The following is a 71,639-nucleotide window of genomic DNA, read 5'->3' as shown; positions in this document are numbered from 1 at the left end:
GCACTCTGTTGGATTCTTTTGCTTTAAAATGATAGAAAACCTTGCTGAGCTCCCTGAACCCTCATTTAAACTATCAGGGGAAAGGAGAAGTATTGCTTTTTTCGATATTTTAGCTGAAGGTGGGTTCTGTGGGGAAGTAATGCGTACATTTGTATGCTTTCTTTACTACTGACCATTAGTATGCGGAGCGCATGGTGCAGTAGATGATATTCTCTGCCCTGTCGCCTTTGGGAAGGACTCAGGCTGTCACCGCCTGGCAGCCAAACACAGCTTGTTGGAGCAGCAGTTTTACAGCATGACGTAATGCACTTGTGAACCATTTCTGGGCTGGGACGAAGGAAAGCCAGAGCGTTCCTTTGGGAGACGGGGATTTGCTTGTCTGTCAGGCTGTCAAGGGACTCTGGGGCCTACACACATTGCATAGGTGGGGCCTCACTTTTCGTTTTCCATTTAGTACAAATATATGAACACACAGATTGAGAGGATTCCCCTTGCTATTCGAGGTGCACTTCAATGCTAACTCCAGGACAGGCCCTTTCACTCTTGACTGTGAATGCTTTTAACTTTGTTTATAAGTTCAGCCTTGTGAGTAATTAGAATGTAGGAGAGTAACCAAGAACCTGTGCTAGAGAGAATTTAACTCTTTGGTGCATAACACAGCTCTCTCTTAATGTCTGTAAATAGATTCCCTGTGACTTTAAAAATGTAAGAGCTACAGAAACCTGTGAGAAAAGCCAGGGAAGTGCTTTGCATTTTGGTGCTTCTTCTGCAGAACAGCTTTATACTTTCTTGCTAAGTTTTGATTGCACGTTTTAACCCTTTGCTTGATAACTAAGCACAAAACTTCCTGCTTGCTAGCTCCAGTCTCCTTTTCTTTTCTCAAAGAGGAGGATCAGTTCTTGACCCTTGCAGCGGTGATAGCTACCTGCTTACTGAGGTGCATCAGCCAGACAAAAGCCAGCGAGGGAAATAATTGATTCCTTCCATATGATGCTTGTAAGGCCCGAGTACTTTGTCCAGCTTTGGAGCCTGCAAGTACAGGAAAGATGTTGGCTAACTGCACAGAGTCCAACTGCGGGTCACCAAGTTGGTAAGGGGACTTGGGATGCACATTTGTGCCTTGGAGCTCTTCCCATCCAGGCACAGTCCTCTGCAGTGCTGACATTTTGGTGTCTTTCACTGTGCTGGCCAAGCTGTAGGAAATGTGACAAGACTTGTCAGGAAGTATAATATATTTTCATTAGATCAGCTGCAGAGCTGAGGAACAGACTCAGCTCTGAGAGCGTGTGTACCTTCTGTAAGTGAACCAAGTAATCTGATGAGATAGTATCTCTCCTCATGGGCTTTGCTTCTCTCATGTCCTTAGACTGTCACAGCTGAACAGCATTGCTGCTATAATATAAACAGGGCTGATTGTTGTGTGTTAATGGGAAAAGCTCTGAAAAAACTGATGCCTTCTGCATTACTTTTCTTTGATTCCAAATTCAGCAGCTGGGACTCTGTCTTGGTTTCGTGTTTCTCCCTCATGTTCTTCCAACAATTAATCAAATATGATCATATTTCATTCTGGCCTATCTATGTATCTATGTAATACCAGTTTGGTATTACAATTTTCCTGGAACTCCATAAGAAACTGAGTAGTTTCAAAACAAAACAAGTTAGAAGATTTAGATGCTTCCTCATATGAATGTAGAATAATGTCGAAATCTCTCAGAATGCTTTGAACATCTCAACTGCATTTATATAACAATTATATAGCAGTTAAATATAGCTGAAGATTTAAAATAATGTCCAGTGGCCTTGAGTCAGTCAAAAGCATTGGAATCAACAGACTTCATCTGGAGAAGATCCCTGAAAATTCTGTTGTGAGACGCGTGTATGAGGGCAGTGATGTTCTACATACTCAAGATGCTCCGCAGGCACGCAGGCCAGCATCCCAGCTCTGCAAATGCTCATGATTCACTACAAGATAAAACTGGATCTGAATAAATGATTCGAGTGGCAGTCGAGCTGGCTATAGTTCTTGTTTTGGCAGGCCAATAAATGTGCCTGTTAAATGAAAAATATGGATACATATTCCTGATAAATGTTGGCACGTTCCACCTTAGCCACATCTGGTACGTGTGCTCGCAGAGCTAGGTGGTATCTAAGGTAATAAGGCATATGTCTTCTTTTTTGTTCTCCTGAAATCAATCTTTACAGTAAAGAAGCTGCCAGTAAAACTTTGTCTCCTTCTGTGAATAAAACTGAGACTCCCAAATTGTTTTGCTCTGCTATCGTATCATCTCTGGGAGTGTGTAAAAACAGTGCTAAAAGGAGTAGTTGTTGGACTTAGTTTGCTTAGTGAGCTATGACTATTACTGTAACCTTTCACTGCGTTTTGGTTGGTGTGTTGTCCATTCTGATGCAGCATGTGGACAGATCACAGGCACTGCTCCTCACCCTGGCCTACCCTCACTACCACAGGCTTTCTGTATTGAGCCAACTTGGAGTCCTTTGTCTAGTGAGCAATTGGAGTTGGTTGTCCTTGAGCTGCGAAAACTGCTTTTACTGTTATCGCTCCTTTTTGAGTGACCTCCTCTGTCAGACTGGTCATAGATCTGAGACTTTCAAGAACGATACTCCACTGTCATGTGTCTGTGAGGTTTCGAGCTGCGCTGAAATTCCTGGTCACTATCTTCCCTTCCTGGTAGAGCTTGGTATTTTTCTTTTCTATTATGCTCTTTGGATTGGTATTTGCCTTAACAGATCATATAAAGAGTTTGACATACTTGTCATCATGACTGATAAGTACAGTTTTTGACAGTCATGTATAAATGAAGGGAGGATTTTAAGACTGCTTTCATAGCATATCATCTTGAGTCTGCTTTGTCTGTGAGTATGCTGTGGGGGTTATAGGCTGTTTACAGATGGATGGAGCCACCTTCCCATGTTTTCTGGATAGCTTTGAGCTAGAATAGGGCAGCTAGCTCTCTTCGTTGGCCTGTGAGCAATGTGATGGTTGTCACTGTGGAAACTTCTTTGAGAGTCCTGTGCAGAGGCGGAAGACAGCGGTCTCTTACAGAGGTGAGTTGCTAAAAGTCAGAGGAATAGGCCTGGTTCTCCTGCCAGTTAAGTGAAAAGTTAGCACATGTTTACAGTTGGAACTGCTGTGGCTCTATAAAGAATACTGTGTTAGTGACAGGTACTGCTCAGGATGCTGGAAAAAGATCTGGTTTAAGTGGTCTTGGGGCTCCTAGAAGATAAATGCTTCCAAACGGACTAATGTTCTTGATGTTAAAGTGATCAGAAATAGATACTAGTTTCTCCCTGTCTGATACACTGGGCATTTCCCAAGGCATAATTTCTCACTGTTGCTATTTTTCACTGTCAATCAACTTACAATCAATCTCACAGGGAAAGCAGCATCGATTTTCTGAAGGCAGATAGCACCGCATTACGAAACAGTGTTTTCAATAGTGGAGCTCTTGGCCATTCTATGTCCTCCTAAGAGGGAGGTGCCAATGTCCACAGCATCTTCCATTCTCATTTCAGACTGTGGTAACTGGTGTTGTGTGAACTTGCTGTGCTGATTTCAATTTCAGTTTCCCTGAAAGATTCACCTCAAAGCATCAGGGTTGTTTAGTACCTTGTTATATTCACAGCCCATCCAGAGGAGGGAGTGAGAGATGGTAAAGGAGGCTGACCAGTTCTGGCAAGAATAAAATTCAGTAGTAGTTGAGATGAGAGTAAGAATATGGCTGTACACACCAGGTAGGCTCTTGCCATGTCTAAGTGCTGTAAGTGCTGTGCTTTGTTGCCGTCAGAGGTTGTTTATGCATTTAAAAGAGAAATAAATTTGTCACATGAGACATGCAGGGGATTTATGCCAGTAGAACAGGGAACTGCTTGAGATTTCCAATCTGCCCTTTTCCCTAGGATCGCTGGACGTACTCCTGGCCAGCATGGTAATTATGTGTAGAGAAATGCTGTGCTGAGAATCTGCACTGTGCTGGGAATCTGCACTGTGCTGAGAATCTGCACCACCTGCGCCTTGCTGATAATGTACTGGGGAGTGTTAGTGAGTTGTCCTTGGCCGGCTGGGAATGGGGAGCTATGTGGGAAAGAGTAGTTAGCCGTTTTGGGTAAACAACTTTGCAGAGCTGGGAAAGAGCCTATGCGGCCGGGACATAGCAACCTCCCTAGCAACCAATCGTAGCTAACCTGGATATCCCTCAGATGCTTGTAGGTATAAATATATGTGCACTTCCGCTAATAAACGGAGCAAGATCTAAACTCATATTGGGATCGTGTCTTGTAATCCGGCTCGGCTCCCGTAAAGGCCTGTGCAGTTGTCCTGCGCCTGGTTCCAACAATTATGTACATGTCACTGCTCTCTTTTGAACTAAGGATTCACTATAACTGAAATTTGGCCTCCATCTTCCTTTATGCATTTTCATTATTTGATAAAGTAACAGTTGTAACTGTAACTTTATGAATGCACTTGAGAGTGGCTAAGCCCCGTAGCGGGTTATTCTGCAAACCTACTTGACTGAGCCAAGCCATGAGCAACCTGATCTAACACTAAGCTTGGGCTTGCTTTTGGCATGAGAGTTAAGTGAGATGACCTCAAGAGGTCCCTTTCAGCCTAATTTATTTTATGACTGATATGAACACACCCTTTCTCAGGGGAAGTTTAATTTGTATTATTGGGAACAATAACTTTGGCAGGCTTCTCAATTGACCTTTGCCAACATTGCTGTTTAAAGATGCAAAGAATTAAAATGAGTGAGCTTGTATTGCAAAGTGAGGCATTGGTGAAATTGAATTCCTTTTACCACTGCTCGGAAGTTTTTTATTCACTGATGCAAAATGTTCATTAGTATGTAAGAGAACAAAGGACCAGACTGATTTTTACACCTTTTTCATGTTACTATCTAATTAGCTTAAGTATCAGAAGTGGAGTATTGGCATTTTATATTTTTAAGTATTCCATTTATCACTCCTATACCAGTTGAGTTTTCTGTTTTAAAACTCCATTTGATCTTGCACAAGATTTCAGTGTCCTATTTTAGAATTTTTTACCAAGTGAAATTAAAAATGCTAATGGCAGCTATAGTAGATAGTAGATTTTCTTTTAAAAATTATCCTTATTGATGTATTCCTGTGTATGTCTTTATTATATCCTTGCTGCTTAATCAGGTTTTCATTTGTGCTTCTATGATTAGGGAATGGAAGAATGGCAGTACAAAACTGGAAAGATGGAAAATGCAATAATTCAGAGTTCCCTTTAAGCAGCAGGCTTTCTTCAAAGTTCACAAAATGTCACTGTACTATAGGATCAGAACTACCTCATCTAAATCTGCAATTTTTTCCATAACTTTAGGCCATTTTGTAGTAGGTCTTGAACAGTGATCATTTTTACTTTGCAATAGTTAATGGGACAGCCAGAGAAGGATAGATCTGGAAATGAACTTCTCCTTTCTCCAAAAGACCAAAAGCTTTTGAGGATCTCACTCATAGTGGCTTAATGAGGAAGAGCAAGTCACACATTGTCACCTTCCCCGTATAGCAGGAACTGCTTTCAAGGTCTCGTCTGCTCTGGCTCCTCTCCATGGCTGCAGCACCCAGACTCCAAACAGCCAATCTGAACGGAGCTTTGAGTTTGAGCCAACTCAGTGTGTGGAAATGGTTAATCAGTCATGTGCCCTGTGCACAGGGAATGAAAATACTGTTAACTTAGACACAGCAAGACAGGGATCTCTGTGGATAATCCCTTGGAAATTGCGAGACAGAGCATCTGAGAGAGGGAAGAAGTAGTGATTATGCTCTAAAGATTTGGGTAGATTTCTAAAGTAGCTTCATCGTTCATATGGCTGCCACTAAAGCTGAACATGCGACTTCCTACCACTCGACTAATTGAGTTACTGCCTAAGCAGTTCAGTGGCAATGAGCATGGCTCCATGAATCACTTTAACTGGAGGAGTAGAATTTTGAGCAATGGAAACATGCCTCTTTCACCCAAACCTTTAGGACAGCTACACGTCAGCTCTTTATGGTTATACCTGTCCTAGAAATCAGCCTACTTACAGGAACATAGCCTTCTTACAGCACAGTTTCATTCTGTTATGGTTCTTGGAATGACAAAACTTCTCTTTATCCAGGATAGATGCACACCATTGGTTGTATCATGTAAATCTTCTGGTTTAGACCAATGTAATTACAGTGTATATGCTTGTTGCTAAGAGAAACACAATCAACCGATGGAAAAAGGTCACTAAAGGCAAAGTGTTTCCATGTTAATTATTTCTCAAATAGCGTAGTTTAACCTTTAGACCTTTTTCCACCTTCTTTTTTATTTCTTTATTTACTTTATCATCTGTCCTTGGAAGAGGTTCTTTGCTAGACTTTGCTGAGTGAAGATTTTTAATTTCTTATGTAGGCTTTTTTTGCCTCAGGAATGAATTGGCATGGACACAATAAATAGATGCCCCCATTTGTCTTTCTGGTCACTGTAAATAATTGAAGGTCCATATAAGAATCTGCATTTTTGTGGTGTCAAGGAAAGCATAATGTATTTTTTTTTCCAGAGTTAATGTAATGCGTGTGTGTGGACAGCTAAGGAAATCAAAGGGATACAATTGTTAATCTTATATTGATCACACTTACTTCTTTCCTAGGGCAGCATGCATGGACTGTTTCTTCAGAAGACGACAATATGACCCATCAAGAACCTTCCAGTCAGGACATATAGTCTCTATTTCCAGTTCAGTTTTATGACAGTTAAACATACTTGGTTGTAACAAGCAGCAACCATAGCCTGCACAGCACTTTCTGTGGCAACACTGGGCTTTCAATAGTTCGTGGCTGTATAAAATCACACAGACTGAAATCTTATATGACATACATATTAGTTGCAGATACAAATCCTGCTCTAGGCAGAGTTCTGCAAAAGAGTTTGTGTGTTCCTAGAATTAAAGGAGAGATGTGACTTGACTATTCATTTTATAGTTCTTTTCCTTTGGAAAATTTTATTTGTCAATGCTTTCCTGTTCACGGAAATGAGAGAGAAGGGTATTTTCTTGACACTAGAGTAGTATATTTTGTTGATGCTAGAGGACTTTTCCCGATTGAAAACACATCTACACGCTTGGAAGACTTACTAAAGCTTCAATCTGAAGATTAAAAGGTGTTGCCAGACTATAGAGACCTCTCTCTGATCACCTGGAATCCTGCTGTGTCATGAGTAGACTTGATCTTATATTTTAAATTCTCTCTCCCCTCTTCTTGTTGGCACACTGGTGGTATGAGACAGAGATATTCAAGTCTTGTGACTTGAATAAAAGATGAAACTGGTAGAAAGACAATGAAACCTGGAAAAACTGAGGCTGAGGCACAGTGCAAATTCTGCAGGTAGGCTGCAGTTCTGAAGTGTGATGGGTTACATGCGTATGGAACTGTCTCCATGTGCCTGGCTCCATATGCCTCCATTCAGGAGTCAGAATCCAATTCCCTTTAGCATGAAGGACCAGGGTAGTAGGACAGTGTAGAGTAGTAAGCTGCTGCTGTAGAGTTCCCAGATTTTTGATGAGGTTATGTAATGACTTAGGAGAGCTCATGAGGGAAAGAGAAAAGAATTTTGCAAGGAAGAAAGTGTTCTCACTGACAGATAAGTTCTAAAACAAGCCCCTGGAAACTCTTCGCACTTTTTTTTTTTTTTTTTGAGGGAAATATTAGCCAAAGCTGTTTGGCTCTAGAGCCGTCCTATGTCATGGATACAAACAAATAAACAATGACTTGATTTGTTCTCTGTGTACAAGCTGGCAGAGAGCACTTATTCTGCAGTTTGAATCCTTATCCGCTGGAGAAGGTAGTACCTAGTACAACAGAATAGGGGAGGGAATGGGGTTAAGCAGTGCTGCTCATAGCAGGCAGACTTCCTTTGCTGTGAACACTAGACCATAGGTGTTAGATTTTGCATGTTGTAGTAAGGTGTCAAGGAAGTGTAGGATGGTGCTGTGTTTTGGTGTCCACAAGAGCAGGTCTGTGGGTAAAGAGAAGGCAGATCTCTACCAGTGTTCTCTTTAAGCTGCTTTCTTTAATTCATTTTGTTGAAGTATTAAGTAGAACTACCCTTGGTGGCCTTGCAGAAAGAAGTGAAGGGAAAACAGCAGAGAGATGTATTAGATGTGCATATGCTCACCTGTTTACTCGCAACAAAATCCTGTATAGACTTCTTATAAATGTGCTCAGTTGTGCAGCCAGGACACTAACATGATGTAGGGAGCACAGGACCAGGGTGGCACATGGATTCCGGGCTCCTGCTCTTGGAGGCAGTGCGTCTCACAACCCCTGTGACAAACTGACATTTTAAAATTAGCTTTCAGTTATTGGAGCACAGTTTCTCTGAGCTACAGATTAAATGTGCTGTAAATACAGATATTCCCACGCTGTGTGACCCAGACTTGGCTGTGCTTCTGCTTGGGTCTGTAATAAAGACAGACGCCTTCACAAACTAAACCTTGTCAGATGTATGTAGAATCTGGGAAGGGGAAGCCCTCTGCTTCTCCACAAGGTATTCCTGTGGTCGGGGTGCTGGGTGCAGCACAGTGCAAAGACACCATGCAGGCTGCTCTCAGTCAGCTCTGCACCATCCAGCTGCTGATGCTCTGCTCTATGCAACCTCTGGCTCGATCCGCAGCCCGGCTGGGACTGCCTTTCCAGAGAAGTGCTGAGACATCTGCACGCTGCCACCCCAGCACGTTGCAGCGTAGCAACAAGTACACGACCTTTTCCTAACATCTGCCTCAATTTTTTTTCATGATCAATTTGTGCCTGGTCTTGTGCCAGTGCGTGACACTAAAGAGCTCTTCTCTACCTCAAATGCATTCCTCTGTGTTTGTGGAGGGGAAATATATTTTGTACTGTCCATACCCTGTTACCATAGTTCTCAGTCATCTGGTTTTATTGTTTTATATCTTCCTTCTCTAAACTGATGGTGTCTCCCAGCTTTGTGTTGCCATGCGAACACTCCCACTTTTTAGGCCTCAGTTACTAAGTATGGTAACCCGAAAACTCAGCTTACAGGAACACCCTCTGTAAGGGTCTAAATAATGAGAAGAGCAGGAAATAAAATGTTGTTGTTGTCATGTGATCTTGAAGAAACCTTTTTTTTGAAAACTTGAAGTTTTTTGTTGTTGTTTCTTCTCTTTACTATCTATCCTTAAAAATAGATCCACCTTCCTCCTTAATGTACTTTGGGAACTTTTTGAAATAAATAAATAAGTAAAGCTACAGGGGTATGGAGAAGTTCGGGCATGGCAGTGTGGCAGCTAACATGGACACTCAGATACTTGTCACTGAAACAACATGGATGTGACTTGGTTGCACAATGCTGCCTTCATGTACAGCAGAGTTAGATGCTTTCCTTAACCCACGCCAGGATAGGACATAGGCATCTAGCTGAGGATATTTGCCACTCTTTGTTACAGACTGTTGCGTCTCCACTAGCAAAGTTCAGTGCATGGCCAATTGGTGTTGCAACTAATACAAGAAAGCTCTATGAAAGAGCATTTAGGAAGGGGGAGTGATCCTTATTTTAAAACTCATTTCACTCATGCTCAGTCCCGTATATGTAACTCATTCTTTCATACCCCTTTTTCATATTTACATACTCAGAAGCACTCTCATGCTTTCATTCATGTTTAATTCATACCAGCCTTGATGTTTCTATTACAAATCCCTGTATAATCCTGTGTTCAGGTGCTGCTCCAGGGAAGACGTCATGAAATTCTCTCTCTTTCACACATTGCTTTTATACACATCAAGTCAGAAAAAAAAAAAGATAGGCAGTAATAAGGGTTTATCCTCTGAAAGGACTTATTTAAAATATGTAATTCTGAAGATGGAGCTCTGTCTGTTTAGTTAAAATATCACTAAAACCCAAAATACAGAGCTGCACCAGTCAGTGCATCACATCTTCCATTCTTGCCATCAGAAGTAGTACAAGACTGGATTTTCAGGCCGGTGGCCCTGAAACATAATGCTCTCTGATTTATTACTGTAAAAGACTGTATTAGACATGGGTAATTGGCAAAAGTGGTCTGAGGCAGTCTTTATGTAATCTTATTTTTTGAGATGCTTTTGAGTTTAGTGCACTGTATGAAGAATGCCTGTGCAAAATAGTGTGGCTTGAATCGCTCATATTGACTTTATTTTTTAAAAAAACAAAGTGGTCTGTGTTGCACATTATAACCTTTGCCAAATACTTTTCACAGTTAATCTCTTCACAATGCATGATGCTCTTTTATAACCCTTATATTTCATTTGTTTTTTTTTGTTTAACATTTCTGCTTTATTCAGCTGGTGGATCAAGTAGTGCTCTTTTTTAGTGTTCTCCACTTGTACTTATTAAACCAAAGTAATATTGTATCAAGCCAATTATTTATGAATCACGGTCATAGAGGACAGCGTAACAATCCACAGTGCCAGAGTTTTTTTAACTGCACAAGATAGCTTTGTGCTTGGGAAGACAACTGTATTAACTCACAGTTCGGAGTGCCTTGCATTCATCTCGCCCTAAGGACTGGGATGTCCTTGGAAACCTGAAGAAGTTGCTCTGACATTTCCAGTTATTCTCACACCTTCCTGCTTCATGAGACTAATCCCTTTTTCTGGCTCCCATGAGAAGTTTGGCTGCTGTAAAAAAGGATCCCTCGTGTGATTGTGGGTGGTTATCACACGATTTCCAGTGTTCAGACTTCTTTTGTTTCATAATTTAGTACTGCATTTTTTGGCAACACATCAAGTAATAAATCCAATAATTCCTAAATACAGTATTTATCCTTATAATGCTTAAATCCAGTTTAACCATTATCATTTAAATGTGATCTGAAACTATTTTAGGAAAAACCTGATCCCATGCTGAAGACAGCTAATGAAATCGGTCTAGCTTTATTCACTGTTTGTGAGACAGGGCTTGCCCAGCTGATCCAAGCACACATAAAAACACCAAAAAAAGAAAAAAGTAGGGACACAGAAGACACATAGATTTGAGGCATTTGAGGCACCCGCAACTTTCTACACCCTGTGGCAAGCCACAGTGCACGTTTCTGTGCCTCAGGTGTGAAATAGCCTGGCCTAAATGCACCTGCCTTCAGTAGCACTTTGATGTATGTTTCTCCATTTCCAAATTGTTCTTCTGAAATTTTGCTTGCTCTGACTCTAGCTGACTGTTTGCATTGTATTTTGTAGTTGCTTGGCTTTTGTGTGTGGTCTATGAAGGACCAGATAAAGAGGGGGCCTCAGCTAGTCAAATTTGTCTGTAGAATTAGCATGTGTCATTGACACATGTGAAATGTGTCATTAGAACTAGAATATTTAGCAACACTTGATTGCAAAAGGCTCTTTGCTTCTTGTTATGTGGAACCACATGGTCCCTACTGGCATAGCATAGATGAGGGGTGGGAGGTGTCAGGTTGGTTTTGTGCTCGGTTTGATTTGGTTGTAGCCAGCTTTTTTTCTAGCTTTTCTTGGTAACAGTACATGGAGAAGTAGAAGGAAGGGTGGCTATTGCAGATGAAGTGCTAACTCCTTTCATTCTAATAGTAAGATTCTTAATTTCAGTGGAGCTAGACCATTACATGTCGATTCTAGGTTGAATGACAGCAGGCCCACACTCACCCCAACATATTTTCATGCTGATGAGGTGAGTCCTAACAAAGTTTGGCTTGTCTCAACACACTGGAAAGAGAAAGCATCACAACTAGTGCTGCTGACGAGGCTCACCTTTTTATCTCTAGTTAAGAAAAACAGATGACATGAGGAAGCTGTTAGGATGACAGTTAGTTTTAACACAAATCTATATCCCTATCACTTCATTTCCTAATCAATGAACACTTGGTAGCAGTAGTGTGCTATTGAATATAGCAATAAAAGAATTCTTACTTTTGCACAAAAATGATAGCTGTGGAATTTAGTGGCAAGGGCAGCCAGCAAGATTTGAGAGGAGCAAGCTGCTGAGCTTAAGAAACACTTCTAATGTTCTCATAGCTGATGAAACAAATAATTTAGGTTTAACTGAACAAACAGGCACCAACTTCCCAGATGTGAGCAGCTAATTGCTGCAGAGGACCTGAAGGGCTTCTTCTGTTTGGCGGGGACTCTTGGTAAGATTTTGACTTCCCCACCTCTCCCTGAAGCATTGGAGAATGCAGATCACCAGTGCTGAAAAAAATCCCCCACTAAGAAAATAGGTTGGTGTGTCCATTTCCTTATGAATAGTTGCATTTTCTTTTTTTTCTTTTTCTTAACTGCAAACCACTGAAATCTGTGGGTTTGGGCTTCACCAATGCTTACCCTCACTGCAGTTTTCGTGTTTGCTTCTTGGCCACTTCCCCTTCCAGCAGCAGAAAGGACGGCTGATGTACGGCAGTCTCCTCTTGAGGGCATTTCAGGCTTTGAAAGTCATAGCTCTTGAGCTAACAAGGATAAAATGAAGCTGGGAGTACACGTGTCAAACGGAATAGAGTTAACTAGCACAAAGCTGCAACAAAATAATTTTCAGTTGTTAACCGAAAAAAAAGATCATAACATTGATAATGTTGCAGCAACTTTAGTCTTTTTGATGCAGACTCTCAGTATTTAGAGTTGTGGGCTTTCAAACTTGAATGTGCAGTCTTTAAGCCACAGGCTGTTTATTTCATATCAACTAAGATCTGGCACTAATTTTACTTCTCTAATGAAGCTTTTTTTTTCCATTTAAGTAAGAGTTTTATGCTGTAATCTTTGTGTGCCTCACAGATATCTTTACTGCAAAATGGCTTACCTCTAATTTATACCTGCAAAACAGAAGCAGAGGGAGATTCAAGGTTTCGCTCATTGCTGTACCAAATAAACAGCTGGAATCTAGACTTCTTAAACCCCGATCAGATCTATTACTTGCAGAAGCCTGTCCTTTCTATGTCTGTTTTACATTGCCCTATTTCACTCCTTTTCATTCTTTCTTGGGGCAAAGGATAGATACAATGTGAATTAGAAAGACATCCCATATAAAAGGAGGAGCATGTAATAAGGTCCTTCCCAAAAGACTCCCTGTGTAACAGAGCAGAGTCAGTAACACAGGCTAGATTTAACTTGGTGGGATCTGTCGCCATGAGGGCTTTGATTTGGGGCTTTGTGAGCCCCAAATGGTGATTAATACTGTTGTGTCGTGCGAGCTTTGCCAAATAATTCAGGAACTCCCTCACGGCTGGCCAGGTGCGGGATTGTGCCCTGCTTTGTTAGCACTGCCGAGTTACTCCATTAATACACGCACACATCTTCTGCGCTCTGGCTCCTACGTCTGCATCAGCTTGTTTGTGTTCAGTTAGACTTGTATTTCAGTAAAGCTGACACGTTTATGGCACTGGTGCCATAAACACCATTGTGTTCGCTGCTCTACACCCTGCAAAAAGCAGAACACGCTGTGCCCAACCTCTCGTGGAAAAGCAGCCTTTTAAGCCTGGCTTGCCTGCCCATTTGAAGTGCTGCTTTTTTTTTTTTTTTTTTTTTTTAATATTTATATATATGCAGCTAAATATTCCTCGCAGTTTTATCTATGAAAACATGTTTGTATTGCTAGTGGAGTTCTGTCAGGTTCAAGTCATTTCTGCCCTCTTGTGAATGACTGTGACAGTATATGTAGCTGTATGTATGTTGGCTATGTGTAACCTATTAACAATATTCATACCATGTATACATATAAAATTACAATAAATATACACATATACACATATATATGACTCTTTATGGAGCTTGGAAAATTCTTTTTGATTCTCACCCAGTAAAACAATGCTGGGACAGACTCTTGACAAAATTCTAGTTTCTGCAATGATTCCAAGAAGTGGTTAAAAAAACAACAGCCGGTTTTCTTAATGGAGTACCTTGGTGGAATGGGGCATTTGAAATGATTTTGTTATTTTCATGGAAGATTCAACGAAAATAATACTCGCTTTCATAAAAATATTCTAACTAAAATTTGTTTCATGTTTGAAAATTGTAGGTAGAAAGTGGCCTTTCATAATAATAGTGCAGTCTCTATGATACCTCTTACTACTGAGGTAAAAACCTTGCAAAAGCTTTTTATTCACTCTTCCTCAATTCTGTTTCAAGTTATGATGTTGCTGTCTCTCTGCCCACTTGGTGTCTATAGCATGTGCCATGTTTGTCCGGGCTCCCTCAATCCTGGGTCTGATGTTGGCCATCAAGATCTCCTACTCTGGTGACACCAGCTTTGCACACTAGCAAAGGAGCTGCCCAAGTAGGAAAGACAGCCCACTTCTTACAGAGACTAGAGAAGAAAGGAGGAAAAGCCCAAAAGACACTGAAAGGAACAAAACCTTTGAAAAGCATTCACATGGGGATGAGCACTACAGGAGAACAGTGACAGGCGAGGAGCAAAACAAATTGCTTCCTGCTGACGAAAGGGGAAGATAAAAGGAAGTAAAGGAGTTGTTCATATAATATCATGTGATAGTAATATAATATCATCTAATGCCATATAAATGGAACTGCTCATAATATTTCATACTGGAAAGTATGACCAAAGATGACTCTGTGGCTTTGAAGAGAAGCTGTGCTGAGCGCTGGAAGCAGGTCTGCAGCACGCTCAGAAGGCTTTATCTTCAGCTACGTTAGCTGGAGGGGGAGTGATGCCGGGAAATGTCTTTCCAGTTAATTTTGAATAGATGGGTGCAATAAATAACATTCTGGAAGTCAGCATGAAATCTGGCTGTGCTTTCCTTACTCTGGAAATTCACAGAGGGAAACTGCAGGCCCAGTCTCCCAGCATCCGTAGCCATCAGCCTAGGGGCCACACAGACCATCCTTAAACCCAAGCCTGGAGGCAGGAGCGTTGGAAGGAAAGGCTGCGTTCAGAGAGCCCCAGAAGAGCTGGGATATGGCTGGTGCCTGCCCTCTGCTCAACTCCTAAAGGAACGAGCTCCCACCGCAAGAGCTTGGGAATGCACAGCCAGCGCTTGCGAGAGGGAAGGACATTGCATCACTCGTATTTGCATATGTTTATTTAGAAGAGGAAAAGAAGATTTAAAATGTTAGGTTGTACCAGCGAATGATCAGGTCAGGTCACAGCTGAACTTACACAGGGGCCTGTGCTTAGGGAAAAAAAAGAAAGTTTAACCCAACGGCAGCCTACTACAGCTGTGCTAATGCTCTGAGGAAATGCAGCTAATCTTAGGACAAAGTGGTGAGATCTGAAGGACGTGTTTTCTGGTTGAGGGTTTTTCTATTTTTATTTTTACTGAATGGGCTTCCAGAAGAGATGAGACTAATCAAGGTTTGGACTCTTTTCAGGGTTTGCTGTGAGGTCCTTTTCTGTGACAGAGCATTCTGCTATTAACAGAAGACTTCTGGGAGCTCTAGGAATTCCCTATATTGATTTTTTTTTTTTACATGTAATGTAAGTGCACTGAGCACTGCAGATATCCACAAAATAGATGGCAACATTATGTTAGTTTGCTGGAGATATGTCCAAGGCATACACAGCATTTGGTGATAGCATGAACTACAGATGAAACTAAATGCAAATGTCTGCTCTCCTGCTTTCAAGTATGGGAGTGATTAATCTGCAGACAGGATTAAAATTAGCACAAATTACATTTTTGTGGTAGTATGATAACCCTAAAAAATGGATTTTTCTGATTTTTATGCTAAACTTCTCTAAAAATACTTTGAGAGCTGCAAATGACAAGGGTCATGAGTAACAAACTTCAGGCAAAGAAATATTTTTTTTTCCCCTATAGATTCCCTTGTGCCACCCCACCCTCATCCCTGGAGGGTGAGCTACCTGGCTGCAAACTGAAAAGCAGAAGAGAGGCCAGCAAGGATTAGGCTGGCAGAACACGCTTGCCCTGAGGTATCCTTGACTTAACTTTTCAAGGGCTTTTGTCTTTACCCAAACTAGATGATGGCACATTTTCTTCACATGTGACAATTTAGTCCTAGGAACTACATCATAGAATCATAGAATCATGATGGCTGGAAAAGACCTTCAAGATTATTGAGTCCAACCATAAACCCACCCCCACCCTGCCTGCTAAGCCATGTCCCTAAGTGCCTCATCCACATGTTTCTTGAGCACTGCCAGGAGGATGACTCCATCACTTCCCTGGGCAGCCTGTTCCAAAGCTTCACCACTCTTTCCATGCAGAAATTTTTCCTGATGTCTAACCTGAACCTACCCTAGTGCAACCTGAGGCCATTTCCTCTTTTCCTATTGGTAGTTATTTTGGAGATCAACCCCCACCTCACTACATCCCTAAGCTCCCTCTTGGAGATAGGTTGTCCCTGCTCCAGCACCTCCCAAGGTGGGGGGCATCACAGCGGTGGTGTGTGAAAGCCACCGGGTGAGTCAGGGGTACAGGCGTCTGGGGCACCTTCCGGGCTGGGGTGCCACTGCCTCGCGGTCTGGGACACGCTCGGGGGTGCAGGGGAAGAGCATTGGGACTGCGCGAGGGTTGTGATGGAGTGCGTAGGGGAGGCATCGACATGGGGAGGAGCAGGCATGGGAAAGCAGAGGAATAAGGGGATAAAAGGGGACTGGAGAGATGTGAACCACTGCCTGGGGAGCGTACATGTCTGGCCATGCCCTGTGCCTCACCAGGGCAGCGCTGGCTTTCTTCCATCTCTAGCATAGCTCTACTCAGCTATAGCCAGCTTTACCTCACCTGCATCCCAGCTCTACCTCCCCTGTACCCCAGGTATTCCTCAGCCCTAGCCCCGCGCGGCAGCTCCCCCGCGCCCCGCTGCCGCAGGGACGCTTTGTCCCGCGGCCTCAGCGCTGGGGGCCGTTGGGCGCTGCGCCCCGCTGCGCGCTACCTGCGCCCCGCTGCGCGCTACCTGCGCGCGGCCGCGGCGGCGCGGCCAGCCAGCCATGTAAGGCAGCAACGGCCGCACGGGCGGCGCCGCGGGGGGCGGGCGCGGCGGCGGCCGGACGGCGCGGGCGGCCAATGGCGGCGGGGGGTGGGCGGGCAGCGACCAATGGCGGCGCAGGGGGCGGGGCCTCCGCGCCGCTCCGCGCCGCGCCGCGCTGACAGCGCTGCCAGTCGCGCCGGGAGTCCGGACGAGGCGGTGCTCGGGCCGCAGGAGCCGCTGCCGCCCGCGCAGAGCCGCGGGTAAGTGCGTGCCGCTGCCCGCGCGCGGAGCCCCTCTCTGCCGCCCGTGCTTTTGAATTTTGTCAATCATTATCATATTTTTTTTTGGGGGGGGGGGGGGAGGAAAGCATCCCTTCCTCTCCACCCCCCCGCACTGTTTTTGCGGGGCGCGTGATTAGCGCCCCGCGGATAATGGCGGGGGGAGCTGAGGGGCGCTGCGGGCACCTGCGCCCCGCCCGTTACATAACGCTCCGGCCGCCGTGCGCGGCCTCGACGCCCCCCCGTGCGGCCGCCGCCCCAGCCGCGTTCCCCCGCGCGCAGGCGGTGCCCCTGCTTTAGGGGAGCCCCTGAGCGCTGTTCCGAGGGGCCGCGGGAGGCGGCGGGGGCCGCAGCGCAGGTGCAGCCTGCGCGGAGTGAAGGGGGGCGGGGGGAGGGATGCTGCGCATTAGCTTGACAGCATCCCAAAAATCCACACCCCTTCCCCCCCATCCCAAAAAAACAGCAGCCACTGGGTTTTTTCTGCCCCGGGCGAGCCGGGATGCACAGCAGGACATGGGTGCTGGAGCGCGCACGGCTTGGGATGCCGCAGTGGACAGCGGGTCCTCGACGCCGTCCTCCTGCCGCTGCTTCCGCAGGGCCTGCGCGGCTGGATTATGGGGAGCGCGGGATTGACAGCCCCGCGCGCAGCTCGGCGTGCGCCGCGCGGGGGCTGCGCTCCTCAGGGATGCTTCCCGCAGATGCTCGCCCGCAGGAGCAGCAGCGGGGCCGAGCGCCGCGGTGCCCCTGCGTGGCGGCCCTGCCGCGGAGCGCCGGGCGCCATGGAGGCATCTCCCCTGCGAGGGCTGCGCTTGACCCCGTCGGTGTGCGCGAAAAGGCCCCTGCGATGGAAATACCCGTCTCGCGTTTAGCTGTTTCCTCAGCTGATTTAAGCTGTGGGTTGACCGTGCTGAAAAATGTTTTTTTGTTTGTTTTTCGTGTTAAATTAATGTAGTCATGTATATCCAGCTGTATGATAGAAATTGTTTTACTCGAAGCTCAAGCTTAATTAGAAAAGAAGGCTCTTTTAAGAAGGCAGCTGGGCAGATTTGTTTATTTATGCTAATATTCTGGGTGCATGCAGAGACAGCCAGTGGCGCTTCAAGTCTAGCTGTGCGTTGGAGAATGAACCACTCAACGTTTTGACCTGCTCACTTGCTCTTAGACAATAAGCCAAGATTTAAGTTAAAATATTCCCTCAAATATTTTTGTTTCATGGCATACTGGGATTATGTAAGTCTCTAGCGTGAGGACGTGACTGTATCTGGCAGCCTGTTACACTGCACTGAAGAAATAGCAAGAACACTCTCTCCTGTGGGGTAGCTGCTTGCTAGTGTGCTGTCCTTTTTATTCGTGCAGAGCTGCTGCTGGCTGCCCTTACGTAAGTGAAGGGGACTCTCGGGTTTTCAGCAAGCAAGCAGTTACAGGGAGATTGTTTTGCTCTTCAAAACCATTTCTTTGTAGTGCCCAACTGAATTCAAATGCAGGTTTGTAACTCTCATCCCTGTTATACTGGAATGACTTTTCCCTTTTAGAGACTTAAAGAACTAACTAAGATCCATTGTGCTTGCTGTGATTTGCCAGTTCTCAGCTACTTACATTTAACATTTGTTTTAGTAGAACTATAGCACTATTGAACTGTAGCTGTGGTTAAGTGCTAGTGCTGTTATATTCTTGTATTCCCATTCTTCTCACCAGTGGAAGTTCTCCTTGAACTCTCCCCTTGCTCTCCTCTCAGTTCAGTCTTACGGTATGTGCTGTGCCCGGGCATAAATGCTTTTAGGTGCCTCTGCCAGCTGGTCAAAAGGAGACATTTTGCTCCTCATTTGTATAGAATTCATGCCTAGTCAGCTGTGAGTGTTAAGTGTCAGGGTGCTTTCAGTCCCTGTGAGTATTCAGCTCAATTTTCCTGTAATCAAATTTTCTCTCTATCAGTGGCATTAGCCTGGTTCTCTTAAAATGTTTGGAGGTGGTGATGCAAAGGCTCCCTGTCTTTGTGGCGTTTGAGGAGATCTCTGTACTGAGCACCTGATTGACCAGCCTTTTCTCGACAGGCCATGAAAAATACATCTTATCCAAGCAGTTGAGGCTTCTCTTCTGTTGTGCTTTAGCCAGTATAAATTTCTTCTTCTTCCTTTACAAAAGGGCCAATATTCACTTTCCTCTTTGAGGACCATTCCGGGTGCTTGCTTTTATCCTTGCAACTGTGTGGAACAGCAGAACCTTTGGGACCTGCTTATTTCTTTGCCTGACAAACATGATCGTCCAGCAGAGCAGAACAGAGCTGGGAATCAACACCTAATGAGTGAGATACTCAAATGGTATGAGGCTACATCATGGGAAGGGCAAGGGGAAAAACAGGATAGAGTTCACCAGCATGTAAGCCCAGATGGATGAGTGTGCTGATGCTGCTGTCATAGTTGAAGCCTTATGTAAGGGATGTGGTGGCATTACAGCATATTGTAGAGGTGGTTAAAAGATACTTGGGTGTAGAAAGATTTTTATTTCCACCCCCAAATCCGAAGTGTTGGTAGCTGAAAGTATGTTTTAAGTACGTTTTTAGAAATATATTCTAATGGAACAGTTGCATTTTGATTACGTATATATAAAGAGGAGATTTATATGTAGCAGTTTTGGAGACAAGGGCTGTAATTTACTAAGGAATGAACTTATTTTTTGTATGTCAGTGGTCTTGTAGCATTAACTATATAGGTGGATAGCAATAGTTATTTTAATAGAAGGATTTTCTTGTCCATAGTCAAAATAATCTGTACTTGATAATGTCTTTTTCAAGGTTATTCCTATAATGGTGTATATAACTTCACCAGAGTCTGAACTACTGTTTTGCTGAAGAAAAACATTGGGTAACTTGAGTAACGGGCCGTACTGAACGGCGTGTGGGTCCAGGTGAGAGGGTTAGTGCAGCTCTATAGCTCCATACAGCCTTGCCCTGTCCATAGTGCTAGATACAGCGTACTGTTACGAGAGCTTGAAAGGCTCGAGCCGTGCAGTTCCTCCAAAGGCCTCTGAGAGGATTTGAGTCGGTATAACTGAATATAAATAGGTAGATTTGGATAGAATTGCGGCAGTTCTGCTTGCTCTGCAGGCTCCACAGCTCTTTTTCCTTTTGTGCTGGGGGCCTGGTGTTAGGTGTGAGTAGTTCTCATCACTTGGACACCACGTGCAGAGAAACGTGCTCAGAGCAGAACTGGGGAGCGCTGTGACTCCAGTTCCTGCTGATGGCTGTGCAGGAGCTCTAGGGGAAACTTTATGAGCGTTGTTGAATGTGTTACATCTTATTAGGAGGAAGTTGCCTTTCTTCAGGTTTGGTTCCATTCCTCGGCGTGAACGTTTATGCAAAAAAAAAAAAAAAAAAAGGGAAAAAGATTCCATCTGCTGTGCTTTGTCTCTTTTGTTGTTTTTTGGCATAAAAATTACATACAGAAAATAAATGAGAATTCCCCTTAACTCTAATTCATTTTCATTTTAAATTTGGTCTAAAATTGGTGCGCTTGCTAAAATATAGTGCCTTTTGCTATGTCGTAATGTTAATGAATCCGGTTTGCTTATACACAAATAGTACCTCTCCAGCTCTTTGAAAATTTGCTGCCTTGGTTTCTGCTGGGATTGGATGGAAGGTCTTAAGATGTACTGGATGGTACCTGTTTATGGCGCATTGAAAATAGTTTCATCAAGAATGCAGAAACAGAATCTGATTAAAAAGTGAACCTTACAAATGCATCCTTGCCAACACTTGGTAGGAGGGAAGATTTGAAGGAGAATAGAAGGTAAAAACAGGAAATGGTTAACATAAAACCGCTAGGCTGTGTGCCTCGGGGCAGAAAAATAGGTGATTTACCTGTTTTTAAACATAAAGGACCTTTTGGAGTTAAGACCATCTAGGAAATAGGAATGCTTGCAGCTGGTTTAGGCTCAGGAGGTGAGATTGAACGTGTGGAGAGGTAGAGACGGACATGTATGACAGGGGAATCAAGCAGAAATAGCAATCTTACTATGAGGTTAAAATTTAAGTAGAATTATTAATGTTAGCAAGCAACAGTACTCTGAATTTTTATGGCAATTACAGATTTATTTCACCCTTCTGTCACTCTTAATGGCATTGCCAGACATCAAGGTGTTTCACTCCTTCCTCCCTACAGTATTTTCTGATTCTTGACAAAATCAGCAGATTTTTGGTAATGATTTCTTGAACATTCACTCAACGTCATACTCATGTTACAAACAACCACTTGACTGAATGGAGAATGTTATTTTTCTTGGCTAAATAAATTAATGTACAGGTGCTTTTGCAAGTCTGTGTCAGCCTTTTATTTTCCTCCCTTTGGAGGAAGGAAGATGAGGATACAAGGAGGATCAGCCAGATGAAACTTCTCCATGAACTAGGAACTATTTTGGCGCTGAATGTCTGTTACAGAGTCTGAAGAGCCTCGTAGTGGTTCTTGGCTCCAGGGCAGTGGTCCAAAGCCTTGCTGGAGTCAAGGCAGGACACATCTCTCCTCTCCCCTCATCTTCCCAGCAGTCATTCCAGCAGAGCAGGCTCTCAGCTGGGCTAAGCATCACTTCTCCTTGGTGAATCTGTGCTGACTACTGCCGATCACTTTCTTACCCTTCATGTGCTTGGAAATGATGTCCAGGATGAGCTGCTTGAGTTCCAATGGACCTGGGTGTTGCAGGTGAGACATGAGGCTGGCATATGCAAAAGCCAGCATTATAGGAAGGGGTAGATGTCAGTAATATCACTACTGCATTGAAACTTTTTCTTAATTTTATCATTCTTGGCAGTTGCCTAAATAGAGCCTGCTGGATTCTTTTACTGTTTTCTGTGTGTTTTTAAGACATTTTTCTCTTTTTTAAAGAGAGAGAGAACTGTGAATTTTGCTTAGTTCACAGGACTTTTGACATCGTCTTAGTAAACTAATTATGTCTGTAAATTCTAAATAATTTATTCTGTATTCTAAAGAACATCTGTTTTTTAAAAATTCCTACCTTTTCTATTAATTGAATTATGTCTGAGTCTTTAATACATTCTGTTTTAGTGCTAGCAGAGTAGATTGGTTTATTCTAGCCCTTTGTGCTTAGAGGAATACACTATTACTTGTTTCTGGGGCTATTAATAATGCAACAGGGCTTCCATTGAAAACTGGTTTTGTAACACATGCTGCAAATGAAAGCAATTCAGCGTACGCTTAGCTAGGCAAAGGAGATGAGAAAATACATGGTGCACGCCAGAAACCTAGGCCTCCTGGCTGTAGAGAGAGTTCCTTCTTTTTTAGAAAAGTGTGTTTGGCCTGTAGGTCGTAAGCTGGGCTAGTTAATACCTTGCCAATTAATGAGCCTATTTATTTTGCATCAGAGTTAATGAACTTGTACCGTAAGCATTGGTTGCCACCAGAAGAAGATGCGGATAACGTGAAGGAATGTGAATGGCTGTAAATTCTCTCATAGAACTGAGGGCTGGTCAGTATTGAGGCTCTGGCCTGTTTCTGTGCCTTGTATTGATGCAGCTTTTGATAACTGCCATACTGGAATTCACAGAAGCAATAGCCTCCAGGCCTCTCTTTTTTTTTTTTCTTTTTTTTCTTTTTTTTTTTTTTTGAAAAGCTCTGGATTAGTGCATAGCTTAATCCAGGGGACTTTTCTGCCCAGCTGTCATCGTGCTGCAGATGTGTAAGTAATGCAGCCTCTGGCTGAAGGGAAGTTCACTGGCACGAAGGAGCTCTTTTAGTAGCATGGAGGTTCCCCGGAGAGGAGAGGTATGCGTTCTCAGTGTAGTTTTAACATGAATTACTCATGACTTCCATCGGGTCGATCCCTGGCTTTATCTCTCCCTCTCCATACCTCTTCCTAGAGTTACTGAATGTGCGAGGGTGAAAGGGATCTCCACAGATCAACTAGTACATCCTGTTACCTGGGTCTATACCATCTGAGCTTCTCACAACATGCTTATGTGAAGCTGTTTTTTGATGGCCGAGAGAACTAATTCTAGATGGGAACTCTCTTTCTCAAGGCCAAATATGTTCCTTTAAGCATTTTTTTCCTATACTGAGTTGAAAAGCTTTTAATTTTCTTAATTATTTTGTCTATGATGTGCTAGCAAATTTGAGAACACTTTTAATAGTTGCAGAAGTTGTTTGGTATGTGAAATTTTGGGGCTGGGCTCAGCAGGGATTTAGAGAGTTGTATGAGCTTTATGTCTTATGTGTACTTAATGTTACCGGGAAATTCATGTTACCTGCTTAGACATCTAGTTTAAGGGGTAGGTATCCTGAAGTGTGGGAAGTGGACAAGGGAAAAGGCAGCAACTGAAAGCCAGTAAAAAAGCTGTTAAATAGATCTCTCATCCTGCAGATAGTGTAAGATTGTCCTATAGGCTGAGAGAATGTACCCGACTCGAATTCCACTTGGTTCAGAAAATGAGAACCCTTTCAAGTGTTCCATCTGATTATTTTAAATTACCAGATGCTTTTGCAAAAATATTTCAGATGTTTGTAGTGGCATGTAAGTTTTCTTGCTGGGGTTTGTAAACTGTGCAACTGCCTTCCCTTTGAAGTACATTTGCGCTGAGCTTCTAGGTTGCATTACTGACAGCAAGAAGAGACTTCCCCTGAAAATCTCTTGGCAGGTTGGTTTGTTGCACAATAAAAATGCTCAATGATATGACTACTTACTATAGCAGTGGGCATACTCTTGTCCTGTTTTTTGCTTATGGAGTTAACTTTGGCTTTTAACATCCTACACAGGTATTAAAATACAGACGTTTTGCAGATGCTGTTCTCTTCCTCTGCCTAGGCAGTTAGGTTAGCATGGAGACTTCTTGCTTTTAATTTCCAGCTCCTGTGGATTTGAAGGGATGTACACTCAGAAGAGACTTCTGCTGTTGGAAGAAGCTTTCCACAGGACAGAGGTAGATTGTAGCTCTTATGATTTGATTTTTAATGTAATTTCCACAGCTTGTCAGCAGTGTTTTGCTTTTTTTGTACCTTATCTCGTGACCTGTTCTAGTAGCAAAAGAATGTGCATAGCCATTTGAATTGGAAAGTTTAGACTATTCTAGATAGGTTTTTTTTTTTTTTTTTTAAGTATACACCTATATGTGATATAATACTCACCAACTTATATTTTATGCCAGAAGTGCTTATTATTTTAGAATTTTAGTGCTGGGAGACCTTCAGTAAAAAAGAATATTATGGTTGTTCTGAGTGCTGACAGGGTGCAACGGTAATGGAAATGAGAATTGGTTATGTTTTTAGCTTTTTAATGAATTTTAAATATTCAAGTTCATTCTCTGCTTTTCATATTATTTTATAGGTGCATGTATAACTCTTAGGTTACAGTTAACAAATTCCTGTCCCTTTAATTTTTAATTTAGCATTTCAGGTTGTTAGCTAGGGCTTGTGCTGAACATATAAACAAGACAGAAGAATCCCCAGGCTTAATAGGTTACTAGCTTTTTAAGCATTTACTTAAATGTTTTCAAAATACACAGTACTGCTCTGACTGTGCTGTGTTTGCTCAAGTGTAAAGGACAAAGATCCTTTACTGAAGTAATTTTTATTAAAAGGTGTTGCTAATTGTAGGTTGTAAATCTCGTTTCAGGAAACTCAACATGCTTATCGGAGTGCTGTCACTGCTGTTTTCACCAGAGATTCTCCTTTCAATACAAGTTGATTATAGTACTTTGAGTATGAGTTTATGTTTGTTGTTAAAGATGCCAAGATAATAGACGAGCTCCTAGGAATTTATATGGTCCAGTGCCAGTGTTTTATTTTAAGTACATGTTCTTAAAAAGTAGAATATTCCACTGTCAAATTGAAGATGACATAGCGATTGTTGGCTGGGGCTTGAATTAAGACAAACTGTTCCAAAAAGACATGATTTCAATGTTGTCCTCTGGGGAAAAACAGCATTAAGTTTAAAGGAAGGGGGCGGAGTTACTGTTCCCAAACGGAGCTCTGTTTTCATTTGCTCAGGATGGAAGGCTCCAGCTAGCAGCGTGATGCTTTGGTGTGGATCGCGTGTTCTTGTGTGGTCCGACCTTTTCACATCACAGTCTAAGATCATACAGGAGGGATCTCTCTATGTTCAAGGCTTCAAGCTTAGCAAGTGTTGCACAGCGAGAAGCCATTCATGGATGTGGATTTGCTGGCTCCCTTGCAGCCTGCAGGACCGACTAGAAGAGAGAGGAGTGTGACTTGGCTGTTTGGGGAACGGAGGTGAAGCGAAGTCAGAGTTAAGAATTGCTTCCATAACTGTGAAACTTCTTTTGAGGCACAAACCAAAAGTTTCCCATTTGAGGCAGAAATAAAACTTTAACTAGAAGTGCATGACAATCTTTGTATACATTAACCCGAGATTGTGTGCTAAGCATTCGTTTGTAATTTCAGAAGGGGCAACAGGGTACTGTGATGGGCTTCCCGGTCTTTATGTCGATGTTTGCCAAGCTTGTGATACCTGGAGCACTTCTTTATATATTAAAATTGGTAACAATTACACAGATGTGTGAGCAGCAACTTGTGTCTAGTGGCGGGGGCAGGCTCACTTTGTGCCTGATCTCTAGGCCTTCCAGGGCCTCTTACATCTGCCGAGCTAAGTGTAACTTACTCATCAGTGACCTGGGTGAAGAGACAGAGGGAACCTCTGCAAGTTTGCTGGTGATACAAGCCTGGCAGCAGGGGCTAGTAGGCAGGGCTGCCCTGGTGTTCAGAGGGACCTGAACAAATTGGAGAGCTGGCACAGATGAACCTGTGAAGAGTGAACACATGAAGAGTGTTCCATAAAGGGAAATGCAGAGTCCTACAGCTGGGAAGAAATAACCCCAGGTACCAGTTTAGGCTGAGAGATGACCTGAGCCTTGTAGGGAAGGACCTGGGGGTGCTGGTGTTCAGCAGGCTTACCATGAGTCAGCAGTGTGCCCTCATGGTCAAGAAGGCCAATGGGATTCTGACCCGCATCAGGAGGAGCGTTGCCAGCAGGTTGAGGGAGAGGATCCTGCCCCTCTACTCAGCTCTGGTGAGGCCGTCCCTGGAGTACTGGGTGCAGTTCTGGGCTCCCCAGGACAAGAGGGATGTGGAGCTTCTTGAGAGGGTCCAGTGTAGAGCCATGAAGATGATTAAAGGACTGGAGCATGAGAAAAGACTGAGAGGTGGATCGCTCTGGAGCAGAGAAGGCAGAGAGAAAATCTTATCAATGTATATAACTATTAGAAGGGAGGGTGTAGAGAGGATGGGGCCACACTCTTTTCAGTGATAGCCAGATAAATAGGACAAAAGGCAACAGGCACAAACTGAAACACAAGAATTTCCATTTGAACATTAGGAAAAAATGTATTTACTGTGAGGGAGGGAAACAGAGCACTGGAATGGGTTGACCTGTTGAGGAGTCTCCACCTTGGGAATATTCAAAAGCCCTGTGGGCAGGATTCAGGGCAATGTGGTGCAGGTGACCTTGCACGGTCAGGGAGGTTGGACTAGGTGATCTCCAGAGGTCCCTTCCAGTCTCAACTGTTCTGTGGGTGGATGGGCTGAATGCACGCGCTCCTGTGGCACGCTGCTGATGCCATCACGGCATGTTTGCGGGCTGTAGGACACCCCGTGGACATCTCTACTGCACGTGAAGAGTGTTCAGGTCTAGTGGCGATGTGCGTTTCTTCTGCAGGCAGTGACTCAATGAACAAGTGAAGGAAGAGTAGAGTAAGGAATAGTCTTCCTGGTGTTTTGGGGTCTTCCTTTTCTTTTCTTTTCTTTTCTTTTCTTTTCTTTTCTTTTCTTTTCTTTTCTTTTCTTTTCTTTTCTTTTCTTTTCTTTTCTTTTCTTTTCTTTTCTTTTCTTTTCTTTTCTTTTCTTTTCTTTTCTTTTCTTTTCTTTTCTTTTCTTTTCTTTTCTTTTCTTTTCTTTTCTTTTCTTTTCTTTTCTTTTCTTTTCTTTTCTTTTCTTTTCTTTTCTTTTCTTTTCTTTTCTTTTCTTTTCTTTTCTTTTCTTTTCTTTTCTTTTCTTTTCTTTTCTTTTCTTTTCTTTTCTTTTCTTTTCTTTTCTTTTCTTTTCTTTTCTTTTCTTTTCTTTTCTTTTCTTTTCTTTTCTTTTCTTTTCTTTTCTTTTCTTTTCTTTTCTTTTTTTTTTTCTGCGTTCTGTAATGTCACCTGAATATAGCTGTTAGCATTCTGTTCTTTGGTTTAAGCTTGCTTTTGAACAGCAAACCTATCCAATGTGAACATAAGGTAATCTGAAGTTTGTTCTCTGCAGTAATGCCCTCTCTTTTCTGTACTATTTTATTCTGGAGGTGTTCGTTCCAAGGGACTGAAGCTACAGTTCTCTGGGTATAAATTTGAGAAACAAGTGATTTTGCTAATTGAGAGAGTTTTGTCCGAGAATTTCTGAGAATTTCCTTACTTGTTAGCCTTTGGAAACATTAACGTTTCCACTGCAGTTTCCATTTTTGGTAAATAGTTGTTAAAAAATCACAGGCCAGGAAATCAAAGGTTTATTTTTCCTTGGGAATTGGTATATATACTATGTAAAAGACAAACTTCTACTCAAATCGGTAAGGTGCCATGGTGGATAGTATCTAAACTGCTGAACTGTAGTGAATTCAGCTTGCCATCTTAAGAAAAATGTTGATAAGTATTCTCTTACTGGCTGATGTAATGTTGGTGAAATTAGATTTATGCCTTGTTTGGGATGTCAAAAGTTTTCTGATACTTTTTTTAATTTACTAGACTGTAACCAGAATCCTAGAATGGCGGCAAGCTGTGTAGTTGCATGTACAGCCATAATAGTTGTTGGATGGTGGAGGGCGCGAAGTTCTTGCCAACCTTATAGGCTTTTTGATATGTCATGACATGGACCATAACCTGTCCTGTTCTGAAAGACAGCTTAGTAAAAGGTAAAATTGTGCAAATTAATGTAATGTTTTCTCTCTTCTTTGTAGCACAATGGCTGACAATAAAGCAAAGTCAACCAAACCTGCGAATAAGACACCTCCGAAGTCTCCTTCAGATCCAGCAAAGGAGCGAGCAGCAAAAAGATTATCCTATGATTCAAACAGCTCACACGAGGGAGCTATGGCAGGAGAAATAAGTGCTCTGGAAGAGGCTTTTAGAAAATTTGCCATCCATGGCGATACAAGAGCCACAGGAAAAGAAATGCATGGGAAGAACTGGTCAAAGCTATGTAAGGACTGTCATGTGATAGATGGGAAGAATGTGACAATCACAGATGTTGATATTGTCTTCAGTAAAATCAAGTAAGTTCCTTTCTGCCATTGTTTTCTTATGTTCTCCTCTATGTTTTGTCATCTAAATTTATCTTCTGTTGCTCATGGATGTTGTGTTGTGTGCTGTCTCCCTTTGTCTTTCATGTTCCTTTTTTGAAATTGTGTTTCAGCTTCTGTCCTGTTATCTTAAACTGACCTCAGTGTTGCGGGTATTGTGGTATACAGAGAGGTTTCATATGATGAAGAAAAATGCACGTTAATCTGAGAAAAGTGTTGGTTTTGACTGCACTAAATGCTATGAATATTTGCTGGAGGATGTCTGAGGCAAACACATTCTCAAAAGCCTCAAAAAATCTGGGGCGGTGGTTGGATATGTACTTAGGCCTGAGCTGGAGCTTCCAAGCTCCACAGTCCTGGTGTCCAGCACAAAACTTGCTTGGGTTTAAAGTAGAAGGTCCTGGAGACACCAAACTGGTGGTGCAGCTGGGCTGTGTATGCCCATGACTGAGATGCATTGGTTGGGGTTGAAAACCTAGGCAGGACTTGATCCAGAAAGTGTACAAGTCAAAGGGAAGGCTTTCAGCTATTTCAGTATGTTCCCGGTAAAAACCCAAGTCGTTTTGTGTTCTCACTTTATTTTTATGATACGATCATTTTTGCTCCTCATGTCCTACCCTTTAACTCATCTGTTAGCCTTGCCTTTATTTGCGTTTTATTGCCAGAGTAACTATTCAAATTCTTCCACGCATCACCGTATTTCGAGATGTGCTGCTTAATTGTCTTTGCACCTTGTAGGAAAATGTATTTGGCTTGTGCCCTCAATCAGTGTGGTGTAATGCTAGGGAGAGGACTTGCAAACAGAATTGCCTAACAAGAGAAGTTAGGAAAACCTCCTACAGGAACTGATCTTTTAGAGTGTGTTGAGGCAGAGAAACAAAAAGAAGAAAAGGCCCTTGACCTTCACAAATTGTCCAAAGTACCATGCACAGTTAGCAGGAGTGCGAATGACTGCATTGTTTATAAGAACCTCATACGCTATTTTTTTCCAGCATTTGTCATCTTTGAAGCAGAAGAATGTGGTGTTTGTGGCAAGTATGTTACTTTTCACAGCTGTTTGGTTCTGTCTCTTTCCTCAGGGTCTTATCGAGGCCATTGACAACTCTGCATATGTACAGTCCAACATTCTTGTTCTTGGATTAGTCTCTTTTTCCTTTGAGTGACTACTGATACTTTTTTCTGTTGCCAGAGCTAGGCACAGTGCAGTGAACTAGCTCGTTTGAATGAGATGTTTAAGCTGTAGGGTTATTTAATTCTTTGTTGACTTGTGATGGAAGATGTCAGCAGTTATTTTCAAATATTCCTTTGTTTCATCAGCTTAAAGATTTCTCCGTTTCTGTCAACATAGGAAATAACTAATGTCAAAGCTACTTTGTCATAGCAGGTTCTGGGCAAGTTAGTCATGCAGCAACTGGTATGGCATAAAATGTGCACATAGATTTAAAGCAGTGTCCGTTTAGATGCCTTTTGGCACAGAGTGAATCCAGCTCTGTTCTGCAAGCATGGGCTGGGAAGTGTTGGGGACCTGTGGTTAAAGGGGACTGTCACCTTATACCCTCTCTTTTGTAATATTCACAGTATTGGCCTAGCTCAGGTTTCTTGTGTCTGCCTCTTTGGGGCTGTGTCTGTACAGCAAGTGTGACAGTTTCTTAGCGCTTTGATTCCTTATGGTTGAAAAGTGCTGTTATTTCTGTTTGAAGTATCATATTATCTTTTCCTCTCTCCATGCGGTATTAAATGGTTTGCAATATTAAAGGCAAAACTAATTATGCATTTGTTAAAGTTATTTTAATCTATTGTTTATTAATTATGTTTCTTCCTTACCTGCACATATTTTACATTCTTTTGTTTAAGCACTTCAAATTAATAACAGCTTAGTGGTGGACAGGGAAAATGTCGACAGCTGAGGTTTGCTATCTCACGCTGTTAGGAGCGTCTGTTTTTTTGTGTCCATGCTTTCAATAGGTATGTATCTAGATTTTCTTAAGTGCATTTCAAGATCTTGTTTTCAAGAGTATGTCAGCAATTCTTTCTACCCCAAATCACATTGATTTCACATATAGTATTTTAATTTTTAGCAAGGGATGACTTAATAGTTTTGGTTGCTCAGTATTGATGATATGGCTCACCTTAGAAGGCATATTAGCATTAGCGTTTCTTGACAACCCAAGTTTTTTCCCTATCTGTATTACATGAAGGACGTTAATTAAACTCTGTAAAAATCTCTAACATTGCACAAAAAAAATCCAGCAGAAAGTGCTTTCTCACCCCAGCGTGAGTTATGCTGATGGGTATCTTACAGCTCTTCACTGCTGTTTTCAGTTTCTTCAGCTATACATATTGCAGTTGCCACCTAGGATGGTGGTGAACTTTCCAAATAGGTTTTCAGTTGGTCTTTCAGATGGTCTCATTTCAGTTGGAAATGAGTGTGTTTGGCAGGACTTTCTTACTGGCCAGCTGTATTGTTGTTTATGAGAATAGAACATGTTGTTTGAACATCAAAAATGATTAATTTTGTAAAATTGTTCTTTGGGTTTATGAATTATGTCTGTGTGCAAAGCCTGTTTTTGTCATCTTGTTACCTTCCCTGCTTTCATGCTCTCAAAATGCTGGGTAGGAACTGTGTGTTGCTGATTGATAGAGCAAAGATTAATTTCTGGAAACTGATATGTTTACTCAAGAGCTCCTAAAAGACGTTTTTCATTCATTGATTAATAACTTCCTTTGTTACAGAAGAGTGTTTATCAGTTAAGCTCTGAGAAGTAAAAATCGTTTTTCCCAAAGCAACCCCCTCCCATCTCGGAATAGACAAACTAAATTTTGGAAAGTGCGTGTGTGTGTCTGCCAACCCTTAGTTCAGCTAAGGTTAGGTCTATGCTGTTAGAAATCTGAGGAGATAGTGATGTAGCTTTGCTACAAGCGAGAGAATAGCCGTAGTGTGCTGTTTTCCCTCTTCATCAGGCTGAAGTGTAAATTGTTCATCTTGCATAAAAGAGTCACTGAAAGTCTTAATGTAAGTACATTTTAATGTACTTTAGGATAAGAGAAGGGAAATGCAAAGAATGCACAGTAGTAGGCACAATAGAAGAATTGCTGGAAGTAGTCTTCAGTAAGAAAAGAAGTAAATTGATGGGGTTTTTAATGTTATTTTTATTTCATTTTTTTCTCCCTCCTGAATATTTCTATTCCACAATGATTTGGAGTTTCGTAAGAAAAGTGCCTCAAATCCTAACTGTTGGATAGATTTTAATACGTACTGATATAACAGCTACTGCTATATTAAAATTTCATTTAAAAGATTTGTTTCTTTAGCATATTTGTTGTTTTTCTGTTTTAAAAACTTTATATAGTCAGCTAAGAAAATGCAAAATTAAAAAAAAGCAACAGTGAATTTTGCGTGGAAATTATTTGAAATGAACAGCTGAAGTGCAATTTGGAGAGTGGCCATGTGGATGCATATTTTTGTATAAGCTCTTTTCCTGCAAATCAGAGGAAAGCTACCTATATTTATGCCTTCTATGCACATTGCATCCAGAAAAGCAAAAGAAAGGTTGAATAGTGAATTACAAAACTTTACCGTGTCTTACGGCATGAAATCTATTAAAAGTGCTTCAAAGCCAACAAAAAATGTGGTTGGAAATGCAATTATATAGTAAGCTTTCCTACCTGTGTTTTATAGTTTCACACTCAAAACTTGAAATGTTGGACTCTGCCCTCATTGGATTGCATAAAACAGTAACAGGATGGTTGTGGGTTACATTTCATTTCAAAGCTAGCTCCTTGCTTGAGGTTGTATAAAGATCATTTTTTTTGCTACTTCCTATCAAGATAACTTTCTCTCCTTAATGTGGCAAAAGTGAGGCAAACCTGTCCTCTGAGAAATCTGTGCATGTTGTACGTAAGAAAAGAAGGTTAGAAATACTTTGTGGGATGTAATTTTTTTAACTGGTCCCTTATTTCTCAGTGTATTCGGCGTCATACTTGAAGACAAGTTGAAGTCACAGCCACATTCTAGGAGAAGGAAACATTTCACAAATTATTGGATGTGAAACTTTCATGAAACAGAGTATTCCACCATTTTTGTAATAACTCTGTTCTTAAGGTTTCTTTTAAAACATGGGGGTATAATATAAATGTCTTGGTAATATTAGCTAACTCAAAGCATTCCTTTTTCATATACTATCTGAACTTTATGTAGACACATTTTTATTTATTAAAAGTGTAATTCAATCTGAACATGCTGAATATAGATATATGTGACTGCAAACCTGAAGTAGCATTTGAAATTGGGCATTTTCCATGGGAATGGGGATTCCATGGGCAGCTTTGTTTTTGTGGCTGAAGCAGTTGCCTTCCTTCATGGTAATTTTCCTCGTTAACTGACAGTCCCTTTTATATTGCTCCTCCACTGCTAATGGCAGAGTTGCAAAACGCACAGCCTCTGAGCTTGTACAGGGCACTTGCTGAGCATAATATGGGTTTAGTGAATCTTGTTGCCTTGCAGAAAACAAGCTAACTGGTGACACAGGAGAAGGGCGCAGAAATGTCTGTGTTTGGTATGGCAAGCAACATGTGGCTTCGTTCTTGTTAATCCAGCAAGAGGGTGAGATGCAACAGGTCAGTCTAAGAACTTGTGTGTTTTGTATTAAGGAAAGCAGAATATCCAAGAAGAATTGATGTTGCTGATCTCTGACCAGCATACTGGCATGTTGCTTTAGGAACATAAATTTCTTTGTTTATTGGGGTCAACAACTGCTCTGAGCAATTTGATATGTTAGCTATGCCATGCACATACTCCACTTGTTGGATGCAGTTAATATGGTAATAGTAATAGCCCTGATATAAATACCTCTGCTCTTATTTTAGAAGTGTGACCACTCAGCACTGCAAGAAAATGGTTTAAGCACTGCCATAAAACTGCTAATTCTATGACATGATTAGATTGAAAAATCAAAATATTTCTGTTTATCCTGGCATGTTGCTATGGTTGCAGGCAGGCCTGGGTGACGTCATGCCTTGGATCCATTGTAAGCATTTATTTAGGTAGTTGTCTCCATGGAAACATTTGTTTGTTTTGATGTTACTATGTGTTAAATTTTAAACAAATTTTTGTGGTTCTATACTGGATTGTTATTGAAGACCAGTTAATCTACAGAAGCTCTGTAAATATACCTTACACCCCACCCTCTAAAAATATTTTTGGGAAAAGATCAAGTGAAGGCATAATTGTCCTCTTAAATTCCAGCAATAGTTTCTTATGTTGCTTCGACATGTTTCCTTGTTGCTGAGGAAGCCGTGTGTTCGCAAGGCCAGAAGGCTTGTCTCCATCTTCTCAAGAAAGGAAGTGTTTGTTCCCATAGAGACTCCTCCCAACACGCTCTGCTGTACCTGGCCTGCTGCAGGGAGCCGCGGCTTGTCCTGAGGACATCCCGCCTGTCAGCCCCGTTCCCACAGCCTGGACCCGGCAGCGGTGCCTCCGCCTGAGCCTAGCCCCGTCCTGCTCCCGCAGCAGCTCGTCGCCGCCTTGTTACTGTGCAAGAAATAAAACAGGTGACGTCTGCAGTGAGCAGCTGGCAAGATAACTGCTGGCAGGAATGAGTATGCGCCTTAGCCGTTTGCTAGCTGTCGTGCAATTGTTGACTTTTTGTATTGAATGATAATGGCATTTCTTGCCTTCTTCGTGTACTTGGAAGGACTTGTGCTTTGCAACTTGACCTCATTCAGAACAAATATCTACCCATAAAGTTGCTCCGGAGCGTCTTCTGTTTAATAGATGCTTTACTGAGGTCCCCCTTAAATGTTTTTGGTACACTTCATTGCATAGTCTGATGTATGAATTGGGTGTTTATAAATATGTGAAGGATAATATAGTTTACAGTTGTATTTTTACATCTCTACTGCAGGAATTATTTTAATAGCGTCCTGGAAGGTGATTTGTATAATCCTTTGTTATGCTTGAAGTAGAGTTAACTCTTGGGTACTTTAATATATCTGTGTCAAGAAAAAAGTATTGTCAGTACAGAACAATCTGCATTGGCAAAATCTATGCTAATAATTCTCTCGCAGCAAATTTTGAAGCAGTAGATAAGGTGCATTTAAGTTACGGTAGTTAAGTTAGTTACAACACGGAGCGTTTTCTTCTTTACCATACTATGTACACTTTGATTGAAATGAGCGTCCAGATTCCTTTCTTGTTGAAGAAGTGAGTGGTAAGCGATGGGTTTGGATGCTGTTGCTGCTGTACAGGCTCGTTTTGTGCATGTAAAATAGATAAGTTCTCCACCCAAAGTGTCACGGTCCATTGTGATCTCTCGGATTTACAGTACATTACTGAATTCCAGAGAGTTTTGCTCTTATCAGGTGTTTACAAGCAGTTACTCATAAAACCGCAAGCACAGGAGGCTTTGTTTTTCGGAGCCTTGAGCATCTGGTGCCCTTAGGCTAGCTCAGTGGTGCTGCTTCCAGCATACATCATTAGCTTTAGCATGAGCTCTATGCTAGGCCCAATCCCTGAGCAGGAGTCAAGCAATTGTCTAACCAAACTGCTATATGCTGCTGCTGATGATTTTTTTAACACCTGTTTGTGTTGAAATATATGCACATTGAAACATAAACATGTATTGCTGGGTGTTTTGTTTCCCAGTCAGTTTGTAATGCTGTAGGATAGTGTGCAGGGTATCATACACCAGCCTTGCTTGGTATCTGCTACAATTTGTCACATATGCCAGTGGTGGGCAAGAAGGAGTTACTGTTTTGGAGTAGAAGCAGGGGAAAAAAAATCGCGTACAGGCAAGCCGGCCTTGTTGGCTCATTAATTGCACCACCATTTGCAACTGTCTGTTATGTGTCTGTAAAAACTTATGTAAAATCTGTGCTACTTACAAAGTTAAACATTGCACTGAATAACAAGAAAGATTATTCACCATAAATATGGACATTGTTCCCCATTTTGCATGGGTTAAGTTTGTATGCTGCCAGGGCTGCAGTCAGCCTGGAAGCTGTGGAGTTCAAGATCCTGAGAGGGGTGAGTCAGTCAAACAGCAGAATTACAACCCTGGAGATGAGAAGAGCAGGGGTTTGCTTGTTCAGGGTCCTGCTTGGCAGGATCCCTTGGGAAACTGCCCTGGAGGGCAAAGCAGACCAGGAGAGCTGGTCGATCTTCCAAGACCAGCTCCTCAGAGCATGGGAAGGGTCCGTTGCAATGTGAGCAAGTCGAGCGGCTTGGCAGCAGGCCAGCCTGGATGAACACGGGGCTTCTGATGGAGCTCCAAGGCGAAAAGTAAATAGCCAGAAGGTGGGAGCAGGGAGAGGCTGCCCGGGAGGAATATTGCCCGGGCATGACAGAGCGGAGCTAGGCAAGCCAGTGTTCAGCAGCAGCTGAGACCAGCAAGTGTGGAGGTGAAAAAGGAGAAAGAAGGTTTCTGTAAGTGCTTGGTAGCAAAAGGAAGGCTCTGGAGAGTGTGGTCCCCTCGTGAGAAGGGACACGGAAGAGGCTGAGATGGTGCAGGATGCATCTAGGTGTGCTGAAGGAGCTGGGCAATGGCATCTTCCAGAGGTGGGAGGAGCAATGACTGACGCCTGGAAGAGGGCAAACATCACCTTTCTCTTCAAGCAGCGCAAAGAGGGAGAATCCTGGCCAGGCAGCATGACCTCTGTTGCTGGGAAGGCTGTGAAGCAAAGCATCTTGGAAGCTATTTCTGAAAACATGAAGGACAAGAATGTGTTTTGGAGTTGCCAGCCTGGATTTGCCAAGGACAAGTCATGTGCCTGTGGACCAGGGGAAGACAGTGGATGTAGTTAGTATATCTTGCCTTTAGCAAGGCCTTGCAGCTGATCCTCCTTATTGCCAAATTAGTGAGATTTCAGCTGCCTGAGTAGACTCTAAGAGAGGTGGAAACCTAGCTGCACTGCTGTGCTTGGAGTTGTGAGGACTGCTGCAAAGTCCCCGTGGCAGCCAGTAAGTGAGAGTGTCTCTTGGGGATCAAGGCAGGGAGCAGTTCCCAGTTGAAGGTTGTCTTTAAAGGCCTGGAAGGTAGGGTGGAGGGCTGAGTGGGCAGGTTTGCAGATGTCAGCAAGCTGAGAGGGAACAGTCTGGAGGACGGTGGCTGGTGTTCAGAGGGAGCTGTGCAGGCTGGAGAAAGGGGCTGAGGGACACCTCACGAAGCTCAACCAAGGGAATGGCTGAGTCTTGTATTTGAGGAGGGATACCCTACAGGCTGGCGTCTGACTGGATCCCCAACCTAAGAAAGATATTGATGTACTGGATCAAGGTGCAGGGCCAGCAGGATGCTCAGGAGGCTGGGGCACATGACGTGCAGGGAGAAAGAGGCTCTGTAGAGGCTGGAGCAGAGAAGGCTGAGGGGAGACATTATTGATCTTGCCAGCTACCTGTCTGGAAGGTACAGGGAAGGTGGAGCCAGACTGTTCTTGGAAGTGCCCAGCAATGGGATGGGAGACAACAGGCAAGTTGGACAATGCGAATTCCCCAAGTTAGTCCATGGGTAATTCAGATGAGGTGTCAGGATTTGTTGTAGTTGTTTGCTTTGTTTTGTTTACCCTGTGGGTCATCAAATACTGAAAGAAGTGGTGGAGAGAGGTTTTGGAACCTCTGTCCTTGGAGGTGTTCAAGACTTGCCTGGAAACGTCCCATGACACACTGCCCTGAGACCTGCTCTGGACAGGGGTTTACCCTGGTTACAGAGTCATATGCAAATATTCCTGACAAGCTTAATTGTTACATGACTTTTATGGTTCCAATTAAATCAACATGTTGAATGTGTTGTAAAGAGATTTGAAAACATTAGCGTCTGGGTATACAATATCCTAGGATTGGTTCTGTGCTGATAGCTTGCCTCTCACGTCTATTATTTTTGTTCTTTGTGGCCACTTCTCGTCAAAAGCAATAATTGTTGTTCTGTAGCTAACCAATACTGTGATTTTTACATTTAGAGAGGAGGGGGGAAAAAGCCTGAATTCATGTTACTTTTGAATTGTTGACTGGAGTGTTAGTGGCATTGCTAATAAGTGTGGCGAGGCTGCTGATTATTGATTGATAACAGTACATTTTGCACTTTTATTTATTCTGAACCTTAAAAAAGGAGTCATTGTTGGACAACACAGCCTTCAGTCTTTTGCTACAATATGGAACAGTACTTGTGACAGCTAAAAATATGCCTGTTTTATCCTCTTTTTAGAGATACAACCATAGTTAGGTTCTATTAATGAAGTTGGAAGTGTGTAGTGAAGTTAGAGGGGATATTTTAACATGAACAAACTGTTCGTGTATATTTGTACAGTTTTTTTGATTCATAAGAACATTAGCTGTAAATTATCCATCTCCCAAAGAAGATTAATACAGTATTAATATTGTATTTGGTCTGCCTATACACATAAAGCTGCTGGAAGAATTAAGGTGTAATCCACTTAAGTTGATGGTGTGGTGGTAAATGGAAGCACACAGTTTGCCATCTTTCAGCTTCTTCAGGATTTTATCCAGTTTGCAAATTCCTGAGGTGGTCTTACTATTCAGAGCTTTGAGAGGACTGCTTTGCAACTGATTTGGAACGAGATTCATTTCAGAGTTATGGTAACATTATGTAGGTGAACGACCCAACTAAAATCTAGGGAAACTGTGCTATGCATCTTCCCCATTTTATTTCATCACCAGTATGAATGTAGAAGTCTTCCCTAGAGAAGTGTTGGCATAATGTCTTCAACTTCGTGAAAGGTCACGTTAATCAGGCTACTAGATACCATGATTTGTGGTTGCTTGGAGCTTGGCATGCAAGGGAGCTAGGGACGGGGGCTAATATTACAGAGAAGGAATGGAAAGGTTCGTTTGTAAATGTTAAGTGTGCAACACTTGATCTGCCCCTTAAAGCTGGGCACTACGTGATCTTGCCTTGATGGTGTTAGACCTAGGCCAGGCAGGCAGTGTTTAACTTATTAATTTGAACTTGTTACTGGAAGCGATGTCAGCTAGAAGGCACCTTCTCAGTGTATTTTGAGCTTGCTCCAGCGTGACTATTCATCAGTGAGAAGGTTTGGGTGCTATATATAGAGTCAGTGTTGGCAGTGTTAAAGCACCCAAGTTGATGTTACTGGAAACTATTTCTTTGAAAGTCATCACACTGATTTTATTAGATTGGAGTTATTTGCCACTTCCATTTTTTTATTGTGGTTTTGTGCTGAATTGAAGAAACACGAAAGAAATCTAGAAGCTTCTTTTAAATTTGATCTTTGCTCCGGACTTTGTGCAGTGTTTTTAGGTATATGCCTGTATGCCCATGAATTTAAAAGAAACTATTTTGTTCTGGAGTCCTGATAGAGTCAAAAAAAAAAATCCTTTGGGGGGCAGGGAGGGGAAAGTAATTTAAGAATTAATATTCAAAACCTTAGTAAAGATTGAAAGCCTAAAATCATGATCAAAAAATTTTAAGAACTTTGTTAGGTTTGCTAACATTGCTGATCCTGAAGACTCCCAGAACATTTGGATCACATAGATATTTTTATGGCAACCTTTTCTAGGAATAAATACTATTAGATGTTCAAATGTTGTGGTTGAGGCAGCCTGTACAGAAAGCTCTAAAATTTAAATGAAAAGTTAAGGAAAGATGATGCTATCATTGCTTTATCTAATGCCCATCATTGCAGTGTTTTTAGCTGTGCGGCTGCTCCCAGCGTGCTGCTGCTTCTCTACGTATAACTAGAGTTGCTGAGCTACTGGTGAATGTGAGGAGTACTGTCTGTATCTTGAGTAGCCATTGAGCGGTGTATCTTGAGTAACTATTTGGGTAATTTTCCAAACTCTAATATAATTTAGAACGAATTGGAGAAAAAAGATGTTTTCTTTTTCTATTTTTTTTAAATTTATTATTCTTATATATTTTTAAGGTGAGCGACAAGCAATGTTCAGTCTGCCATTTTGCTGAGTAATGCTTGCCGCCAATATTGCCTTGGCCTCACTGTTGTTAAAAGGACATAATACCCAATGCAGGGAAGTCTTGTTACAGTACTTCCTTGGCCACCTTTGTGACTTGGGCCAGAAAAACTTACCGCAGTATCTTGCATAAAGCCAGTAACTTTCTATTTAGGATGTGGAACACCATCAAATCCGAATATCTTTGCCAGTGATGGCAAGTAGTAGAAAATACTGTCAGATAAATAGTTTCAGTGGTGAGATGAGTTCACTGCAGAAGTCTTTTCACCTAATTTCTGTTTTGAATGTGCAACTTTTCCTGCTGCATTTAATCCTCAGTATTTGATTCTGGAGATCTTTTGGGGTGTGGTACCTTGTTCTGATCTTTTAGTCTTGCACTGTTACTTGACCTGCAAATTTGTGGCACAGGTGTTTCAGGATGCTTTTAAGCCTGTATGCTGAAGTTGACCTAGAGTTCATGTTAAATCCAGAAAATTCATGCTCACTTAACTACACTCATGCAGTTTCTCTGCAGCCAGCAGGTCAAATTGGTGAAAATGCATGGCTTTCGGTGGGTGTATTTTTCTTTGTCAAACTCCTATGTTCTTCTACAGTAGTGTTGGGAGAATGTGTGTTCTTGATTTGTGGATCTTGATTGCCTTTTAATTTTGCTTCTCGCTTTTCAATAAGATTTGGTAGTGATTTCCATAGTTGTTTAGGAATAATTCTTGATACTGCAAAACCGGGATGTTTGGTCATTTTCGGTTCCTCTTGCTCTGGTAACTTAAAGTTTCTCCAAGTGGGCCTCATTTTAGGAGATGAAATAGTGAAAAGAATGATGAGGCAGCCTACTAACCTGAGTCCCCTAAGCCTAGGAAGTCTGTGCACTGTGAAGAAGCTTTCTCCCTATTAAGTGCCGATAATGTCTACTTCCAAAACGTTCCTGCAACCCTTTAGGGCTTAAATGGCCCCCACAGTACAAGGCTGAACAGAAGAGGATGAGTGCCCATCACGTGGTAGGAGAAGGGACTCCTGTAGGCCCGTTCAGCCCTTTGTCCCTGCTGAGACAGCTAGCTTCGTGTCACCTCGTGCCACTTGTGGTCCGAGCACCAGCAGCTGCAGAGCAGGGGTTGTCCTTGGCACCAGGCAGTGACTCCCATGACACATGATGGCACTTGCTTCACTGCCCAGATGTCTCGTGTCTTTATTCTATGCCCTACAATTGCAAATCTTGTTTAAAAAAGAAAGTAAGCTAATTAGAGGAACAGTTGTTGTGCAATAGTGGCTGTATTTTTCTTATCCTATGCAGTAGATGCATCTCATGGCTTTATCATCATCAAAGAATGTACAAGAAAACCTTGTTTTTCTTCCAGCTAAGAACAGAAAAGCTGCACAGCGATTCTGTAACATGGCAGTAGCTCATTATACCACAATTGAAAAATCAGTAGGAGAAAACATAATAGGTCTGTGCTTAATGATAGAAATACTATTTAGTTGCACAAGATCTCCAGATATATTCATTATAATTGCCAGTACAATCCCAGCTAGCCATGAGCATGTCTGCTTCATTACATTTGAAGGTGTTTGCTACTCTAGCAGGGCTGTTACCTGTTAATAGTATTGATAGTGCTGAGAATGGATGGTTTAACTGACTCTGTGACTCAGACCAGGATGGGAGCAATGCGAGAGGCTGTGGAAGTGGGAATCCTGCCTGGCAGGTAGGCAGCTCTTGCCAAGAGTGCAGCTGGCTACTGCAGAGTCACTGTCACATGCAGTGTGTCCATATTTCACAAAAAAAGTGGGATGTGCTCCCTTCTGCAAGAATGAGGCTCTGTGGCATGAAATGGGAAGGTAGATTCTTCATTCTTTACCATCCTGCCTGATTGCCTCCCGTTGTACAGTACAAGCCAGTGTGTGCCAGACTAGTTTGTGGCCCTGGAGGAATCTAATGGACCCCTGTTGACACGCCTTATGCTCAGTCTTCATTGTGTCTTTGTTTGGAGCAGGTATTTTCAACCTTTCTTCCAGACATGAGCTATTTATGTTTTCTCAAGACCAGAGCTGCACTTTTCTCACTGCAATGGATGCTGTATAGAAACAGATGCCTGTAACAACACTTCTAGCATAGGTGGAGTCCATGTGCTCGTGTGGGCAAACCTGCATATGTTGCAGCATTCTCAGCTGACCTGGTTTTGGTGGAAGGTTTGGCTGGCTTGCATGTGGGGTGCACTGATTAATGTTTGCAGCTCCGCCTGGGCATTTAGGGAGAAATTTGTAGATGACTCCAAATAGACATCTGCAGCTGTGTGAAGCATTCCTCTGTCTGCGTTCACAGAATCACAGAATGGTTGAGGTTGGAAGGGACTTCTAGAGATCATCTAGTCCAACCCCGCTGCTCAAGCAGGCGCACCTGGAGCACGTGGCATAGGGTGGCGTCCAGGTGGGTTTGGAAGATCTGCAGAGAAGGGGCCTCCACAGCCTCTCTGGGCAGCCTATTCCAGGGCTCTGTCACCCTCACGGTAAAGAACTGAGCTAGCTCAGCCTCCTCACAGGGAAGATGTTCCAGTCGCCTAATCATCTTTGTAGCCCTACACTGGGCTCTCTGCAGTAGTTCCATGCCTCTCTTGTCCTGGGGAGGCCAGAACAGGACCCAGCACTCCAGATGTGGCCTCACCAAGGCCAAGTAGGAGGAGAGGCTCATCTCCCTTGACCTGCTGGGAACATTCTTCCTAATGCACCTCAGGATACCATTGACCTTCTTGGCCACACGACTCCCTTTACCTGATGAGGTGGCCTGTAGTAAACACGCACGGGAGTGTCACCCATGTTAGCTGGCCCTTTAATCCTGGCCAATAAGTTCTCAACTTGTTCTGTGTCCTTAGGCAGAACTCAGTACATGACAGTTGCTCTCTCACATTCAAAGCACCTACCCCACCTCACCTTCCTGGCCTGCCTTTCCTAAAAGGCACGCAGCCATCCCTGACAGCATTCCTGTCATTTGTGCTATCCCACCATGTCTCTGTAACTGCAAGGCGGTCATGGCCATGCGGTCGCACACAGATCTCCAACTCTTCCTGTGTGTTGCCCATGCTGGGCGCATTGGTGCTCAGGCATTTCAGGGAGCCAGTCGAGCCTGCAGGTTTCTCAGGAGAGGTGCAAGAGGACCCTCCGCAGTCATGTTTTGTACATTTCTCCCATCTGTATGCACATGCTGGAAGAGTCTTGACTTGAGTCAAGTTGCAGAGCTGATCACTCTGCCTCTAACTCTCTCCTTGCCTCATCTTTCCTGGCTTAATGCCCTACTCACTAGGCTGGCCAACCTGCCAGGCTCAGGATTTGTAGCACCTTCTTTGAGGCATGTTGCTTTTCTTCTATCCCTTCTCCACAAATGAGAGTAACAGAAGAACCTCCTCATTATGCTGAAGTGGATGAAGTAGCTGGGAAAGTTATTGAAATAAAATAAACAGAACTATCTTGATTCTCTTTTCTGTCAAGACAGAGCAGGGCTTATTGCCTCTCCTCCAGCCAAATGGAGAAAGTGTGTGGAACTTTATTCCAAAAGGGTGATAAGCAGTCAGTTGACTAAGCTATTTTGTTTTCATCCTGTTCTACTGATAACATAAAGTCTGTTTGCTAATTTAATACTACTATACTGTTGCTGAGTTTGATCTCCAAATCCACCTGGCTACAGCTTCAGTCAAGGTGATCTAGTTTTAATAATTTCCTTTTTGATTTGGTCCTGTGTTCTGAGGCCTCAATACTGTACTTCTTGTGCGCAAGGGAGATTTCCCTTCATACCTGCTGCAAAGTGTCACCTAGTTTTTGGCTTCCCTGAGTTCTAGGGACACTCATTAGTAACTCTGGAAAAACGTGGTGGAGCTGGACCATCTAATATGAAACAGTAATCTGAAATTTGCTTTGGTGCATCAGTGAAAATCATAGAAGTACATGAAAGGCTGTCTGACTTGGGAACTAGCTATAGAGAATTGGATGACTTTAATGGTAGAGACTCTGAAGTAGGTTTGATTTGGTATTATCTACCTTGATATTGACAGTTTTTGAAAGTGCTGCAATTTGATTTGTCAAAAGTGTTGAGGTGAAGATGACAGCGTGCATTGTCTGGAGACAGTTACCCAAATGAGTTATGCCAAATGTTGATCAGGTTCCTGTATGAGTTTGTTGCAAATCCTCCCTCTAAGTCCTTGGCGGAGTGGGTAGAGGCGTTTACTGGCCACCACTGCATCTCCTGCATACATAGTGACTTTGCAAGGAGGTGTCAACAGCTTTGTTGAGTTTACCTTTATTGCCAGAAATTGTCATTTAAGAAAATGAAGCGAATAAGATGTGCCTCATTTGCCCACTCTTAGAGAAATTCTGGTTTCTTCTCCACATTTTTGTAGAATTCCTTCTTAAAATTGGTGAGACTTCTTGCAACAATAAAGGCTGAGCAGATTTGGCTTCAGATGCCTCTGAAAAGGCATCTGTGTGCTACAGGTTGGAAAGGTACATTTTAGTTTTCATAGCTGTGGTTGCACAGGGCTGTGACCTTTGGGGCTCAAAGGCGTAGGACAAGGTCAGCAGTGCCTGACCTTGCTTTAGCTGTGTGTGACCCAACAGTCCTCATGCAGCAGCCAAAACAGAGTGCTGGCCTGGAGCAGCGGCTGCTGAGCTCCTCCTTACTTTACTATCACTACTGTGGGAATTTAATTCAACTATAAATAATTGTGTCAAATCTGCTGGCCAGTTTTACTTTAACTACTAGTATAAACATACCTCAAATAGAGGCTTTGTGATAAAAATGACCAGCATGTGGCCTTGGAAAGATGTTTGTCCACTGCTTGTTACGGGAGGTTCCCACGCCTGACCTGCACAGGTTGGTATGTGCTGCACAGCACACCGAGTTTAACTATGTACATGACATTGTCTTAATCTGTTATTTTAAGGTTGTACTGTTTTTCTGCAGCAGTCATTTTGTGTTTTTTGCTACTTAGGCTACAAGAATATTTTCAACTTGTTTCTAAAATAGCGATCGATAGATCATATCATAGCCGCTACTGGTGGAGTGTGAGAGGTGGGACGTTGAATCAGGCTTCCATAGCAAGTTATCAGTTATCACTCAGAAGATTACAAATGTTCCATGTGATAAACTTTATAAGGATATGGTCCATCAGGCCATACTCTGCTGATGTGTCCTGGAATAAGAGCACAGAATTGCAGTACTGCATCGTTAACTGTCCACAAGTTAGAAAATTACTCACCTGCAGACTTAAAATAGAGACTTCAGGTAACACTGTAGTACTGCAAATGGCTTTAACCAGCATAAAAGTGACATCAGGTCTTTGCTTCCCTGGGTTGTTAACCCAAATAAAATCTTCCCAATTTTCCCGTGGGTTTCCTGGGGAGCCGCCAGGCAGGATTTGTGCCAGCAGGGCCGTGGTGGCTGTGCACACACTGAGTGGGCAGCCGGGCTCGGGGGGCTTTGCCTCTTGGAGACCGCGCTGGCTGGCGCTGGCCATGTGAGAGAATGCAGGAGTCATTGCAATGCAATATGAAGTAATCGTTGGTTAGGTCATGTATTTTCCTGTAATTATGGAAGTGCATTGGCGCTGTCTTGTACCGACTCCTCCCATTGTATAAATCCCAGCGCCCTGCTCTCCTGCAAAAAGTTGCTTTGCGGGCTTGGACTGCTGTTTTGCGCAGTTGGCTGAATCTTGGTTTGCTCAGTTTTGAAGCTTTATTCTTTGGTACCACCATTCCTAATTTTCTTTCCTGTCTTTAACCCTTGTTTCTTACCTGGCCATTCCATTTTGTTTTAATTGTAAAATTTATCAACAGTGGTCTTGTCTTAAATCATCAGGGGAACGTAGGACAGCTGTAGGCTTTATGGCTTGCTGAAATGAGGAAGGGATTGTTGTTGCACAGCTGATCCTGTGCCTTTCTTCCAGAAAACAGGGAGGATGCATGTGCAAGCACTGCTAAATCTTAGTGTTCCTGCACAGAAGTTCCTTGGCTTTCACCCTTGTTTGCTCTGGAAAACAATCTACTCTTGTCCTTTATGCAATGGATCTTTTAAGCCTAAATAACAGCATTCTTATTTTGAGGAATTTTGTTTTTGTTGTTGTTCTCTGGACTTTCTGCTACTGCACATGAGTCTGGTTTGACATTCGGTTTACAGTGTGTGTCCTGGCAGTGAATCTGTTAATAAACGTATCTCTTTGAATATGGTAGCTCACTTTTTTAAAGGCATTTGAGTTAGTAATGGATGTGATGGCAGTGTGCTTTGGATTAGTGCATTACAAGAACAGGTAGTACCGTGCTGAACATCCTTTTCACTCTAAGATAACACATTTTCATACAAATAATAGCAAGTGACAGTTTGATGTAATCAGCCGTCTTGTTTCAGCTGATAAAATCAGGGGCCTTGAGGAAAATGCCGGTCTTCATAGCTGAGATAGTTTAAAAAAATGTGGAGCCTTTGTTTCTGAATTTTGCAAATCAGGAATGAAGAACTAGGTATTGCTAATTATATGTCTGTTTGGAAATGAAAAGCAGTATCCTTTGTACAGAGCACAAGCAGAGAGGGCAGCACATATATAAAAGCTGGAGATAAAGTCTTGCAGAGAGGGGAAAAAGAGAAGAATTGAAAAGGAGTTTCCACTTCAGGAAGGTTTTTGATGTGTGGAATGGCTATGGCTTGTTTTTTTTCTGTGAGTTTTGGAAAAGAAAAACTTCTAATGAGTTTTGATCTTATTAAATGCCTTTAATTATTTAGGGGTGTGTCTGATCACAACAACATTGTTCAACTGGGCTCTTCTAAGGCAGCTTCTGTTTCGTCTTGACATGCAGAGGGGGATCTTGTCCCTGGTAGATTTTGCAGCAGATGTAGGAGGCTAAATTTGGCAGAAATTTCTTCTAGTAGTTCAGGAATTCTAGCACCTTCCTTCGTTCACTCACTCAAGTTATGTCAGACATCTCCAAAATTGTTGGAATCCGTCTCCGCACTAGCTCAGTGTTTTCCTTCAGGAACTGGTGAGCTAAATAAGTCAGGTTTCCAGAAGAAACGTGTGCTTGTGCTTTCACCGTCTCCTCTCTGCTTTCGCTGTTCACTCCTGCGTCATCTTCAAGGATTCCCAACCGTTTCTTGTTGTTGTGGTTCATGATGGTGGTGACCTCAGATGGGTAATTTGTGGGTGAATCTCAATTTGCTGCAAATGCTTTCTAAAAGTTTAAAATTTTCTGTGAACTTTCATTCTGATTTGAGAGGAATGTGACATAAACAAATGAATATATGTGGTTTTGCCAGTCATCATAATTTTCTGCAGTTTGTTTGGGTTGGTTTCACTTCAGACGCACATCACTTGGCACCGTAAAGACGCGTTAACAAGATCTTAATCTGGGGGAAGAGATACTCTTGCATCCAGGATTTATTCACTGTTGGTTTCTACCTTTCACAGATTGCCAACACGTTGCTGGCATGGATGGTTCTGCAGCATCCTTGGTACAACAGAGACTTCCATTTGAATTCAGGGTTTGTTTTATTGTATCTGCTTGTTTGGCAGAGCTTCTCTGCTTGCCCTAGGTTAAGGTTTTCAGCTGAATCAATTCCATCAGAGTTTGCCCTCAATATATCAGGAAACTGATACAACTCTGTTCCTTACAAGCCCTTTATTTCTTTTTTTTCAGTGATTGCTTTTCCTGCATTGAACTGGTTTAGTCTCAGCGCTCAAGGGCCTACATTTATGGCTTGCCATGTACATAGTGATTCCTGAAGAAATTCCTTGTTATGACTTGCAGAATTCATTCAGTCTGATGGTGGCCTTGCTGAATACTTACTGCAGCTTCACATAGAGAGTCACATAAAGAGGAACCAGCAGGCTCTAGAGCTATATGGAATATGTAAGTAGGCAGATGCGTTAGCATTTTTTCCCCCTAAGCTGTGCATTGTGGTGGATATCTGCACAAGGCACCTGCATTGAGGAGAAATGAGAGCGACTTTGAAAAGAAGCTTGCTGAAGAACATTCTCTGCACTGGCAGTAGCCTACACACAGAGTTGTCTTGAGGCTTGTGGGCATCTATATGGGAAGAAAGACCCCACCTTTCTCATATTCAGGTAATAGGTAGTTTTTACTGCTATGCAATTTAACCTGGTGACTTCTCAGCTGCATAGACAACTTCTCCTAACGTCAGTTCAGTGTGCAGGAAAGAAATTTGGTACTGGAGGAATTAATAAGAGGGAAAAGAAGTGAGAACTGGTATTTGTCTGAAAGGCAGAGAAGTCAGTGTTTCCCCCTCACTTGTGTTTTATTTTTGTGGCACACGTGGTAGTAAAGTTTTAAGATCAGCCGCAGGTGTTTGCAAAATAATGGCCCTTTCATCTTCTGCACGAAAATTTTGTGCATTTTCCAGTACTCAGTAAATATTCAGCACTTTGTATTCTCCTAGAAAGGTTATTTCAGCAAAATAGCAAAAAGATTTTTCTGGAAATCACAGTGATGCTTGAGTAAACAGAGAGAAGAAAATTCTGTAATACAGACATGTGCTGTTCTTTCATGGTAGTGTTGCAGGTGAGCTTTTCTAGCAAGTGCAGAATATGTATGAAATTAAACTACCCAAAGCCAAATTCACTTCTTGGATCCATACAGATAAGTTAAAGGACAGGGCTTAAGTCGGGCTCAGTTGCCCCCATGGCAATTATCCTGAGTTATTCTTTGATTTGTGTGGAAGCAGCCTTGGTTTATAGTTAATTATGGTTTGGGTTTGTTAAGCATTTTTGGTTTCCTGTCACCTAATTCCATTTTCACCTGTCTGAAAAATATCTGCCCGATTTGTTTTCATTGAGCTGTTTTTCACTGTGCTTCACTTTCATGTTAATTTGTTATATTCCAGGGTGTTTTCACTCTCTGGAAAAGACACATCCAAGCCATAGTGAAAGGTGAGCTGAACAAGCTTGTGCTCTTGACGTAGGCTTGACATTTCTGTGAGTGCATCCCAGTGAGTCGATTCTCAACGCGCATTCTTAGCTGATGGCGATTTTACACATGTGTTCTTCAAAATACTGTGTTCGGCAAATGAAAATGTTGTTTCAAAGCCTGGATTTATGTGCGTACTGTTCTAGCTGGCTTGAGTATAATCCGTACTGAAAATCATGCTGTCTGCCAAGTAAGCGGAAGTGAAATTTTAAGAGCAAATCTAGAGACTACTTGTGAAAACTTGGAGCCAGGGTTCATTTGGGTTTTAGTTTCCCTTCTCATAAGAAAATTGAATAAAATACTTGACTGAAAATGGAAGACTTGCTCTTTTTTCAGAAAAAAAAATACTACAACATTTGTTTCCTAATTTTTTGTATCAGCAAACTTAGGTCTCTTGGAGTGGGGGGCAAACACTCATTTTGAATGCTAGGACAATAATTTTTCTGCAAATCTTTGTGTATTTAGTTTTTGAGAGGACAAACTGGCTTTGTTTCTAATTGAAGCACCTTGATGTTTCTGCAAGTATGCATCTGCTTGGATGTTGCTTTTCCACTCAGGTGGATTACCCCAAGTGAGAACATGTTTTAAAATATTTAAATTTTAATTGCATGCATCTCACGTATGTGTAAAACCTGTTTTTTTTTGTTTTTTTTTTTCTATTTTTTTATTTGTGTCCTAAGATTAGGAGGAATGTTTTGCACATCAAAACACAATAGATTTCCTGTTTTCCTTTTTTAAGTAATCCATCTGATTGCAGGTGATTTCTTGTTGGATCTCTTAAAATACTCTTCCACTGTCATTGTAAATCATTGGGGAAACTTGTGTGGCTGCAGTCTACCTGTCCTTCCATTTCTGTCTCCTCCCCTATCCCCTCACCTACACGCACACTTTTCTTTTTTTACCTGAATCTGTTGGACCTCTCAGGAGGGTTCACTCTCATCAAACTGTCACTGGGTTCAGAAATTGCTTTTATGCTTGTATGTTATTTAATGTGAAAAAAAAAATTGAAGCCTTCCAACTCTGCAGCATCCTGTGGGGGGCAGCGGGGGGGAGAAGACAACAGAATATTGCTGGTGTAAAAAACACCTGGTAGTGATATTTTTGTGTATTAGCAGTTTGGACTGTTGTGATAAAGGTCTGTTGGTTTTCAATTTGGTGTCACTGAGCCCGAAAGGAAGCTCTCACTTTGGGCTGGAGCAGACGGATGCTCTCGTTTCCACCGTAGCACTTCTGTGAGCAGTGAGCTGCCGTGACAGTGTCCCAGGACATCATTCTGCATTGCCTAGGGCTTGTCTTGTTTCAGGAATGACTGGGCCAAGGGACGTTTATGCTTGATATTAAATGCTATTGCACTATTGCACATTTCCCTTTCTCCTTCTCTCCCGGCTTCTCCATCTCTTTCAAAGAAAAAAGTGGAAATATTCGCTTGAAGAGGAGGAGAAAATGTCCTGTGGAGCAGGAAGGCAGCTGGGTACCTGAGCTCTCAGCTAGGGCTTTCTAAATTTCCAGGCTGTGAAATATGAATCAACTTACTGTGTGTTGGCAATATTTCATTAGCAAACAGCTGCAGGGTCTGCAGTGGTGAGTATACTGCGTGTGAGTTTAAAGGGTTTAAGCTTCGGTATCTTAAGACTCGACTAGTTAAGATCTTACTAGGGCAGATCCTGTTTAATAATACTGCTGTTCCTTATTGAATCTGACTGCCTGTAGTTCTTTCAGTTTTGCAAATCATGTAAGATGTCATGTAAGATGTCATAGCATAAATCATATGTGCTCCTCCTACGTGTTGTACTGAACTTTTTTTTTTTTTTGGGTCTCGTTAATTAAAATAGCACTGTCTTATGGAACTGTTTTACTTCCAGTCTGGGCTTTTCATTATTTTTTTTTCTCTCTGTAACCTCACATACTTTTCTTGGAATTGGTTAACTGGTCTTGTCCAAAGTAAGGTGACTTGGTTTACTCGAATGTCAACACAGTCAAAACATAGGTGCTGTATTGGAGGGAGAGCAGTGAGCAAGGTGATGATCTGGATGAGAGAACGAGGTGTCCGCATCGAAGTTCATTGGGTTGTGTTTCTTTTCTCTTCTTTTCTCCAATTGTTATTTATTCTGCAAATAAGGATTAATAACAGAAGCCCTGAAAAAACAAAAATTATATGAATTCGAATGAATGACGCCAGGCATTTTCTGGGGTCTGTATGTGCGGGGTCAAGTGCGCTGCCTCGCGCTTGGGGCCTGTCCAGCTGCGTGGGCCCCGAGCTGCCTTGCAGCACTGTTTGTACTGAGCATAGTTTCACTGTATCGAGACCGGGCTCCTTTTTAAACGTTTTCACACTGCTGGGGAGAAAAAAGCAAAATTGAATTTAGCTGCCGCTATGTGTCTGACGGGTGAGATTTGTCAGCTCACGTGGACTGGTGGGTGAGCTCTAGAGGGATAGTTGCAGGTCCCACCTTTTTTTCCTGTGTTAGCGAGGATGAGGGACTTTGGCACAACTGAACTGGCAGAAAAAGTACAGGTGATGGAGCAGGCTCGATGAGCACTGTGGCATCGTCCATGGGGACTTTCGTGTTTTGTGTGTGTGTCTGTGTTCCCAATTGTGATAAATCCAGCAGGAATCAGAGAGAAGTGCAGATAAACTGAACCCTCGGAAGAAGTAAAAACTGTGTCTGCAGAATCCTGGTTCTTAGGCTGTCTTCCTGCCACTGCACTGGCACGTGCGTGCCCATATCATCCCCAACCTTCCTCCAGTCCCTCTTTCCTGTCTCTATCTTGTATCTTTCTGCATCCAGGCACATCCCTCCTGCTGCCGTTCGCCCAGGCTGCATCCCTTGTGGAGCAACTTCCCCGGTGCAGCACTGGCAGGGAGAACCAGGCAGCCCTACCTCCAGTGGCAGGTTTTTGTGCTCCCAAAGGATGTGTGTGGCACAGTGCGTGCTAGGGACTCGATTCTTCCCTTGATTCTAGACAACTATCTGAGCGTAGCAATAAAGTGCCTGGGATAAACTGGGTATCTTGGAGACTTGTCTGCTGCTTCGTGTATGTGCAGTTCTAGAGAGTCCACAGTCAGGTTGATCCACAGATGTCTCTTTTCTCTGGACTCCCCAGTTTGCAGGGAAATGATGAAGTGCTCCCACACTGCCCGGGAGTGCTGAGCAGCTGCTGAGTGCCTGATTCTGGCTCAGTTTCCAAGCTTCTTAGGCTCAGGTACATGTCCGGCAGGGGAAATGCATTAGCAAACTCCTTTAGCACAAAAGACATACCATACCAGGACCTGCCTCCTTTTGCCTGGACTTTCTTTTTTTTTCGTGCCCCAAAAGTCCCATTAATCTATCTTATTCACTTTAACTCATTCTGTGTTTTTTTTTTTTCTTCTGTCTTCCCTTTGGAAGCCTTTACTGACTAAATTTTATTGCCAAGCTATTTTCTTTCTCCAGTCTCCCTCTTCATTCCCTTCCTAATTATGTTGCTGACTGTCTCATGTGTTTTGGCTTTTTTTTTTTAAAAAAAAAAAGTCAGATTTTATTTTAATGGAAATAATTTCCAATGCAATCGAAGTAAACAGGAAGGAAATGCTACAAAATTGAAGCCAAGAGGAGAAGAATGGTTAATGTCAAAATAGAAACCACAAGAGTTTTCATGAGATGAGACTGCAACTTCTTAGGGCTGTCGCTGTGGTACAGAGGGAATGTGGGCAATTTAGGTTCTGGTGCTGCTGAGGGTCCGTGCAGTTGGTGAGGCTCCCATTGCTCCTGTGCTCCCGTGCTTGGGCCGCTCCGCTTGCTCGGCTCTCCTGCAGTGCCAGGGAGCTGGGGCCGGCATTGTGGGCACTTGTGGGGAAAGCCAAGCCATTTGGTTGAGCTCCTTGTGCTCGATCGTGCAGGACAGGTGCAGACCAACACCTTGGGATCCGGTGTCTTTATGGATCCCTTTGTTGGCATCTTTCTTTAGAGTGCTTTCTCTCATCCTCCCTTCACTTAAATAAGGTTTCACCCAAGAAGTGTATTGCCTCCCTCGGTAGGAAGTCTTCTACCTCCTATATGTAACTTTTTGAGCTTCATTCCTGATAGAAATAAGGCAAGAAAGATGCTTTTCATTGACATTGACAGGATGTGCCAGTATTCCACTAGTGTTGCTGGGTTCCAGCAGCCCACATTACCTGCCCATGGATCTCCCCTTGGTTTGGGATTATTGTTAGTTATGGTGCTGACAGCCTGTGCAATTCCTGAGCTATTTACATCCAAAAGAGCTGAAAGTGAAAGGAGAGGAGAAAAAGAAAAAAAAAAAAAAAAAACACTACAAGAAAGAAAATCAAGAACCTACCAGGAATGGTATAATTTGCTGCTTCTACCTGTAGGAAACCGAAAAGCTTCAGTAGTAGCGAGTTCTCAGTCTGGCAGGCTGCTCCTTAAAAATGATTATTTCCAAACAGGTTAAGGAAACTCTATCTGTTTTTTAAGTCAAGGAAAATAAATAAAATGTTTAAGAAAACAAAAACAAAAAAACACCTTTTTCTCTCTGAGCGACCCTGCCCAGCGCATGCTGCCGTTGTTCCCCCTAACATCTGTGTCCTATCCAGGGGGATAGGAGATGGATAGCACAAGTAGAAATTGGGAATTTCTCTGGCTGGGTTTGCATCTTTTTTCTCTTCAATCCAGTAGAATTAAATGGAAAAGCAAGCATTTGTAAGGGATGACTTTTGGAGATCAGAGGTTAAGATGAAAGGCTTAAACGGTTAAGAGGTTACATAAAAGCTGTTACAGGGCACTGAGCGAGGGCCGCAAAGCTGTACGTTTGATACTGGAAAAAGATTTTGTGTATGGGATATGTGGAATGTGCTTGTCTAACTTCTGTAGCAGATGCACAGAGAGCCCCATCAAAGAGCAGAGAAAGTGAAAACCTTCCTAAAATTCTTCTAAATATATTAAGTCTCTTCTCAAATGTAGGGACAGAAGCAGACTTTCATAAGTGTCGTGAATACGCAGTTTTCTGCCCCTAAAGACGATGCAGCACAGAGTTGTCCTGCTTGTTGTGAAAAGCAGAGCTTAAATTAGAACTGCACAGAAGAATGTATCTTTCCTAAATATAAAGGTTTCTTCATGTCATGAGTAAGTACAGAGCTTTTAAAAATTGTATTATTAATACCCATCTTTTGGATATTTTTCTGTTTTCATTGAGGTAGCTACCCATGCTCTATTTTCGTAAATGCCTCTTTTTTCCCACTTTGTCTCTGTTGTTGCCATTTTGTATTTGTCTCATTGCCCTTGTCAGAAACTTTTAATCTGCATTTCCACTCTCTTATTTAGCCATGGTGTTTCTTTAACTGTTCACACACTCTTTCTATTGTATTTCTCTTTTTTGTTTGTTTGTTTGTTTTAAATTCATGTAACATGTACAGTATTTTATCTTCTTCCTGGATATCCATTAACTCTCTGGAGCAGTAAGTCTAAGGGAAGAGTGCTAATAGCTGAGAGATCATCCTTGGCATACTTTAATTGGAGTCAGACCATTTGAACTTGTAACACTTGGAAAATGAAAGTTAATACATTTGTTTTGTTATTCCCATGGAAACAAGATATTTATAATGAGCTTCTAAAAACAAGCTACAAACATACACAAAGAATCTGATTCTTTGTAGCATTTGCTTAGGAGAACTTTTTTTTTTTTTTTTTTAAGCTTCATGACCTCTGGAAAGCTGGTGTCAGGAAATGGCTTCATCTTTAACATGAAGAGGGCATTAAGAAAAACGTCTGGAATAAGTGGAGGGTTGATGTGCCTTGCATAGTGTGCAGTGTTTGCTTTTGACCTGCTTGGTCTGTTCCTCGCTCCCTGTGAGCCCATGAGCACGCAGGCAGAGCAAGAGTGTAGCAAAGGTTCCTTTGTTTCAAAATGACAGCTTTTTCCTTTGGGGTGTTTATAATTGGAGTACAGCTCCAAAAATTCCTTTCATCTCCAGTCTTGTTTCCAGGGTCACTCCAATGACTGGTGTTTGCTGGTGTAAATAGCATCATGGCAACATGGAGCACATTTCTTTTTTCTGTGGGCTCCAGCAGTGATACTGAATTGCTTTATGCTCATGCATATCTATGCATGTACATGTCATGTACATAACCATGTAACATTTGTGGTTATGCCTTAAGTTGGAAGGAGAAAAAAGCATTCCCTTTTCCCACAGCAGCGTGGCATGGACTAAGTCAAATCTGAGAGATGGGAACGGCCTTGTCTCTGGCCAGAAGGGGATGCTCTTTGTCTCTCTTGCCATCCTAAACGTGTATTTTTTTAAATACAGAAAAAAAAAAGTTTTGATCTTTTCATTGATAAATGCAGGTGTAAGAATTCTACATATGTTAAAAAAAGAAAGAAAAAAAAAAGTGTGTGTGTGGGGTGGGGGGGGCGTGGAGTGGGGAAGAGCTAGAAAAAGGGAGCAAAAGAGGAAGTTAAGCCTGAATGTGAAGTCCTTGTAAAGGAGTCAGCACAAACTGCCAGAAGTTTTGCTAGTTCTCTGTGCTTAGTCCCATTCCCAGTGGGATCCTGGCTGATGCTCCAAGCTGAGCAGTAGCAGATCTGATGGGAGGCTTCCAAGTAGCCTCTTTGCTATACAGAATTGCATTGGAAAGGTCTGTATGCCCAACTTGGCTGCATGTCTCTAATGACCAAGGGCCTTATGCTAAAGCTGGGCAGGGATTGCCAATGCAGGGTTGTTTTACTTTAATGAGAGGCAAAACAAAATGCAGTTCTGACCTCTTTTCAGTTAGGTAAAAGTCTTCAAGAATGTTTCATCAGCAGAGGGATGTTAATCCTATTAATGAAAGTTCTGGACAAATTCCAAGTAGTTAATTGCAGTATGTTCCTTGTGTCTTTCTGATTAATGAATTATTGGATTATATTCTTCATTTCTGCTGTCACTATGCTCTTTTACTAGCTAATTCTGTGAGCTATTCCAGCACATGCATCACCTAGAGCAGGCAAGTTGTTGCAAGCAGCAAAGTTTGGTCAAAAAAAAACCCCAAAACCGAAAACAAGAAAAGTTTATTTCTGGCTAAATTTGGAAGTGTGAAGGTTATAGGAATTTGCTACATATTGGGCTGCCTTGGAGCAAAAGATAAAGCAAATGAACTGTATATAAATTGTTATATTAGTGCTGAGTTTTCTTGTGAACAAACAATTTTACTATGGTATGAAACGCTGAGATTTGCTACCTAATTGTTTCTATCTAAAAAGGAGAAATCTCGCTTGCCAGTTTTGCTCATGGAGGCAGGGCAGGGTGATCTGGCTGCTGAAGGCACACAAGAGAGAAGCTGGGGAGAGATCAATGAGTTGCTCTCCATGACCTGTGGGTAGTGAAGTCCAGCGAGATTTCCACACACAGCTTTTGCAGCCTGGTCTCCTTGTTGCCAGTGCACACTCTCCGTGTCCTTGCAGTGTATCGTTTATTCCTGTATAAACAGCTGTCACTGCTGAAAGGACTGGTCTGGGCTTTTTTGCTAATTTGCTTGAGACACACTCTAAATTGGCATAAAAAGAAATGCTTAGGCTGCAAACAAAGCTGATGTAGTAGCATGTTTCCCAGCAACATAGACCCTCAAATATTTCTTTGAGAGTTTCCTAGTGCTGTAAGCAATTGAAAACATCTTTTGCTATTAAAGATGGTACTATTTAAGGCTACAGCAACATAAATATCAGACCATCTTTTTGAAACGTTTCTATTTGATCTGCTAAATTTTAGTTTAAAACATATGGCAGATCTTTTGCTCTAAGGATGCAGGAATGTGTAATTTAACAAACCAAGAGGTGTGTTTTGTGTTTGATATAATTCATAGCAACCAAAATAAACATCTACATCTATATGCATCTACATCTCTCTCTCTATATATATGTTGTGTGTGTGTGTATTTATGGTGCGCCATCTTGCTAATGCTGTGGTCTCATATCTCAGTTTTGAAACAACACTAAAAATAGTTTAGTATTGGGTAAAAGAAAGGAACAGTGTGTGCTCTGCTACGTTCTCTCCTGTCTAATGCAAGTATTTTTAAATGCTAAAAAGCAGACTTGCATGAATCTCCTTTTGGCAAAACACATCTTTGCAATAAATATTGAGATTTATTTGTGAGCGCTTTATCAGTTGAGCCTGCTGGCCTGACAGGTGTAAAACCTCTGCAGGAGTGCCTGTAAATAGAGCTTTCCGTAGAGTCCTGGTTCCCACTGTGCTTCCCAGATTCCCGCTGCATGCTGCTCTAGCAGAAGCTTTCCCTGGAAGTAAAGCTAAACTTTCCATCAGCCTGGGAGCAGGGGCTTCTTGTTAGCTTTGAAAAGGGCGGGAAGTCTTCAGGTCTGAATTCTGGGTGTTTTATGATTTCATCAGATTGCTAATTTGTGTTTTCCCAAAACCTGTGAATGTTTTGTGGGAGCAATGGTCTGAGGAGGAAAATAATTACTGAAAATTTAGCATTTAACAGTGTTCAATAGAGGAGGAGGAGGATTTTCAAATTTTAGTGACCTTTTTAATGATTTGCTTTATCCAACAGGACTGTTCCTTAGGTTTACTTACACGTGAATAAAGTGACCCACAAGTTGAATGTCATAAGTAGTTATTCAAAGCAGAATAAAAACCATTCTGTAACCAACCTCACCTCAGGTGCCTCCCCCCATGGCTTTTCGGGCTGCAGGCTTCACACGCGATGGCTGCGGCGAGCCCGTTGGGCTGCGAGGAGCCACAGGCCGTCGCACAGCAGGCCCCGTCCCGCTCGGCGCCCTGGCCTTCCCCACCACGGAGAAATAACCTCTCTGAAGCACTGCCCTAGCAACGTGTGTGAGGAATGCAGCGTCCCCGGGAGCAGGCCGAGCGGCTCCGGCTTCCTTGCTGTGCTCTCTGGTCATGTCCTGCAATCTCTGTGTGTTTCACCAGGGGGAAGTCTTCCAGAACTATCACTTTTGAGCAGTTTAAGGAAGCTCTTCAGGAACTCTCCAAGAAGCGATTTAAAGACAAGAGTGATGAGGAAGCAGTTCAAGAAATACATAAACTAATTGAAGGCAAAGTCCCGATTATATCTGGAGTAACGGTATGTGACTGTTTTGGTAGTCCTCTTCCTCCTGTCCCCCTCACCTGTTTCCTTACAGAAGCTGTGCGACTTTAGTTTTTGGATATTTTAAGCCAAAGTAAAGACAACTTAAAGTATATCTTTTTTTTTTTTTTTGTGTGTGTGTGTGTGTGTGGTTTGTTCGACATCTGATGGAAATGTAATATTGACCATTTTTGATTTTAATATCGACAAGATGTCATTAAACTTTTTACATGGAAAAGAAATTTTAGAAAGCATAGTGTAGATAGGTTTGGTTTATTTTATTCCTTGGTTGTCTTTTTAAAAGCTCGGATTGGGCAATCTTTTATGCTGTAACTCAGGAGAGCCTGCAGTGTGCACCATGAAGTTGAATGGTCCTGTCAATTTAGTTAATCTATGTAAATTTACTGTCTTCCTGAATCTAAGCTTAGAGCTGTGGATGAAAATTTACTTCAAGTAATCCTTCCAGAATTTGGTTCTGCACAAGTGAACAGTGGAAATGTCAACTGCAGACATCTCTTCTGAGTTGTACAGTTTGCCAGATTTTTACAAGATTTGACTCTGTTACTCTCTGCTGCCATTAGGAGCAAGTGGTAGTTTTGATACAGAGATTTCTTTTTTTCCTTCACTCATTTTAGTGAGCTTAAATAAAACACTTTAGTGAGTTTAAATCCATCCATGGATTCTCGCTTTGACTTGTGCATATGCATTTTGGCCTGACTCCAGACCGCTTTCCATTTGCGGTATTTCAGCAGTCAGGTGCTGAAATGATAGATCAGTGGCTGCTAAGAGAGGCACAGCCTCTCTCTAGATGGATGACAAGGTGCTGAGAGGGCTTTGCTGATGCAGACTCATGTTATGTAAGTGCTAAGTATCAATACAAGTGCACCAGCAGCAGGAGTAGAGGAAGGGAGGAAAAATACACACCAGTAGTCTTGAGTCTTGCCTGTAGTCTGCAGTGCATCTTCAAGCTCTCTTGAATTGAGCAGGCCCAAGGAGGTGGAGATGAAATGAAGTTACAAAAAAATGGAGGGCGCTCTTAAATGGGAAGACATGATGTAAGTCACAGTGTTGTCTCCTTCCCCCTGTCAAGGAGAGGGGCAGGAGGCAGGGCTTAAATGCATTTATGCAGGTCTCTTGAAGGCTCAAGTGCAGGAAAAAAGAAAAACGGTATGTTGGGTTTATCATGCAAGCTTAGTTCCTAGCTGGTAAAAACTACCTCAACACTCAGATATTACAGGCATTAAACTTAAAAAAATAATAATTTAAAAAAGTAAGAAACAGTAACCCAGTAAAGCAGACGTGAAGTCTATATACATACTTACAGGCTTGTCTTGCAAAAGTATTCTACTGATTTGTTTGCCTTGGGAAGCCTATGAATTGAAAATTTTAGTCTGGACAGTCACTGCTTTCTACATGATTAGGCAGAGTTATGTGAAGCTTTTCTTAAACTGCCCTAGGATAATTCCATCCTTCCATGTAGTGTGTGCCCTCCTCTGCACAGCTCTCCTGTAGGCCATGCAGGTGTACGTCAGGTTTCAGCCAGAAAGCTTTACTGTCATTACGGACACATTACTATGTCTGGATGAGAGTGGAGAGCCTGATGAAGTGGCACTTACTGATAAAGAGACCTGAGGAACATTTGGAGGTTTGGCTGGGCTCTTGGGAGGGGATATGTCTGTCTGTGCTGAGTGACTGCTTGAGGAAATCACTGCTTCAACAGGATGGTCTGAAAGTCATTACTTTGACATCAGAGAGTGAAGACCATAAGGTATGTTATGATAGCTCTGTTTTTTTGTTTGTTTGTTCTTCAGAATTTTTTGGAGTTACAAAAAACACTGCTTATATTTGAAGCGATTGAGAAGGCGCAGCAGCCAGACATTGAAAATGAGAGAAATTTTGAGCTCATTTCTTATCTGCAGTGGAAGGTGTATAGTCTTGGGTGCACAGGAAGAAAAGACAACATGCAAGGAATGTGGGTTAAGCAAGCCATAGCTTTATGAGCTCATACAGGAATGATCTGGCTGTAGAATACGCAGTGTAAGTCATATTTATTTGGCAGTCATTTCCTCATATTCAAGGACTGCAATCAGACATCTAAACCTGGTCCTGTGTCTTTTAGTTGCCCTCACCCCAACACAAAGGATCTGCAGGACTGGAGTTTTCTATTTCCCTGTACCAAATGTTGGGTTTTGTAACTGTGTACCATGCATCTCCTGTGGAAAGAATCTCACTTTGGACTGCTTAAAATCTGCTGCTTAAAATGAAACCATTTGAACATCAGTATATATCTAATGGAATTCTTGACACTGAATTGTCAAGAATTCCATTCATCCTCCTGCTTCAAAAACTGGTGACACTGCCCTTGGCTCATCAGAGGCCTCAACTCAGAGCTCCAGAAGAAGGATCCCACCCTGTCTAGGTCTTGTGCTATGGAGCACTGGGGCAACAGTGACCTCTTCTGTGGGAGATGTTCGCTGGTCAAGATGCTGAGGTGCCAAGTGAAGGTGGAAGAGGTTATCAGGGCGCACCATCAGGGAAGGTGGAGACTGATGTGACATTTGTGGAAAGCTCAATCCACTCAAGGCAAGGAAGGAGAGACAGATGGAGACCACAGGAAAGCGATACTGCTGAAATGGAAAAGGTTGGAAACTTGTAACTTCTGGCAGCCAGGAAAATATATGGATCTGCTCCACCTGCAGATCTGCAGCTTCTGTGAGTACTGGTGAGGACAAACAGGAATTGTCAGGTGATTCATTGGAGCCATCTGAGTGTAAAATTAGTGACCAAAAAGAGGGGAAAAGGCAAGTTACTGGAGACTCCCTTCTGTAGAGGATGGAGACACCTATCACCTGACCTGACCTGACCTGGTGTTTCAGAAGGTTTGTTCCTGGACAGGTGGCAGGATCTGCCATATCGCAGACGGACTGCCAAGGTTTGTCCAACCCTCTAACATGGACCCCTTGCTGCTCTTCCTTATAGGTATGAAGAGTACCAACTGCTCCAGAGGTAACCTGAAGTGACTACAGAGGTCCTGGGTGAGGGCAAAGAGCATGGAAGCCCAGGCCATGTCTTCTCAATCGTTTCAGTGAGGAGGAAAGGCTTGAGTAGAAATGGACTAATCCAAATGGTCAACCCTGTCTGTGTGGCTTGTATTGCAAGCAGGACTTTGAGGAGCCACCGACCAGGGATAAAATGCCTCTTAGCAAAGTACTTAACAAAGATGCCAAGAGTCTTTGCAAACTAGGGTTGCTCACTCAGGGCTTTCGACTAAGAGTAGAAAGGGGTAAGTGGAAGATAGCCATAACTCAGAGAGAACAAAGGGCATAAGGGCCAGTGCAAATGTGTCTGTGTAGTTGCTTGAGAACAGAGGATCTGTCACTTGCTCTGTAAATGCATCTTGGGACCCATCTTAAATGCTTGAACATAAATATGCATAGCATGGGGAACAAGCAAGAAGAATTAGAAGACTGTGGACGTTGCAGAACTATGACCTCATTCAGATTAAAGAGATGTGGTGGGAAAGTTCTCCTGTCTGGAGTCCTGCAGTGGATGGATACAGGCTCACCTGGAAAGACAGGGTGGCAGCCAGTGTGGGGATTCTGCTCTACACAAAGGCATGGCTTGAATGCAAGGAGTTTTGCTTTGAGGCAGATGATGAACCAGTAGAGAGCTTGTAGATAAGGAGCAGAGGACTGACCAACACTGGCCATGTTGAAGCAGCTGCCTAATACAGATGTGACACCCAGCAGCTGGGCAAGGCCTTGACAGTCCCATGCCTTGGCACTCATGGGTGACTTTAAAATCCCCAAATCTGATGGAAAGGCAAAATGGCCAGGGGTAGACAATTTGGAAGACAATTTCTTGGTGGAGACGATGGTTGAATTGACTACACGGGCTGCTCTGTTATACATACTATTCATAAACAAAAGAAAGATGGTTAAAGATGTAAAGGCTAAGGAGAACTTGGGCTGCAGTCAGCCTGGAAACTGTGGAGTTCAAGGTCCTGAGAAGAGTGAGTCAGTCAAACAGCAGAATTACAATCCTGGAGATAACAAAATCCCTTGGAAAACTGCCTTGGAGGGCAAAGCAGACCAGGAGAGCTGGTCGATCTTCCAAGTCCAGCTCCTCAGAGCACAAGAAGGGTCCGTTGCAATGTGAGCAAGTCGAGCGGCTTGGCAGCAGGCCGGCCTGGATGAACACAGGGTTTCTGATGGAGCTCCAAGGCGAAAAGTAAATAGCCAGAAGGTGGGAGCAGGGAGAGGCTGCCCGGGAGGAATATTGCCTGGGCATGACAGAGCGGAGCTAGGCAAGCCAGTGTTCAGCAGCAGCTGAGACTAGCAAGTGTGGAGGTGAAGAAAGAGAAAGAAGGTTTCTGTAAGTGCTTGGTAGCAAAAGGAAGGCTCTGGAGAGTGTGGTCCCCTCGTGAGAAGGGACACGGAAGAGGCTGAGATGGTGCAGGATGCATCTAGGTGTGCTGAAGGAGCTGGGCAATGGCATCTTCCAAAGGTGGGAGGAGCAATGACTGACGCCTGGAAGAGGGCAAACATCACCTTCCTCTTCAAGCAGTGCAAAGATAGATGCTCCAGTCCTGTAATCATCTTTGTCGCTCTCTGCTGGACTGTCTCCAGAAGTTCCCCATCCCTCTTGTACTGTGCAGCCCAGCACTGCACCCAGTACTCCAGGTGCGGCCTCACCAGAGCTGAGTAGAGGGGCAGGATCCCCTCCCTCAACCTGCTGGCTACGCTCCTCCTCATGCAGGCCAGGACCCCATTGGCCTTCTTGGCCACGAGGGCACAGTGCTGCCTCATTGTTAACTTGTTGTCAACCAGGACTCCCATATTCTTTTCTGTGGAGCTGATTTTCAGAAGGTCAACCCCTAATCTGTACTGGTGCCTGGGGTTATTCCTCCCCAGCTGCAAGACCCTGCACTTGTCTTTGATGAACTTCATGAGGTTCCTCTCTGCCCAACTCTCCATTCTGTCTAGGTCCCTCTGAATGGCAGCACAGCCCTCTGGAGTGTCAGCCACTCCACCCAGTTTGGTATCACTCCAAGTTGGCCCATGGATGATTCAACTGAAATGTCAGGATTTGTTGTTGTTTGATTTTTTTTTTTTCCTCCTGTCTTCCTCCTTTCTTTTTGCCCTGTGAGTAGTCAAATACTGAAAGAAGTTGTCAAGAGAGCTTGTGGAACCTCTGTCCTTAGAGGTGTTCACAATTTGCCTGGAGAAGTTCCTGAGCACCCTGCTTTGAAACTAGGGTCTGTCTGAGACAGGCTAGGGTCTGTACCTTGGCTACAGAGTCATACTCAGAGTCATATTCAAATACTCCTGCCAAGTTTAATTGTTCCATGATTTTTATGGTTCTAATTAAATTGAAGTGTTGTAAAGAACTTGACAAACATTAGCATGTGGGTATAGAATTTCCTAGGATTGGTTCTGTGCTGGTAGCTTGCCTCTCACATTCTTTATTTTTGTTCTTTGTGGCCACTTCTTGTCAAAGCGGTAATTGTTGTTCTGTAGCTAACCAATACTGTGATTTTTTTTTTAACATGTAAGGAGGGGCAAAAAGCTTGAATTCATGTTACTTTTGAATTGTTGACTGGAGTGTTAGTGGCATTGCTAATAAATGTGGCTAGGTTTTATGTGATTATTGATTGATAACATTACATTTTGCACTTTTATCTATTCTGAATGATCCTGGAAAAAAAAAACCCCAAAAAACAAAACAAACAAATGAAAAACCTCACCTTGCTGAACAACACAGATTTCAGCCATTTAAGAGTCTGTAGTTTTTACCATTAGGTTCTTGCTTTAGCAGCTTGCTTAGTCCGGTTGCCATAGATTGCAGGCCAGGTTGCTGCACAGCCTCTGCTCTCCTGTGTTGGTTTGAAATCTCTCTCTGTTTCCCTGGCAGACCAACAGGAAAAGGAAAGGCACATGTGGTGTCCCGCAGCCTCGTTCCTGCAGTGCTGCTGCTGGGATGCAGGGTCTCTTGCTGACCCGTCATCTGTGCTGCGCTCTTATCAGCGTGCAGGCCTTATGATCTAGACGTAAACAACACATTCCTCACTTTTACCACTGGGAATGCTGTCCTGGGAACAATGTCCTGGGAACATCCTTCATTACAACACAGGCCACTCTGTTAATCCTTGTTTTGCTCTTTCTGCTAGTGTTTTCATACCCGTGCGTTTCCATTCAGATCACATTCCTACATGTCTCTACTTTTGCTGGTGATCCACCACCAGAATTCTTACTTGCTTGCACTGTAATTTGGACATTGAGGCAAATTTTATACTGATCATGCCACCCCATTTTAAACAAAGGGGCAGAAACCATAGCCCTTCTTTGTCCAACCACTTGAATTAGGCTTACCATTGCAATTTATCACAACAGTAGTCTGTCCTGCAAACAAATTTACTGAAGGAAAAGGAAGCCACCTTGAGTTCCTGAGGCTTTTCTCTGCATTTGAGAATACAGAGGGTATGCGTGCTGCACAGACCCAGTGTTCTTAAAACCCGTGGATAAGAACACAGAAGAGGAAGTGTGAAAATAGTCAAGAACATCCCTTCAGCAAGAAACATCCTATGTCCTTTAGGAAAAAGGAGGATTTTACCAAGATGTCAGAGCAATATCAGGTGGCCAGATGATCCCCTATGTGATTTTGGGGATACAACCTGTTTGACTTACTAATGCTCTGAAGAACAGACAGAATAAATTCCTGGTTGGGAACCAGGCCAGGAGCTTACCCTGCTGCTTATGATGTCCCAGCTTTTACATTCTTACTGCTTTTTGTTTTATCTAGCTTGGCTGCTAACACAATTGCTGATGGAAAGGTGTATTCTTAAAATTAGTTCTGATGGGTTTACAAGTGTCCTGGATAAAAAGTGCTAGTAAACCAAAGTGGATAAGAAAAATGCATGTATTTATTAAGAAGGATTACTACTTCCTAGATATCATCTTGCTTTCTGTTTTGCAGTCTAGAAAAATAACACTGCAGGTCAAAAGGTTCCCAGAGGTCTTTTAGCAATGTTATTTTGAGAATTGGAGGTTCCAACAATCATATTCTTCCAGCTAGTAACCAAATTCTTGCCTCTGATTTGGTCTCCCCTCAAGACCCAGTCTGAAGGCAAAATTGCAGAGCTGCTTATTGTGTGTAGCACATGCTGAGCTTGTTTGGAAGGAAAGGAGCAGAAGCGGGAGTGGGAGTCTCATAAAGTAGTTACGTATATAGGCAGAGGAATTCCTTCAAAAGAGCCTTTATTTGAATGGTGTGAAGGATACGTGGCTTCCATGGTGTCTGTCTAAGTGTTGTAGCCCTTATTATTACTTTTGGTCTAACTGAACCCCTATTGGTCCTTTTGCTACAGATTCAAGAATCTTTTTCGACCTTTTAATGTACAGGATTAAAACATGTTCAAGCCGTGTTGTCATATGGAAGAGTTAACAGCGAAATGTTTATACAATGTGTTATTTTGAAAAAGCTATTTGTTAGAATTGGTTAATGAACATTTCTCGTTTGCAATGAGTGTAGGTAGAAGGGGAATACAGTTTTTAATGAAGGAAAAATTTCCCAAAACATTTACTTTGCCACAAGAACCGTGACACTTTTGACTCTGAAATGCACCCTAATATAGGGTGATTAATGTAAGAAAGATAAGCATTTTATTGGTCTTTGCTCAGTTTCAGACCATTTTTACTACAATACACAGCTGTTATATGTGCTTTTATTTGCCCTTTAGTGCCCACTTTCTTCAGATTTAAAAATATAAATTAGAAAAGATCAAAGAGACTGCTCCCTGTCCAAGCACACGAGTTAGTGTACTCTTACATTCTGTGAAATACCTTTTTCATTCTGTTGGTGTAGTCAGATTTTCTTTGTCTCAGTAACAGCAAAACCTGATATGGCTTAGGGAAACAATATAGGAGAAAGTCTTTGCTATTTCACAGACTGCTGATTTGGTGACATTGAACATAATTTTCAGATCAGCTAGTTTGTAACTTCTGTCATGACTTCTAAAATCATGACATGATTTCAGAAAAAAAAAACACTCTCTTGGAATTCTAGAGGTATTGGTTAGTTTGTTCTGTATTGGTGAAGCTTGGCTTTTACGCTGACTCAATTTAAGAGGTTTTGAACATGTCTGTTATCTGGAGTTTCTTAATATTTTTGAAAGTTTAAACTTGATTATTAGTCTGAAACACTTGATACTGAAAATCTTCTTAAATTTTTTGGACATAACCTGCAATATTTTGTATTTGGCTATATGATGATCATTGTTAATATATGTATATAATGGTAAGAAATGAGCATTTCTTGTTTCTAGTAGCAAGTACAAATGCTTGTATTGTTAATAGTAATTGTTTTCTCATATGCTTTTTTTTCCTGTGTCTTTTCTTTCTTCCAATAGAAAGCCATTTCATCTCCAACTGTATCACGCCTTACAGATACATCAAAATTCACAGGTTCGCACAAAGAGAGGTTTGATCCAAGTGGGAAAGGAAAAGGCAAAGCAGGTCGAGAAGATCTGGTGGATTCTTCAGGATATGTATCTGGCTATAAGCATGCAGGCACATACGATCATAAAGTGCAAGGAAGCAAGTAAGGCTGAGGGTTTACAATACAGAGGGGGAAAAAAAAAGAGGGGGAGAGAGAATATATTTGTAAGAATGATGTAGATGAATCCCACATGTTTCAGTTATTGTGAATGCTAAGACTGTGTTGTCAAGAAGTTGTTTTCAGGAACTGGAACTGATTTCAACATCTGCTGAGCTACTTGCAGTACAACACCACTTCATTACATTCCTCATGAGTATATTGGCAAAAATAAATGTATCAGTACAAAAAAGACACCATTCTGTTGAGCATTAGATAAAAACCCCAAAGCTAAGAGCTGTTATACCACACTGTCAATTCTAGAGAAAGATTTCAAACATTCCTAAGTGTCCAGCTGCCCTGAAGATGTAGGAGAGAACCTCTTGAAAAGAGGGTCTTTCAGTAGTAGCCTTTCTGAAGAGCATCCTGTTATTTATGGCGTTTGATTTGACTACTGTTTGGGCTTTTAGGGTTTTTTTTTTCAATGTCTTTTAGGGGAGTGTCAGATCCCCTATAAGAATCAACAGCGTACTATTGGGGAGTATGTGGTTGTAATAAACAGGTGCTAGCCTGTACATTTCATATACCACTTATGAGCAACTGAAAAAAAAATGCTACTTCTGAGACAATTCAATTTTCTAATGTCAAATACCAGCCCTTATTCTCCTCCTGTCTATCCTCCTTGGTAGTTACTGTGTGTACTGCAGCATGGTTCTGACTGGCTGGATTTGGTGGAGCTCATATACTAACCTGGGAGACGAGGAACAAGCTATACCTAAGAAAGTCTATAAAACCTTTTTTCGTCTGTTTTCAAGTTTGCACTGCCTCACATGTGAAATGAAGGGGGCCTTAAGATAATGCTTTAAAATATTAATTACGACTGAACACTGCCAGTCAGATTGCAATCGTTAGGTGAGTGTCCTTGTGCACACTTATTATGCACATACATTGGCACATATTCCCTTTAAGGGAGAGTAAGTGTAAAGAAAATTTGTGGCTCCTTAGAGGAAGGACACTTAAAATTAATATTCATGTAATTAGGGGTGACTTGCCCCCAAAATTATACTGCTAAAGCTGTATTTCACGACCTGGTACTTGTTTTCTGAAGCCAAGGGGCTCGATTCTCCTTTCATTTATGCTGCCTGACTCTATAATAATTGGAATTACTCCAGAGTATTGAGTTTTCACTCCAGAGTATCAGCTTTCCACTGCTGTAGCGGGAGAACCAGCTCCACAGAGTTAAGGTACAAGCAGCTGAGCATGACTTGCATGGGGCACAATGCAAAAACTCTTTTTAGTTATAAAGGGGGGGAAAAAAAAAAGCTGATCCATGTTTTCAAGAGAGCAGAACAAGCACCCTAATGTGTTCTATAAAATTATGAAAAGTAGGAGTTGGGTATTTGAAAACAGCTGCTAACAGCTCTACTTGCCTTCAAAACAAGCTCATGCGCTGATTTTAAGGCTCAACTCTAGAAAAAGCTTAGTAACTTTGTTGGTCTTCCCCTGCCCTTATCAGCCTCACTCTTAGAGTGCACAAAATCAGTGTTTGGCGAGTTGCATGTGCTGCCATGTGCCATGCAGGTTAGCAACTTGTATTTGGCTTGTGTCCAGAGAGAGAGAACTGGCTTGAACAGTTCATGTTTTGTTTTTCTGATGTTGAATGGTAGCCTTTCTTGTAACTTTGCCTCCAATGACCCTGTGATCCCATAGATCAGCCTGAAACCAAAACAACAATAACAAACAAAGGCAAGGACTTCCTCATGGACTTGGAGATTTTTTGTTTGTTTGTAATTTGTTTTGGTTTTTGTTTTGAGGATGAAGGGAAGTTTGCCAAAACTCAGCACTTGTTCTTATAAGGATTTAAATGTCTGGGTTTTCTTTTTTCTTTTTTTTTTTTTTTTCCCACACGGGTGGCTCTTATTACCTGGGAAGAGTTTTGATGTATGTGAGGATGCTCAGGATGAGAAGCTTCCAACTTTGTGAAGCCTTTCCATGAGTACCTGTTTTTCTTGAAGAAAAAAATCAAGGGAAAGAGGGGTTATCCACGTCTGTGTTGCACTGGCAACCTGTCACACTTTCAAAGGCAGAAAATAGCACACTGTGATGAGATGGCGAGATTATTCCAGCCTGGTGGTGGAAGGAAAGGAATTGGCTGGCTGTAGAGAACCTGCTCCTTTTTGCTGTGTCCCAGATGCTTGGGCACCTGGAAATGGCTCCAACATGGTCTTGTTTTTATGAATACAAAGGCTAAGCTTCTAATCCTTAAATCCTTAGCTAAATCCTTAGCTAAGTTACAGGCAAAGTGAATGTCCCTGATCTTCCAATTGACTCGTAGCTCACTGGTCTTTGAAAAGATCTGGGCACAGCCCGTGTCCTGCAGAGCCCTTTCAACAGTAGGTTCACGTTGCTCTCTCTTGCTGCTCAGCTGCTTTGGCTGGCACATCGCCGACACTTCAGCCAAGGTGCACAGGTGACAAGCTTTCTGACATGCCCAAACACTGAGTGTCTGGGTTGCTACGTGGGAGGAGTAACACACACACAGTAGGGAGGTTGTAAAATTTAACTACTTTTCAGGTGGCTGCCACACTCGTAAGGTAGAAGGCATACTGTGGAGCTGGAGCAGGTAGGGACTGGTGCAAACAAACACAAAGAGCTGAGAAGACATTTTAGATATCAGTAGTTTATTGTGAGAAATTCATTTCTTTGATTCTTCTTCTTTTCTTCTGTTAGAACTTTTTAAAACCCAGTTAAGTCGAGGCATTAGGAGAAGTCATTCTGATATGAGAGTGAGGATTAGAAGTTGTATCTGGAAAGACAGTACTTTGGAACTTTTATTCCTTTTTTACTACTGTTGGCTTGGAGGCCATGTGCTATGAAATGAAAGCACCACATGCAGCCGAGCACCAAAATAAGCTCCTACTTTCCCATTAATATCTGTGGGAAGTTAAAAGCTGAAGTACTAGCTTGAATGTTACTCATACCTAGCATTTCAGGCCTGAGGGAGCGCTGCGCAAACTGGTGCAACCCTCATGTGGTTGGCTGTTCACCTGCCGCTTCCTGTGCTCTGAGGGCACCAAGGCCTGCTCGTCCCTCAGAGCTGACAAGAAGGTTGCAGCTCAGAAGGGGCAGGAGGCCCCTTTTGCCCTGTGAAGGCTTGCAGAGCATGTGCTCTTCTCTGGCACTCTTGCTCTAGACTGTACCTTAATGGCATGTCCCAGGTGAGGACAGCTCCACCTAAACTGTTTATGCTTCTAACCTTTTTCTGGGTGTCTAAGTTCATTCCATCCAACCATCCAATATGATTTTCAGCATTTTATACTACCCAGTACTCTTTTAAGAGACTTTTCCTTAAAAAAAAATCCTGTTGTTCCTCATGTCCTTGCTTTCACTTGTAGCTGAACATGCATCAAATTGAGACAAATGTGATCAGATAGTCCAGGTAGCTGCCAGCAATAACTGCCTTTAAGAACAAACTCAAAAAAGCCTTTGCAGGATGAGGACAAGAAATAAAAATTCTAACTGAGACAGAGGAATAATCCTATTTTTTAAAAAAGGTGATTTGTAAATTTTAAATAAAATATGCTGAGGTCAAATGGGTTTTCTTAATAATAGTTTTTTGCTAACTCTCTAATCACGCTCTATGCTTTAGTTATTTGTTGAGTTTTTTTTTCAACACAATTATATCTATATGAAAATATCTATAACAAAAAGTGTTACCCTGTTTATGATTATTAAAGTTAATTATAATAATCTCACTGGAAGCAGAAAAAAATACATTGTTTCAACATTTTTATGTGAACAGTTGTCATTAATTTTAATCAAAAACTCAGAAGAACGAACAAAGGCAATGTTGAGCTTCGGGCAGGCAAGACTAAGCCACTTATTTTAAGCCACAAGATTTCTTATCAGTGGTACAGATATCTATCTGTTTTACCTTATATTTTGGGAAAGGAGATGGAAGATTTCCAAATCGTTTACATGTCACTACTTGTAGTTTTCATCAGCACAGATTCTCCTTTGAGGATAATTCATACTAAAGTATGTATTTTGCTGACCTTACCTAAACTGAAACTTCCTCTAGCAGCTTTTTGAAATCATGAAAGCTTTCTTCATGAATTAACATTTCAATTATGAATATTTCCCCCTGTTGGATCAGTTGATGCAATCTTTGTGGCAGCTAGGATTTTGTAAGATAACCCAGAAAGGCAAATGGTTCCTATGGGTTCGGCTGGCAAGTGACAGATACCCCAGCCATCCACAGCCAGCTGCAGAGAAGACCACTGTATGTCTTTTTCCAAACCCAGTTGAAAACGTAGTGCTTTTTCCTTAGAGCTTGCTCTAGTTACAGGATAATTTCATTCTTTGAGCCTGCCTCTATGTTAAGCTGTTGAAAAGGAGCGCCCTGCCTTACAGCAGTGTGATGTGTGTATTTTGGGGCACGTGCCTGTGGCATCCCTGAACAAGAAGTCGCTGTCTGCACTGTCCAAGAAACAAACCACTCAGATTTTCACAGTGGAGAAAAAGTAATGTGTTGCACTACTAGTACATGCCCTCTAAAATGACTGTTAGCCTTGAATGAGTGCCAAAATAACTACACTTTTGTGTATATTGTTTGTAGTGTGAATACTGTGTGCTTGCCTTCCTTATGAGGTGTTAATAGGTAATATAATACACAAGATGTGTACAGCTGTGTGTGTGCGTATGTATGTGTGTTTGCATACATGCTCTTTGGATCCAGTTGAGTATTTAAACCATATAAATGCTGATCCAAACCTTAACTCTTACAGGACCAAACACTGGTCCTGATGCAGCTAGATCTGTTCAGCTTGGCCAGTTGGGATGCTGCTGTGCTCCTTCCATAGCATAGACACCAGAGCTCTAAGGAGTTTTTGTGCTTTTACACATGTCTACCTTGTACCTATTGTTTTTGGAGGGAAGCATCAGATGGTGCCCGTCAGTGATTCAAATATAGATTTGTTACAGCAGGAAGAGTTCTTCCCTAGTGAGGAAGCTGCACTGCCAGGGAAAAAGCACCGGCTCCTCGGAGTGCACTCAAGAGACCATTTGACATTATGCCCTGTGGGAGCCTTAGCTGCTTCTACTTCTTTGTCCAATGCTGTGGCTGTGTGGCAGTCACACACAGGATTCATCATCAGTCAGGTAAGTACAAAGTCATGGAACATGGAGGATGAAAAGAAAAAAAAGAGTCTTTATGTCCTGAAAAGATAGGACTGGGATGTTCTTTTGAAGTCTTCAGAGTCTTAAAACGTGTGAGAGACCTTTAGTTGCGTTCATACTTGGCCCTTAAATTCCCAAATCAATGCTTTGAAACATGTCCTAAGTAAGCATGTGGCTTCAGAAGGCTACTGGATAGAGCACGTTGAACCTCCAAATCTTAACTAGCCAAGCAAATTTGTGTTTTCAGGGATAAATAACTGTAATATACTTGTTGATTTGTTTCTTTTTTCGTGATTTTTTTCAGTATATTACCTTAGCTATATTGCTTGAAATCCCTAATGAGATGGTGGTTTTCAGAAGAAGTTAAAGATATAACTGTGGGTTTTTTTTGTTACTGTTGTTTTCAGAAAAGAAATGGATTGCCTTTTTTATTCAGGGGGTCATACACTCTGGGTCGACTTTGGCTATTAT

The 71,639-nt window shown here is 42.3% G+C and overlaps 1 protein-coding gene across 1 annotated transcript; it reads left to right on the top strand.

Annotated features, from left to right (window-relative positions):
- Positions 1 to 28,110: 28,110 nt before the first annotated feature.
- TPPP (tubulin polymerization promoting protein) lies at positions 28,111 to 66,344 on the top strand. Its single transcript, XM_010221198.2, has 3 exons — positions 28,111 to 28,424; positions 57,242 to 57,395; positions 65,806 to 66,344. Exons 1-3 carry the CDS (start codon positions 28,114 to 28,116, stop codon positions 65,998 to 66,000), a joined length of 660 nt encoding a protein of 219 aa, XP_010219500.1. The 5' UTR covers positions 28,111 to 28,113; the 3' UTR covers positions 66,001 to 66,344.
- Positions 66,345 to 71,639: the final 5,295 nt, after the last annotated feature.

This window comes from Tinamus guttatus, unplaced genomic scaffold, assembly GCF_059628265.1.
Source record: "Tinamus guttatus ecotype Peru unplaced genomic scaffold, ASM5962826v1 Tinamus_guttatus_pri_ptg000025l, whole genome shotgun sequence".
NCBI classification, from domain to species: domain Eukaryota; kingdom Metazoa; phylum Chordata; class Aves; order Tinamiformes; family Tinamidae; genus Tinamus; species Tinamus guttatus.
The sequence above is the reverse complement of the archived record's forward strand: the minus strand, read 5'-3'. Positions and strand labels throughout refer to the sequence as shown.

Coding starts and splice junctions, on each gene's coding strand:
- TPPP (XM_010221198.2), top strand. CDS start 28,114: ATGGCTGACAATAAAGCAAAGTCAACCAAACCTGCGAATAAGACACCT. Junction 28,425..57,241: donor ATTGTCTTCAGTAAAATCAA/GTAAGTTCCTTT, acceptor GTGTTTCACCAG/GGGGAAGTCTTCCAGAACTA. Junction 57,396..65,805: donor CGATTATATCTGGAGTAACG/GTATGTGACTGT, acceptor TTCTTCCAATAG/AAAGCCATTTCATCTCCAAC.